Here is a 68,770-nt window from a genome sequence, read left to right as displayed (position 1 = left end):
GTTTCACAGTAGAGATGGTGCTTTAGAATTGCAAAGAATCCTTTTCAGAATCATTTCATCAGGTGATAGGCCAGAGGTTTTCAAACTTTGGTAGCGGTGACCCCTTTCATACAGCAAGCCTGAGTGTGACCCCCACCCCTCCCGCTTATAAATTAAAAATACCTTTTTATCTATTTAACACCGTTATGAATGCTGGAGGCAATGCGGGGTTTGAGGTGGAGGGTGACAGCTCATGAACCCTCATGTAATAACCTCACGACCCCCTGAGGGGTCCCGACCCCCAGTTTGAGAACCCCTGTTATAGTCCAATGTCCAAATGTTCAATATCAGGGTGGTGCAGATTGGATTGGAGATCTCAGTCTAACGACTCCAACGCCCCACGAATAAAACTAACAAAGATCTGAGAGAAAAGGCTCAGGTCCCAAGAGTTTTTCTAGAGATTTTTGCGGCCTCTCGTCAGCACGCAGTCCTTGGGTGAACAATAGGCTGTTGAAGTAACTTTCTATTTCCTAAACAGCATCGGTAATTAATTAAAGGCATTAACATAAGACATTTATCCATAAAGCAGTTCAGAGAGAGAGTTTACCACAAATATAAAACAGACTGACATTAAGTTTCATGTAAATGTTAATATTTCCTTTTGATCTCTGAATTAACAGAATGCAGCCCTAGACAGGAACCGTTTGGTTACACTGTTAAACTCTAACAAGATATAGGTAAAAATAGACTACTGCAGTTACAATCTTCTTCCAATTGTTTAACAATAAAAGTTTACATTTCAAAGTTCTAGTCTATCCAACGTGGAATGGCCTTAAATACCATTTACACACTTTTCGAACATGTCTCTAAAGGATGAAACTGGGTCAATTAGCCTGCAAGTTTCTTAACCCTTTCTGGCCATGGGTCACAGAAGTTTAGATCCTGTGTGGATTCTCTCATGTTTAGTGAGTTGTGATCTCTGTGTGTAACTTTTCCCACAGTCCAAGCATTTATGGGGTCTCTCTCCTGTGTGGATTGCCTGATGATTAACAAAAGCTGATCTCCGTGTAAAACTTTTCCCACAATCCAGGCACTTATGGGGTCTCTCTCCTGTGTGGATTGCCTGATGTTTAATAAGATCTGACCTCTGTATGAAACTTTTCCCACAGTCCAGGCACTTATGGGGTCTCTCTCCTGTGTGGAACGACTGATGTTTAACAAGGTCAGACCTCCGAATGAAACTTTTTCCACAGTCCAAGCACTTATGGGGTCTCTCTCCAGTGTGGATTGCCTGATGATTAACAAGGGCTGATCTCCGTATGAAACTTTTCCCACAGTCCAGGCACTTATGGGGTCTCTCTCCTGTGTGGGTTGCCCGATGATTAACAAGGTCTGACCTCCATATGAAACTTTTTGCACAATCCAAGCACTTATAGGGTCTCTCTCCAGTGTGGATTGCCTCATGTTTAACAAGGTCAGCCCTCCGTATGAAACTTTTCCCACAATCCAGGCACTTATGAGGTCTCTCTCCTGTGTGGATAGTCTGATGTTTAACAAGATCTGATCTCTGAATGAAACTTTTCCCACAGTCCAGGCACTTATGGAGTCTCTCTCCTCTGTGGAATACCTGATGTTTAACAAGATCTGACCTCCATATGAAACTTTTTCCACAGTCTAAGCACTTATGGGGGTTCTCTCCTGTGTGGATTCCCTGATGCTGAAGAAGGGATGAGCTCCGTGTGAAACTTTTCCCACAGTCCAAGCACATATGGGGTCTCCCTCCTGTGTGGATTGCCTGATGTTTAACAAGATCTGACCTCCGTATGAAACTTTTCTCACAGTCTAAGCACTTGTGGGGTCTCTCTCCTGTGTGGATTGCCTGATGTCTAACAAGGTCTGACCTCCGAATGAAACTTTTTCCACAATCCAAGCACATATGGGGTCTCTCTCCCGTGTGGGTTATCTGATGTGTAATCAGTGTTGACTTCTGATTCAAACAGTTTGCGCACTCGAGGTATTGATAGGGTTTCTCTCCTATGTGACTTCTCCCACTGTAATTAAGATCTGAGCAGTTACTGAAGCTTTCCCCATGGTCCAAGAATTGAAGGGGTTTCTCTCCAGTGTGCATTGTCTGAGGTGTAAGAAGTTGTGATCTCAGAATGAATCCTTTCCCACATTTGAGGCACTGGTAAGGTTTCTCTTCCCTGGGGTTTGTCTGCTGGGCTGTGGGATCCTTATCTTCTCCCCTACATTTAACAGATTCATCTATTTGCTCCCTTGGGTAGTTTCCCAGCAGACTCTCTGACCTGTGCCAATTTCCCCAGGCTTCTCTCTGTTCCATGCACTGGGATAAATTTCCATCAGCTCTTCCCATAAAGGTCCCCTGTGTTTCCACTTCCCCGGGATCTTCCTCGTGATGATTCCCCTCCACGTTCTCACTCACTCTCTCATCACCTGTTGGGAGAGAGACAATTCAGACAGGAGTCATTGTGCCGGGTTCAAAGAAGACTAGCACAGTGGGAAAACGCAACATGCTAACACTGTGAAGACTGAGCAATTGGATTCTGCCTCCACATCCCACACAAACACTCACAGGGAAGGAAAGACGGGAAGGAAACTCCTGCAGCTAACAGGATGGGTGGAAAGCCGTGAGTGATATCTGCTGACTACAGCCCTGCTCTGGCTGAAATGAGGAAGAACTGAGGGCGTTACTCACATATTTTTGGGATTCTCAACTTTTTCCTTCATTCGCCAGGTGGTTTCTGTGTCAGTCCTCACCTGTGTGGGTGCCTCTTGGGATCTCTCTTTCCTCACAGACCTGGAGATGTAGGACCCATGGCTCTTCCCCTCGTTCCAGGCGGGAGATCAGCTCAGGTTTGGGAATGGGAAATCCTGTGCAGGGTGTGAAATCAGACCAGATCAGGGCACATGGAGGATTGGGAGAGTGTCTGTCACACAGGACATTCCGTGAGTGGAACCTGTCCCCGTGCTCTGCTGGGGGAACATGGAATCCAGCAGGATGGGAATATGGTCACTGAGCCCCCTTGGGAGAGTCAGACGTCTGGGGAGGAGAGGGGAATTGTTACGCCCTCACAAAGAGTTCCCAGGATCTGTGCACTCTGGGGACCTTGCTTACGTGCACACAGCTCTGGAGTTAGACCCCGGCCTATTTCTAATCCTGCCGAGCCCAGAGTCTTACCCAGGGCTCGAGCTATTCCCAAGAAGGGAAGGGAAGAGGGATTTTGTGTGTGAAGAAGAATCAATACAGACAGGACAATGAACGACTTCTGCCCCGTTGAAAGCTGGAGGGGTGGGGACGGTTTAACATATCTGTTAGATTTTGACACCCTTGTCCCATTGGAGAGGCCATGGAGATGCAAGTCTCTCTCACATGGCAGCTGTGCATTATGGAACCCATTCGCCTCTGATCCAACTGATCAGGGAAGAACTTGACCAGAGTCAGACACGCAGACCCCACGGCTTCTAATAACTGAGGGGACGGGAATCCCTTACCCAGCGAGGTCACCGTCTCGTAGTTCTCCTGCATGACGTCCCTGTAGAGGGCTCTCTGAGCGGGGTCCAGCAGAGCCCCCTGCCCCTGGGTGAAATACACAGCCACCTCCTCGAAGGTCACCGGCATCTGAAACAACAAGAGTCCCTCACTCAGCACCTGCTGCCCCAGCCATAATCCCACTAGTCATATGAGAAAGGAAGAAAGAAAAAGAAAAACATCTCAGAAGCTCTGGGAGGGCCAGAGTAGCAGAATCCCACCCCCACCCTGCTCAGAGCAGCCAGGAGGCTTCAGGGGGTGGGAGAAGGTGAGAGCTCCTTGTCCCCCACAACACACGGAGCAGGGCAGAGTCTTCTCATTTCCCACACACCTGCCAGCCACAGGCTGATACGGGAAGCAGGGCTCTGAGCTGGGGACGGGAATCCTGACAGCTGCCCTTTGTATTTCACAGCAGCCTCTGGCTAGTGGGTCCAGGCTCTGGCACTGGGAGTTTTGAAATGTTCTGAGCCCTGCTGAGGGTGTTATATCCTGTTTGAGAAATGGGGGAATGTTCCCCCTTCCCTGCCAATGGGCTTGTTCAGAAAATCAGCAGGTTTATCGCACTCTGTTTCCTCCCTGCCTCTCCCTCCCCCCGCCCAGCAGCTCCCAGAAAATCCCCTACCTGAGCTGGCTCCATCACAGCCATTTCCCTTCCCTGTCTCCTGGAAAACGGGCCGATCTGGAGCGAAACGTGGACGTGACTCCTCAGCCTGTCAGGGCGAGAGGGGCGAATGAGGAGGTTACAGAAGGGGCTTGCGTCCATTTCATAAACTGATTCCCCCCAGTAAAAGCAGCAAAGAGTCCCGTGGCACCTTATAGACTACCAGACGTATTGGAGCAGGAGCTTTCGTGGCTGAATACCCACTTCGTCAGATGCAAGGATTCACCCAGGAAAGCTCATGCTCTAAAACTTCTGTTAGTCTATAAGGTGTCACAGGATTCTTTGCTGCTTTTACAGATCCAGACTAACACGGCTACCCCTCTGATACTTGATTTCCCCCCAGGCTCCTCCCTGCAGACAGATGCTCTGGACTCTGCCACACTGGGGAGAAACCCAGTTCGTTTATTACCACCCAGGCCAGGCCAGGCCCCTCCCAGCAGAACTAAACCCACTGGGGGCACTTTTAAATTCTCCCCGTAACCGTAACCGTAACAGCACCTCCCAGCCAAAAGCTAGGAAAAGAGCAGAATCAAAGGAGTGTTCAGTGGAGTCAGGAATTGGTTTTTCCTCTCTCAGCTCCGCCCCTTGTTCCCAGGAGAGTCAGTCTGCCCAGTGGGCAGGGAACAGATGGGGCAGGGCTGGGAGCTGGGACCCTCCCTCCCCACTTCCTGCTCCTGCTGCCCTTCCAGTCTCTCCGCTCTCCCTTTTATCTTCTTCCCTCGCCCTGGGAGAAGGGGCGAGTGCCCCATTGCCGTGGGCCTTTGCTCTCATCAGGCAGCTCAGCCACTGCCACTGCTAACAGGGGTTTGAACGTGGCTGTGTCCGTGAGAGCAGCAGCTCTGGGAGTCGCAGACACACAGGGAGCCCCTCCCCATGTAGGCCAAACTCACCAGCTGGTCCCTGCAGAGTCACTGTCCTGCCCGGCCCCAGCCCTTTCCCCCAGGTCTCCCCTCATCTGCAGGCTGCGGCTCAGGGGCTGGTGCCGGCAAAGCCCGGGGCTGCCCCAGGGGCTGGTTCCAGCCACCGGAGAAATTGAATGGCGGAGGCAGCTTCTGACCCAGGGAGCTCAACTCCAGGGCTGTAATAACATGAGCAGGGAGAGACACGTGCCCACCAGAACTGGAGCCTTCTGGGGCAGCAGCTAATGCCTGAGCCTCCCTGTCCTGCCCCGGCAGCTCCCAGGGACAGGCAGGCAGAGGCTGATCCCACTGGCCCATCCGCACTCCCCCCTGCCAGAGCCAGCAGTGACTCCGGTCTGACGCCGGTGTGGCTGAGATCTGGATCCTGCAGGGAAATCAGGGGCAGCCCCCAACACTCAAGAAACAGACCCCAAAATCATGGGTTTGTCTCAGGGGCGGCTCTAGGAATCCCGACACCCCAAGCAGGGTGGCACGCTGCAGGGGGGGGCACTCTGGCGGTCGCCGGTCCCGCGGCTCCGGGGGACCTCTTGCAGACGTGCCTGCGGAGGTTCCGCTGGTCCCGCGGCTCCGGTGGAGCATCCGCAGTCATGCCTACGGAAGGTCCGCCGGAGCCGCCTGCCATCCTCCGGGCAAAATGCCGCCCAAGGCGCGCATTTGGCGCGCTGGGGTCTGGAGCCGGCCCTGGTTTGTCTTTAATAGATTTGGGCAGGAGGGGGGTGGTGCTGGATATTTATGGTGTAGTTTCTGGGCCCTGAGGGGACAGTCCCCTGACCCGATAGCAAAGGTGAAAAATCGGAACGGGGGTGAGGGGTAACTGGCACCTATATAAGACAAAGCCCCAAATATCAGGACTGTCCCTATACAATTGGGACATCTGGTCACCCTACCTGCCTCCCATGTTTGTTTGACCAGTTACAGGAAAACATTTCCAGCTGGCAGCTCCTCCCCCTCTCCTACCCCATGGGGTGGGGGAGCTGCCTTGTGTCTCTCCCCACCTCGCTCCTTGCCCCCTGTCTTCTCCCTGCCCCTCCCCACTCCCTTCCCCAGCCTGTCTCCTCTTGCTCTCACCGTCCCCTCCCCCCTTGCCCTCACAGTGACCCCCCACATCTTTCCTCCATTACAGCCTCTCTCCCCTCAGCCCCATAATTACCCCGAGTCCCCTGCATCGCCCCATCCTCCCTGCCCCCCATCCCATCCCATCCCCTGCATCCCCACCCTGGACCTTCTGTCCCCTAACGGATCCTGTTCCCCACTCAATCCCCTCCTGCCCACAGCTCCCGCCCGGCTCCCCCGCCTCTGCCCCCCAGGTGCCGCTCTCCCAGCCCCCAGCACGGCCCGGCCGGGCTCCCTCCCCCGCACCCACCGGGGCTGGCGGCAGCTTTCCCGGGCCCCGGGCGGGAATCGCAGCCAGCCCCGCTGGGAGCAGCCTGGGGCCAAACCTCCCCCTGCAGCCCGGGGGTGCCGGGGGCAGGTCTCTCACCTTCCCTCCGAGCGGGGCCCCCCGGGGCAGGGGCCGGGCCGGGCTGGGGGCTCTGCCCTGGGAGAGGCTCCTGGGGGGGAGCAGCGGGAAGGGCCCTGCTGGAGATTCCCCTCTCCCGGCTGCAGCCAGGGCTCCGGGCTCCCCGCACCAGCCGCCCCCCGGGGCTCGGGGATCTCGCCAGGAGCCTGGGAGCCAGAGTCACCGCAGCGGCTGCGAGTCACTTCCTGCGGCCGGGCCGGAGCCCAGCGCTCGCTGCCCGGAGCCGCCTCCCGCCTGCTCCTGGGTCCTAGCGCTGAAGGGATCGCGCTGCAGCCCCCTGCCCCAGACCCTGCCTCCTGCGGGCCCCAGCTCGCCTGCGCTCGGGCAGCTTCTATCAGCATAACGGAGGCATCCTGCATAGAAGCTTCTATTGTCAGGGCTCGGTCTCACTTGCAGCCTCCCTGCAGGAGAATCCCGGGCACGGCCGCCAGCTGATCAGCCCCTGTGAGACTGGGAAAACTTCTCGCGTTGGGCTGGTTAAGGTTTTGCTTTGAGCTGCCTCTCCAGGTACAGGCTGCCAGCACTGGTGCAATAGGTGGCATTGACTGGAGTCGCTGAGCCAGACTGGTAGGAGACAGAAGGCAAAAGGAGAGAGAGGAGAAGTACGATGGGGAAGGAGAATGAGGCCTGAGGGGAAGCCTGGCAGCAGAACCCCAGGTCTCACATTCCAGGGTGAGTTCAGCATTTAGCCAAAGCCAGTGGAGTTGAGGATGTCGGCTGGTTCCCCCTCTCTGGTTAGCTCTGCTCAGGTCATCTTTCAGCATCAGGATGAGGGGAGTCCAACGGTGCCATGCTGGATCCGTACAATCTGAACTATTGAACGGCTTAATTCTCCGTCCCAGGGCATCTTTCACACTGCTGCCCTGTGTGAACAACAAACCCCTCCAGGCTCTGCTCACACACAGCCACCAGCATGCAAAGTCCCTCCCAGGGATGCAGCACTGAGTGCCACTAGCCAGCTGCTCATGAAATAACGTAAATCAGTTTGCTATTCCCAGTCTTGCACCACAGAAATGTGAGTCTTGTACTGTCCAGTCCATTCGCTGTGCTGCACAAGCTCATTAATTAGTTTGTCATCCCCACAAAGGATGCTGATCAGCAGGGGTGAAAGTAACTCCAAAGACTTACCAGTATGAGTGCCCACTCTGGCCCCCGGAAGAGGCAGGGCTTGGGGGGGGGTCAGTGTCCCCCTAGCCAGCCCTTCTATGCTGCCTGGCCCATGCTATGCGGGACTCCAGCAGCCATTTATAGGGCCCGGGGGTTCGGCCACTGTTGCAGTAGCAGTAGCCGGAACCCCGGGCCCTTTTAAATCACCGGCCCCAGGCCAGCTGCTCCCTTTGCCTCCCCCTCCCCGCCCAGTCGGCGGCAGCCCTGCCGGTACAGACCCTACCAGCAGTGCCGCCGACAGGGGAGGCAAAAGGGGCAGGGACGTTAAAGCTAATATGGGCTGCATATGGGCCAGTACCAGCTTCTTATCAGTACGCTGAATCGGCCTGTACTGTCCCACGTTCAGCCCTGCTGATCAGGCAACAGCCTTGTTATCTGAAGTGAAATCCCCCAAACACTTGGATGAAAACACAAGTTTATTAACTAGACAAAGGTAGATTTTAAGTGGTTACAAGCGACAAAGGCGTAAAAGGTCCAAATTGGTTACAACAAAAATAAAAGGTAAACACCCATTTTAAATCCCAAACTCTGCTTCACATCTTACAGAGCGTAGTAAACAGCTTTTCTCGCCCCACCCGCTGTTGCAGGCAGTTCACAGTTCTTAGTACCAGGCTGGATTTCCTTCCAGCCTTGCTCCGCCCTCCCCAGTCCACTGCTCCTCTTGTCTTTCGAGCCATCCTGTTGCCTTCTGTAAAGATGGGGAAGGAGATGTAAAAATGGAGGCAATTCTCCCTTGTTTTTCTACCGCTCTCCTCTTTGAGGTTTACCCCCAGTTGAGAAGCAGGCAACAATCCATCTGTGGCGCACATGAGCTTCCAACCACCCTTCAGGTGAATTGTAAATTTCTTGTTCACAACTCCCCCCTGTGCTGGCAAATGGCTGGATAAGCAATTAATGCCCTTAGCACCTGGCTCTGAGGAGCTAATCTGTGGACATTTTCAAGATTTACACCATGTTTCAGTAACAAACATATAGCAAAATCGCATAACTCCATACATAATGTTGATACACACACGTTTTAACAGGACAATAATATTCAGCAGATGATGACTTTTCATATACCCCACAAGGCTTGTACTTTGTTCAAGATTTATCATAATTTTGTAAAAACGGTGACCATAATAGTGTAGACCAGTGGTTCTCCACTTTATTTCATTGGGTCCCCTTCTTTGTGTCTGTTGTCATTTACACCTCCACCCTCAGAAGTACATAAACCGACACCCAGCTCTGAAGGCAGAGTGGAGAGCAGTGGCTGCTGGCTGGACACCCAGCTCTGAAGGCAGAGCTGCTGCCAGTAGCAGCATGGAAGTAAGGTGGCCAGGTGAAAAGTGATATTAATCAATACCACTGTTCACAGCAGACTTATCACCCTATTGCCGTGCTTACATCTGTGCTGCTCCTCCACCTGGGGCTGACAGCTGGAGCCCCGCTGCCTCCATGTGAGATTTTTTGGGGAGGGGCAGGGGGGGGGATGAGAGCCCGAGCATCCCTTTAATCCCCATCTCTCAATGTGCACAGCCCTTCTTCGTGAGCTGCAGCCACCGGGGCTGACAGCCGGTACTCTTAAAAAAACCCACCAGAAACACAGGCCGCGCCTCCCGTGGGAGGCCCACCCCAGAGTTTGAGAACCGCTGGTGTAGATAGTCACAATGGGGAGTCGCAGCCAAGATGGTGACACTTGCTTCTTTATGTCCCCGGGATCTCCAGATAAAATGTCCAAGCAGGAGAGCGAAGCAGATCCCATTATCATTAAGCTTTCAAAACACACATCTGTGATTTCAGCTATAACATTCCCTCCCATTTCCACAATCTTTCAGCCCCTAGCCCCAACGATTGCAATGGGACCGAGCTAGAATTAGGCAGGTGGTGAGGTTGTGAGAACAGGGGCAGTGGGCTGAAGCCCAGCTCAGGGATCAGAATCACTATTGCACAATGTGCCTAGAGGCCAACAGTCTGATTCTCCTCTCACAACAACTTCACACTGGTGTAGACAGGTCACATGGGCCCAGTGGGATTACTCCTGCCTAGCACCTGGGTGAGGGAGAGGGGGATGAGCCCGGGAGCCCAGTCAGACTGGTCCTGATTTGTACTGGGGTCAGGGAGCGGAGCACAAGATTTAAGAGAGTTTGAGGAGCCTGTGACAGGGCAGGGATGAGGTTAGCTGGGAGACCTCACGGTGCATTTCCATCCCAGACCACGTCTGCCTTGCTTTAACCTTTCACCTTACCTCTGCAGTTGGCAGCCTTTTCGTGCAACACAAAGGAGACTGGGAGTGGGAGAAACTAAATTCTACTTTATTATTTCAATGGACAAGCAAAGGGAAGACTCCTTTCTCCATCCCCAGCTGAGTTCTGTCCCAGCCCAGCCCACTGCTGCACCCAACTGCCCCATTCACCAGCAACATTTACACATCGGGAGAAAAGTGCCGAGAAGCCACGAGAGGCACTGGGAGACCATCACAAAAGCAAACACCCCGAGAGCAGGGACTCCAGAGAGCTCAGGTTAGAGGGATGCAGGTTGGGATGAGTGGGGCAGAGACAGTCGCTATCGTCCCCATACAGGACACTGCGGTAGATGGGGAGGTGACCAGCTGGGCTGTCAGGCTTCTCATCTCCCTCTGGCCTCCACAATAGAGATCTGCCTGGCTTCAAAGCTGCCCAGGTCGCCTGACATCCCTGGCCGCCTCCTCATCTCAGCCCAGTCTCGTCCTCTTAGCAATCAGGAGACGCCACCCCCGCCCCACAACATTCCTCTTGGGCAGGATTCACAGCATTTTACAATTCAGGTAGGGCTTGACCCGACACTTGCAGAATAATTCCTGTCTCTCTCTGGCATTGATGCAGCAAGTTCACAGTTCTCAGGCTCAGCTGCCTGGTTCTGAGGAACAAACCCAGCAGTTTCCCAGTTCTGTTCCTCTCCATCTGCCACCCTCTCCCCTTCCTGACTGTGTCTCACATCACTGCAGAGATCTGGCTGTAACTTCCTTCCCCATTACAGTGTCTGCCTCTGGGAGTGTGAATCTAGCTCACACCCTCAGCCTTTGCTCATTGCCATTGTTCAAAGAAAAAAAAATCACATGACAAGGGGTAGAAAAAGCTGAAAATTAAATTGAAAAGGACTGTTCTGGCAAATGAACATTTGCCCCATGAAGCCCTCAATAAATCTGAGCTACACCCTGTCACACTAATCTAATATCCAAGTACAGTAATGCCTCACTTAACGTTGTAGTTCTGTGCCTGAAAAATGCGACTTGAAGCGAAACGATGTTAAGCGAATCCAATTTTCCCATAAGAATTGATGTAAATGGGGGGGTTAGGTTCCAGGGAAATTTTTTTACCAGACGAAAGACTATATACACACACATATACACGGTATAAGTTTTAAACAAATAATTTAATATTGTACACAGCAATGATGATTGTGAAGCTTGGTGGAGGTGGTGAAGTCAGAGGGTGGGTTATTTCCCAGGGATGCCTTACTGCTAAATGATGAACTAGCACTCGGCTGAGCCCTCAATCTTTAAGGTGCCACAAGTACTCCTGTTTTTTTTGCGGATACAGACTAACACGGCTGCTACTCTGAAACACTCTACAAGGTAGCACGACTGGGAGGGAGGGGAGACAGCATGGCAGACAGAGACACACACCGTGTGTGTGTGTGAGAGAGATGTGCATTACCCCTTAAGTATGCTGACCCCACTCTAAGTACATTGCCTTTTTAAGTAAATCAGCAAGTTGAGACAGCAGCCGCTGCCAGGAAGCTCCCTCCGCCCTGAGCCCTGTAGTGTCCCCGCCCCTGCTCTATAGAGATGGGGTAAGCGGGGGGCAGGAGGAGGGGGACACTCTGACATTAGCCCCCCTCTTTCTCTGCCCCCTCCCCATGCACAGCAAGCAGGAATTTCGGGGAGCAGCTCCAAGGCAGAGGGCAGGGGCAGCACACAGTAGTGAGGGAAGGGACAGCTGAACTGCCCGGCAACTGATCGCCTGCTGGGTGGCTGCTGCACAGGGAACTTAGAGGAGCGGGGAGCTGATGGGGGGCTGCCGGTCCACCCTGGTTCCAAACCCCCACCAGCTAGATGCAATGGGCTGCTCTTTCTGCACGCAGTGGACAAAACAGGCGGCTGCCCAACAACGTTAGAAGGGAGCATTGCACAACTTTAAATGAGCATGTTCCTCAATCGATCAGCGACATAACAACAAAACAACATTAACCGGGACGACTAAGTGAGGAGTTACTGTATGTGACCAAAAGGTCTTCGGGAACAGAGAAAAAGCCACAATACAGGGTGAGCTACAAAGCACTTTCACATTCAGAAAGTGAAATTCCAGAGAATCTGGACTCAAAATCCAGAAAATAAGTGTGCTCATTTTCTTCTAAAGGGGCTAAACCTGCTTTGCTTCTCACCTCATAACCACGATCACAGTTGGTCGTGTTAGTTACAAAAGTTTTTGCATCATCGTAATAGACCAAAAACTCACAATCCAGCTTCCAATCTACAAATGATCTGGACTAGCCTAGACAAAAACTGGAAACAATTTTACCAAGAGATGCAAATAGGGATACAAGATTGGAAAGTTCAAAATGTTCTTTGAGGTTCATTTGAATTCCCTTCCAGGTCTGTAACCCTTCCTTCTCCAGCCCTCAGGGGTCTGATTTAGGATCATAGACATCAAAATTGTGATTCCTAGGCATGGAGAGCCAGGGACACGGTGGTGAGTGACACCTTGGGAGGTGGAGGAGTAGAACGGGGACAGGATAAAACTCTGCATTGCTGGGACAGAGGCTGCTGTGTGGAGAATGGAGCATGACGGTGATGGGAGAAGGAGGGAATCCCTCGGACTCACCCCATCACCCTGAAATAGCACAGAAGCTAAACCATCATGTTTTACTGTCCCTCTTCCCGTTCTTTTAGTATCTGCTTGATTCTGGCCCATAAGGGAGAAAATGTACAAACGCTAAATCCTTTTCAGCAGGGCCTGGAGTAATGTGAGACTATCTGGGAATGAGACTAACCCTACGGGGGGACTCAGGGACTAACAATCACTCTGTTAATGGGGGGGATCTGAATAGATAAGATGCTCCAGGTGAGTTTGTCACACTGTCTGGAGTGGTTCACAACTAGGCATGCCGACCTCCGGGCAGATTGGCAGAAAACCAGGCAGACGCCCCACGCTGCTGGTTCGTTCTGTAATTACATTTCACCAAGCCAGTGACAAATGTGAACTCCTGGATCACTATCCCAGTCTCACCCTAGACTCACGGACAACCCGCCTTGACTCTCCAGTCTGTCTTGCCACCCAGACAAACTGGACTTTGTGATAAAATGTCATTCACACCAAAAATCCCATCACATCACGTTGCTCCCAGTCCCAAGAGCTCAGTCACTTCCCCCAGAGCAATTGGTATCCTAGATCTTACACCACAGACAACGCAGGTAGCCGGTTCTATAGTAAATTAACTAAAGCAGTGGTCCCCAACCTTTTCCGGGTGGCGGGCGCCAGACAATGAACCACCAAGGACCATGGCCAGCGGACAAGCATCCACCAAGTAGCAGCAATGTCAAGAGGCGTCGCCAAAATGCCGCCAAAAATCAGTGGCATTTCGGTGGCGACGCCTCTTGATGACGCTGTTTTCGGTGGCATTTCGGCGGCGACGCTTCTTGATGACACTGCTTTTCAGCGGCATTTCGGAGGATGCTTGTCCGCCGGCCAGTACGCGGGCGCACACAGAGGCTCTGGTGGGTGCCATGGCACCCGCGGCCACCACGTTGGGGACCACTGAACTAAAGGATCATTAGCTAAGAAAAGGAAGTGAGAGTTATTGAGAGGTTAAAGCAGGTAAGATGCATGCCCAGGTGAGTCACAATTTGTTATTCCAAAGGGTGGCAGAGATGTAATAAACTGACAGGTTCCCAAAAGTCTTTTCAGGGTACCCAGATTGTCCCTGGGGATCACAGCTTTCTATGCGGTATTCTTCCCTGTAAGAGTCCAAAGAGGCCAGAGATACAGGATCGTTCTTTGAATCCATACTTATAGCTTCTTCTCACAGAAAACAAACTGACAGGGTCACTCCCCACGTTGGCTCTTCTTTTGATGACCGAGAGTGAGGAATGCGTTTTTGAGTCTTTGACCTCCGGCCATAACACACAACGCCCACTTGCTTTGAAATTAGCTCTTTCCTGTTCAAGTTCATTTGCATTCCACAGGGCTTCTTCCCCGTTTGATGGGTTATTTAGTTTTGGGGGTACACACAATGCAAATATTTTTGCTACTACATTATAACAAGATATAGTTAAGTGAAAACAATGCAAGGAACATCCCATTACTTTTCATGAAGTTTAAACACCAAATACACTCGTATACATTTAACAATCTCTTTAATCTATCCTAATACACAAGGGAATTGGCCTTGGGCTCCAGAGTGAGCTGGCACCTGGTCTGCCCGAGTCTCACCGTTTACACCACGAAATCTGGTGCAGGGTCATAGAGATGCTCTGGCTGATCCTGATCACGTTTCCTACCATAGACAGACCCTTGGAGGCTGATGCTGCGGAGGCAGGATCTCGGGGCCTTCCACAAAGGGTCCTTGTGGGCATCAGCCCCTCTCAGTGGTGCTGTCTGAATGCAGAGGGGGCAGGGAGAAGGGGCAGAGGGGGTGAGTCAGGAGAGGCAGCACCTCTCTAACCCTGTGCTTACCCTCGCCTCTTCTCCCATGATCCTCAAACACTCGATAGCTCAGCACCCAGCTCCCCCAGCCTCAACCATTCAATCCCCAGTTTCCTATCCCAGCACCCAGGTCCCTCAATATTTGATCCCCCAGAGCCCAGCGCCCTGGGGGATTCAGGGAGGGGAGGAGTTCCCAGCCCCCAGGGACACTCCCCTACAGGGAACAGACCCAGGTAAAGGGGAGCCCAGCCCAGGGGCTGGTGGAAGATGGGGGAGGGGACAGGTGTGTAGAGTGAAGATGGGGCTTGGCCCAAGTGTCCTTCTCCTCATCTCCATGGCAGGGGGATCCCGGCTGGGAGGGGAAGGGAGAGGGGGGAACTTCAGCCAGGCAGAGGGAGTAGCTGGAGGAGTTTCTCTCTCTCCCTTCCCCCGACCTGTGGCCCATCAGCTCAGCAGCCAGGGCTGCAGCAGGGAGGAGGGGCTGATTGGGGCTTCTCCTCCTCTGCCTGGGGTTTGCTTAGACCAGGCAGAGCCAGAGGGTCACTGATGCTCGGCTGCTGCTGGATCCTCACTCCAGACATGGGCAGCTGGATCCTTGGGAGCCAAATGCCCCTGATGTGTGTGGGAACGAGGAAATGGGGTTGTTACCATGGTCAGCCCAAGTCAGGGCCCTGAGAGAATTTCCCTGCTGTGCGGAGTCGAGTCTGATGTCCAACGTGGTGTTAGTTCCACTTGGAGCATTTTCCATGCTGAGAACATCTCAGCGGTTACTTTCCTGTGCGGATTTGCTGATGCCCGATTCTCTGGGAGCACCAAATGAAGCTTCCCCATTGTTCAAGGTCTCTCTGTCTTGTGGATCACTGATGTGTGAGCTCGGATTGACTCTTTTTCCGCAATCAAGCTGTTCCGTGGGTCTCCCACGCCTTTGTGAGTTCTCAGATGTTTAGTAAGGTATGAGCTTTTCCTGAAACTTTTCCCACAGGCCAGGCATTTATGAGGTTTATAGCCTGTGTGGATTCTCTGATGTATAATAAGGTTCGATCTCTGAATGAAACTGTTCCCACAGTCCAGGCACTTATGGGGTCTCTCGCCTGTGTGGATGGCCTGATGCCTAATAAGGGATGATCTGTTGGTGAAACACTTCCCACAGTCCAAGCACCCATGGGGTCTCTCTCCTGTGTGGACTGCCTGATGTCTAATAAGGGTTGATCTCTGAATGAAACGTTTCCCACATTCCATGCACTCATGGGGTCTCTCTCCTGTGTGGATGGCCTGATGTCTAAGGAGGGCTGATCTGTGCGTGAAACTTTTCCCACAGTCCAAGCAGTTATGGGGTCTCTCTCCTGTGTGGATTCTCTGGTGTATAACAAGGGCTGATCGCTGGGTGAAACTTTTCCCACAGTCCAAGCACTTATTGGGTCTCTCTCCAGTGTGGATTGTCTGATGGGTACTAAGGGATGACTTCTGACTGAAACACTTCCCACAGTCGAGGCATTTATAAGGTCTCTCTCCTGTGTGCATTCGCCGATGTTTAGTAAGGTAGGAGTTGTTCTTGAAGCTTTTCCCACAGTCCAAGCATACGTAGGGTTTCTCTCCTGTGTGAATCCTCTGATGCACAATCAGGTCGGAACTGAGAACAAAACTTTTGCCACAGAGGAGGCATTTAAAGGGACTGTCTCCTGTATGGATTGTCCGATGTTTAGTGAGATAGGAGCTGTTCTTGAAGCTTTTCCCACAGTCCAAGCATTTATAGGGCTTCTCTCCTGTGTGGATTGTTTGATGGGAAATAAGGTTTGTTCTCTGAATGAAACTTTTCCCACAGTGGAGGCATTTATGAGGTTTATTCCCAGTATGAATTCTCAGATGTCGAAGAAGGTGTGAGCGCTGAATGAAACTTTTCCCACAGTCGAGGCATTTATAGGGTCTCTCTCCTGTGTGGATTGTCTGATGTGTACTCAGGGCCGATCGCTGTGTGAAACTTTTCCCACAGTCCAAGCACTTATGGGGTTTCTCTCCTGTGTGGGTTTTCTGATGCATAATGAGGGTGGTCTTCTGACTGAAACAGTTCCCACACTCGAGGCATTTATAGGGTCTGTCTCCCATGTGGATTCTCCGATGTTTAGTAAGATTTGAGCTGTTACTGAAGCTTTTCCCACACTCCAAGCACTTGTGGGGTCTCTCTCCCATGTGGGTTGCCTGATGTGTAATAAGTGCTGACGTCCAATTAAAACATTTCCCACACTCAAGGCATTGATAGCGTCTCTCTCCCGTGTCGACTCTCCCATGGGTATTGAAGTCTGAGCTGTTATGGATTGTTTGATGTATAAGAAGCTGTGATCTCACAATGAATCCTTTCCCACACTGCAGGCAGTGGTAGGGGTTCTCTTCCTTGGGATTTGTCTGCTGGGCTGTGGGATCCTTGTTTCCTCTCCCACAGTTAATAGATTCATCCACTTTCTTCTTTCGGCGGTTTCCCATCAGCCTTTCGGACCTGTGCCAATTTCCCCAGGCTTCTCCCTCTTCCAAGCACTGGGAAAAATTCCCTTCAGCTCTTTCCACAAAGGTCCCCTGTGGTTCCACTTCCCCAGGAACATCATGATGATTCCCGTCCTCATTCTCACTCCCTCGCTCAGCACCTGCTGGGAGAGACACAATCCAGACAGCAGTCATTGTGCTGGGGAGAAAGAGGAATAGCTCAGAGGGGAAACCCAACACGCTAACGCTGTGAAGACTGAGCAATTGGATTCTGCCTCCACATCCCACCCAAACATTCACAGGGAAGAAAAGTTGGGAAGGAAACTCCTGCAGCTAACAGGACGGGTGGAAAACAATGAGCGATATCTGCTGACTCCAGACCTGCCCTGGGTGAGATGAGGAAGAACCGAGGGCCCTTGCTCACACCACATTTTTGGGATTCTCAACTTTTTCCTTCATTCACCACACGGTTTCTGTGTCAGTCCTTACCTGTGTGGTCGTCTCTCAGGATCTCTCTTTCCTTGCAGGCCTGGAGATCCGAGAGCCACGGCTCTTCCCCTCGTTCCAGGCGGGCGATCAGCTCAGGTTTAGGAATGGGAAATCCTGCGCAGGGGGGGAAATCAGACCAGATCAGGGTGCGTGGAAGATTGAGAGAGCATCTGTCATAAAGGGCATTCCGTGAATGGAACCTGTGCCTGTGTTGGGGGATCGTGCAATTCCAGAGGACGGGAACATGGTCACAGAGACCCCTTGGGAGAGGCAGACATCTGGGGAGAATTGTGACGCCCTCACTAGGAGTTTCCAGGATCTGTGCACTCTGGGGTCCTTGCTGACACACACCCAGCTCTGGAGTTAAACCCCTGCCTATTTCTAAACCAGTGGAGCCCAGAGCCCTCTGCATAGCTGGAGCTAGTCCCAAGGAGGGAGGTGACCAGGGATTCTGTGTGCGAATGAGAAACAACACAGACAGGACAATACATGGCTTCTCCCCCTTTGAAAGCTGGAGGGGTGGGGATGGTTTAGCACAGAGGTGGGCAAACTATGGCCTGCGGGCCACACCCAGCCCGTGGGACCCTCCTGCCCGGCCCCTGAGCTCCGGGAGGCTGGCCCAGGGCCCCTCCTCTGCTGTTCCCTCTCCCCTGAAGCCTCAGCAAACTGTGCCGCCGGCACAATGCTCTGGGCGGCGGGGCTGCGAGCTCTTGCCAGCAGCGCAGCTGCAGAGCCAGGCCCTGACCTGGTGCTCCATGCTGCGTGGTGGCGAGGCTGGCTCCAGTCGGGCGGCATGGCTGCCTGTCCTGGTGCTCCAGGTAGCACGGTAAGGGAGCAGGGAGCGGGGTGGTGGGGGGGTTGGATAGAGGGCAGGGAAGTTTGGGGTGGTGATCAGGGGGTGGGGATGTTGATAGGGGTCGGGGCGGTCAGAGGGTGGGGAACAAGGGAGTTGAGTGGGGGCAGAGGTCCCGGGGAGGGCAGTCAGTAATGAGAGGAGGGGTTGGATGGGGCAGCAGGGGACAGACAGGGAGGGGTGGATGGGGCAGGGATCCCAGGGGGGCCGTCAGGGGGGCGAGAAGCAGGAGGTCAGATAGGGGGTAGGGCTGGGCCACACCTGGCTGTTTGGGGAGGCACAGCCTCCCCTAACCAGCCATCCATACAATTTTGGAAACCCAATGCGGCCCTCAGGCCAAAAAGTTTGCCTGCCCCTGGTTTAGCAGGTCCATTAGGCTAGTTCCATTGGAGGGGATATGGAGATGCAAGTCTCTCTCACCCGGTAACTGTGCCTTAGAAGCCCCCTTCCCCTCCATAGCATCATAGAGTTTAAGGTCAGAAGGGACCATTATGATCATCTAGTATGGCCTCCTGCACAACGCAGGCCACAGAATCTCACCCACCCACTCCTGTAACAAACCCCTAATCTATGTCTGAGCTATTGAAGTCCTCAAATTGTGGTTTAAAGACTTCAAGATGCAGAGAATCCTCCAGCAAGTGACCTGTGCCCCACACTGCAGAGGAAGGGGAAAAACCGCCAGGGCCTCTGCCAATCTGCCCTGGAGGAAAATTCCTTCCCGACCTCAAATATGGTGATCAGCTAAACCCTGAGCATGTGGGTAAGACTCACCAGCCAGACACCCAGGAAAGAATTCTCTGCAGTAATTCAGATCCCACCCCATCTAACATCCCATCACAGGCCATTGGGCCTATTTACCACTAGTAGCCAAAGATCAATTAATTGCCAAAATCAGGCTATCCCATCATACCATCCCCTCCATAAACTTATCAAGCTTAGTCTTGAAGCCAGATATGTCTTTTGCCCCCACTACTCCCCTTGGAAGGCTGTTCCAGAACTTCACTCCTCTGATGGTTAGAAACCTTCGTCTAATTTCAAGTCTGAACTTCCTGATGGCCAGTTTATATCCATTTGTTCTTGTGTCCTCTCCCTCCCTGGTAATTCCTCTCCCTCCCTGGTATTTATCCCTCTGATATATTTATAAAGAGCAATCATATCGCCCCTCAGCCTTCTTTTGGTTAGGCTAAACAAGCCATGCTCTTTGAGTCTCCTTTTGTAAGACAGGTTTTCCATTCCTCGGATCACCCTAGTAGCCCGTCTCTGTACCTGTTCCAGTTTGAATTCATCCTTCTTAAACATGGGAGACCAGAACTGCACACAGTATTCCAGATGAGGTCTCACCAGTGCCTTGTATAACGGTACCAACACCTCCTTATCTCTACTGGAAATACCTCGCCTGACGCAGTCCAAAACCGCATTTGCTTTTTTCACGGCCATATCACATTGGCGGCTCATAGTCCTCCTGTGATCAATCAATACTCCGAGGTCCTTCTCCTCCTCTGTTACTTCCAACTGATGTGTCCCCAGTTTATAAAAAAAATTCTTGTTATTAATCCCTAAATGCTTGACCTTGTACTTTTCACTATTAAATTTCATCCTATTACTATTAATCCAGTTTACAAGGTCATCCAGATCTTCCTGTATAATATCCCGTTCCTTCTCTGTGTTAGCAATACCTCCCAGCTTTGTGTCATCTGCAAACATTATTAGCACATTCCCACTTTTTGTGCCCAAGTCAGTAATAAAAAGATTAAATAAGATTGGTCCCAAAACCGATCCCTGAGGCACTCCACTAGTAACCTCCCTCCAGCCTGACAGTTCGCCTTTCAGTGTGACCCGTTGTAGTCTCCCCTTTAACCAGTTCCTTATCCACCTTTCAATTTTCATATTGATCCCCATCTTTTCCAATTTAACTAATAATTCCTCATGTGGAACCGTATCAAATGCCTTACTGAAATCGAGGTAAATTAGATCCACTGAGTTTCCTTTGTCTAAAAAGTCTGTTACCTTCTCAAAGAAGGAGATCAGGTTGGTTTGGCACGATCTACCTTTTGTAAAACCATGTTGTATTTTGTCCCAATTACCATTGATCTCAATATCCCTAACTACTTTCTCCTTCAAAATTTTTTCCAAGACTTTACATACTACAGATGTCAAACTAACAGGCCTGTAGTTACCCAGATCACTTTTTTCCCCCTTTCTTAAAAATAGGAACTATGTTAGCAATTCTCCAGCCATACGGTACAACCCCTGAGATTACAGATTCACTAAACATTCTTGCTAATGGGCTTGCAATTTCATGTTCCAGTTCCTTTAATATTCTTGGATGAAGATTATCTGGGCCCCCTGATTTAGTCCCATTAAACTGTTCGAGTTTGGCTCCCCTCACTAACCAGGGAAGAACCTGTGTAGATTCAGAAATACAGATCCTGCATCTTCTAATAACCGAGGGGATGGGAATCCCTTACCCAGCGAGGTCACCATCTCGTAGTTCTCCTGCATGACGTCCCTGTAGAGGGCTCTTTGACTGGGGTCCAGCAGAGCCCCCTGCCCCTGGGTGAAATACACAGCCACCTCCTCGAAGGTCACCGGCCCCTGAAACACCAAAGACCAGAGATAAAGAATCCCACCTCCATCCTCAGAGCAGCCAGGAGGCTTCAGGGGGTGGGGCGAAGGTGAGAGCTCCTTGTCCCCACCAGCAGACAGTGGTGGGCAGGGTCTTCTCATTTCCCACACTCCTGCCAGCAACAGGCTGATGAGCAGGGAACAGGAATCCCGACAGCTTCCCTTGGTATTTCACAGCTGCTTCTGGCCAGTGGGTTCAGGCTCCAGCACTGGGAGTCTGGTCAGTTTTCCCAGCCCTGCCCAGGGGGGCGTTTCCTGGTTCAGAAAGGAGGGAATGTCCTGTGTTCCCCCCGCCTCCCCGCCAACGGGCCTGTTCAGAAAATCAGGTCCCAGGTTGAACATGTCAGGGCAGGTTTATCACACCCTGTCCCCTCCCTGCCTCCCCCTGTGTGATTCCGGCCCCTCCCCATCTGCAGCAACCTCTCCCCCGCCCCCTGCAGCTCCCTGAAAACCCCCTACCTGAGCTGGCTCCATCATAGCCATTTCTTTTCCCCGTTTCCTGGAAGACCAGCTGATCTGGAGCAAAATCTGGATATGATTCTTCAGCCTGTCAGGGCGAGAGGGGTGATTGGGGAGGTTTCAGAAGGGGCTGGAGTCCATTTCACACCCTGATTCCCCCCAGGCTCTCTCCCTGCAGACAGATGCTCTGGACTCTGCCACGCTGGGAAGAAATCCAGTTAGTTTATTTCCACTCAGGCCAGGCCCCTCCCGGCAGAACTAAACCCTCCAGGGCACTTTGAAACTCTCCCCGTAACAGCATCTCTGAGCAGAATCAAAGGAACCACTTTGGGGATCCCCCTGACATTGGCCCAGAGGCCAGCACGTCCCCCCAGCGGCGCAGGGACTTGGCCGGGACAGGAACTGGCTTTTGCTCTGTCAGCTCCTCATCTTGTTCCTAGGAGAGTCAGTCTGTTGGGGAGCAGGGAATGGATCCAGGCAGGGCTGGGAGCTGGGAACCTCCCTCCTCACTTCCTGCTCCTGCTCCTCCTTTCAGTCTGGTCAATCTCTGTTTCTATCCCCTTCCCTCTGCCAATGAGAGCCGATTACTGTCCTGGTCCCGTGGGCATTTGCTCTCATCAGATCAGCGACTGCCACTGCTCACAGGAGTGTGAGTCGGGGTGTGTCCGTGAGGGCAGCAGCTCTGGGACTCGCAGACACCAGGGAGCAGAGATGGGGCAAGGAGGGAGCAACTGGGCAGAGTCACTTTCCTGCCTGGCCCCAGCCGGGTCTCTCCCCATCCCCTGCAGGCTCCAGCTCAGGGGCTGGCGTCGGCAGAGCCCGGGGCTGCCCTGAGGGGGCTGCTTCCAGCCACTGGAGCCTGCTCCCCCACCCGGGGGCTGGGCACAGAGAGAGCTTCAATGAAGCCCACCACGGTCCCCACTGCAGGAGCAGCAGCTGCTCAGCCTGGGTTCCCAGACCAAACTGGAGGAGGCAGCAGCATCTGACCAGGGAGCTTCACTCCCGGGCTCTAATATCAGGAGCAGAGAGAGACACACACCCACCCACCGCCTCCTCTCCTTTAGCCAGAACTGCAGCCCTCTGGTGGCAGCAGCTAATGCCTGAGCCTCCCTGTCCTGCCCCTGCAGCCCCCAGGGACAGGCAGGCAGAGGCTGATCCCATTGGCCCAGAACCAGCAGTGACTCCAGTCTGACTCTGGTGTGGCTGAGATCGGAATCCTGCCCGGAAATCAGACCAGGGTCCTTGGCAGCCCTGTCGTGTAAAAGCCAGAAGGAAAAGGGGGCTGGGGGTGGGGTGGGGGGTTATTTCTCCATCAGTCTCTTTCCATTGTCAAACAGGTCACAGACGTTCTATAGTGAACAAACATTTAATGCACAAAAAACACTGAATGGCGTAACGCAGGGCTCGGCAACCTTTCAGAAGTGCTGTGCCAAGTCTTCATTTATTCACTCTAAGTTAAGGTTTCGCGTGCCAGTGATACATTTTAACGTTTTTAGAAGATCTCTTTCTATAAGTCTATAATATATAACTAAATTACGGTTGTCTGTAAAGTAAATAAGGTTTTTAAAATGTTTAAGAAACTTCAATTAAATTAAAATGCAGAGCCCCCTGGACCGATGGCCAGGATCCGGGCAGTGTGAGTGCCACTGAAAATCAGCTCGCGTGCCGCCTTCGGCACCTGTGCCATAGGTTGCCTACCCCTGGTGTAATGCCTGGATAGTCTTTGGAATACTTAGGAATTCCTCGCAAACACAAGCCATTAGGCAGAAAATCTGTCTTTGTCCCTTAGACTGAGTCATCCCCTCATTGTCACTGTTACACGTATCTGCAGGTCTGTACTTTGGCCCACATATGTTAACACGTTCCTCTCTGATCTTATTTCCCTGCTATTTTCTCAGGCCTTTTCCTCCCTGCTGAAGTCGAAGTGCCTTGTCCTCACTGTGTTTTTACCGCAGCATCGCACCTGCTCCTTTGTTACCCCAAAGCAAAGAACAAAACCCACCTCTCTCAGCAGTGAGGGACAGGCCTCTGGGCTAGGCTCACGAAGGGACTGAGGCGTTGGGATGCTGAGTGTCGCAGTGTCAACTGTCAGACCCCTAGAAAGTCACAGGAACATCCCTGCGATCCACAAAGTGGAGTTAGGTGCCAAAGCGGAGTTAGGTGCCTATACAGTGACTAAGGAGAGATGGGCGCCTTAGAATGGCATCCGAAAAAGCCAGCCCGCTAGGCAAGGAGTTGCCTAAGTCAGTGGTACACAAACTTTTCAGGGTCCCGCCCCCCTCCTTACTCCTGTCTGGGCCCCAACCCTCCCGGAAGTCGGGCTGTGGCTCCTGGGGGGTAGGAGGGGGGACCAGGACAGGGGTAAGGAAGCTGAGGCTGGTGCTGCAGCCAGGGAAAGGGTCTGGCTCAGGGGGTGGGAACGGAGCTGTGGCCAGGGGCAGGAGCCACGGTTGGGGGTGGGGCCATGGCTAGCCGGTGCTCCCTCCCTGCCTGCCGCGGGGTGGCCTGGGTCCAGACACGCAGGGGGGCGCGCCCCACAGTTTGGGGATCACTGGCCTAAGCTAACCAACGGGAGATGCCGACCACAGGGCTGTGTCCTAAACCCTGCCCATCTCATGGAGTTTGGTGCCTAAGTCCCCGCTGCAGGGAGGTGCCTAGTGATCCAGGAATGGGAACCCTCAAGTGCCTAAGCTGTTCCTGGTGAGAACGAGCCAGGCAGGTGCCTCACGCCGCACAAAACAGCCAGAGGATACGGGTGCCACTTTATCACTTTTAACCCAACGGTTACCACACTTGTCTGAGATGTCAGAGACCCCCACTCAAACCCTTTCTCCGTCTCTCTCTGAGGCAGGAATTGAACCTGGGTCTCTCGCATCCCAGACAAGTGCGCTAACCACTGGGCGAGAAGTTGCATAGTAACACCCTGGCCTCCTTTTCCAGCCAGATTTTGAATGAGACCCGATTCGTCCAGTGGGCCTCTGAGCACACTTATCGGATTGTGCCCTGAAGGCAAGAGAGACATTCACCCGCCTGTCCTCTCCCTTGTTCCTGAATCACTCTGGGGCTTAGGCGGGAGACAGGTATCCAGCTGCCCAGAGGAAGGCAGCAGGACTCATGCTCAGAGGCAGAAACTAAGGCTCCTTTGGGAAATTCTACCTTGAAAATATAGGTGCTGAGTGAGTTTTGGTACCACTAGGACTCGTCGGGAGTTTTGTATCTCTCAGTGGAGTCTAAACTGGGATCTAAATACCTAAACTCAGACCTCTGAGCCTATGTACCATTGTGAATCTGAATAATATTGGTGTCTCCTTCCTCTCAAAACACTGCTCAGAGCTGTCAGCAAACCCATCCTACCCAGCAGACTCATAGACTTTAAGGTCAGAAGGGACCATTATGATCATCTAGTCTGACCTCCTGCACAACGCAGGCCACAGAATCTCACCCACCTACTCCTGTAACAAACCCTTAACCTATTTCTGAGTTACTGAAATTCTCAAATCGTGGCTTGAAGACCTCAAGCTGCAGAGAATCCTCCAGCAAGTGACCCGTGCCCCACACTGCAGAGGAAGGTGAAAAACCTCCAGGGCCTCTGTCAATCTTCCCTGGAGGAAAATTCCTTCCTGACCCCAAATATGGCGATCAGTTAAACCCTGAGCATGTGGGCAAGACTCACCAGCCAGCACCCAGGAAAGAATTCTCTGTAGTAACTCAGATCCCATCCCATCTAACATCTAACATGCTATTGCACTGAGCAGTCGCTGATATCCCAGGGCTGTTCTAAGCAGATATATTTAGAATATTTTCCCGTCCCTTGCCTGAATCCCTGATTGCCTCCCATATCAGGTGAAAAAAAAACAAGGAGTGGCCACGCCAGGTGGTTTGCCTACAATGAAAACATCCGATACAGCTTCAGAAACAAACACAGAGCATGTCCAGTAACTGCCGCTGCACCCTATTTCTGGAAGCTTCTGAGCCAGATTAGCCCCGTGCTCTGCACATGTGCAGAGACGCGTCACAGTGTTTGATGTGAGCTGAAAATACGCCTGGCAGGGTGAGTCCTCACATCTCAGTGAACATCGCAGTCGTGGGCTCACTAATCTGACCATCACAGTGTAAGAAGGGTAACAGACTTGTAAGTGATATGTCAATCAATTGGTTCATTCCCATGGGACAAGAGTGCCCCCACTTTGTCTATGTTGCTTATAAAGGGGATCAATGTACAATCAGGCCAAAACCCTGTGTGCACAGCAGGATCTACCGTGACACTATCCGGCCTCCATTCTCCTGCTCATGAAAGATGTCCTGTCCTTCGCAGGAGCGAGATCACCTTGAATTTCAGCCTTAATCCATTTAATGAAATTTTGTCAAGCCAAAACTGACAGCTGTGAAATATCCTAATGGCTTTTCTACAGAGCACAACACTCAGGGAACATGAGATGAACGCCCCACTGATCATTCCTTCTCTTTGGACTTGAAAAATCGAATGTGGGTTACACCTGGACGATACAAAATTTAAGAATGTTCAAGAGAGGTGAAAGGCCCGACAATTAATAGCATTTGGGGGAAGGACGCCTGCAATCTTCTGTGGTTGCCCTGACTGCCACTGTCAAAATTAAAAGCAGCAAAGAATCCTGTGGCACCTTATAGACTAACAGACGTTTTGCAGCATGAGCTTTCGTGGGTGAATACCCACTTCGTCGGATGCAAGTACCCACTTCGTCGGATGCAAGACTTGCATCCGACGAAGTGGGTATTTACCCACGAAAGCTCATGCTGCAAAACGTCTGTTAGTCTATAAGGTGCCACAGGATTCTTTGCTGCTTTTACAGATCCAGACTAACACGGCTACCCCTCTGATACTTGTCAAAATTAAGGTCACCTTACTTCTCAGTGAGAACATCTGTAAGTTATTTGCATTAACTTCACACTTGTAGTGTCACATCATGTAGACAAGCCATGAATAAGTAAAAGGAAGGGAATAAGGGAAATTGGGAGGGGGGAGCCCCTACTAATTCCTTTAGTTTTAAATGCTTAACTGGTTTTCCAGGACACCCACACAAACGGGTGCAGATATTCAGCTGCAACCCCTGTCAAAGAAGCAAGAGTAGTAGCCACACAATCTGTATCAGTTTTCAGCCCGCAAACCCATTTAACGTCAGAGTCAACATTATAGTCACTCTATCTGCAGTGCTAAGACAATGGGTGTTTTTTTATCTACTATGCATTAGCTATCTCACTGCAAAACCACAATGGAGGCAAGGCACTTTGGTTTCACCAAAAAGGCAAACTAAGTGAGGTCAGCACTATTCCCCCCTACCTGAAGAGAAACAGGAGAATGTTTTTAAAAAGTCAAAACATCTTTGATATAGGCTGTACAAATCAGTAAATCTGTCAGAATGAAGAACATCCCTGAAACGTATCATAACAAACTAGGCAGCACACATACAAGGCTATGAAATTAAAACAGACAATTGGAAGTACACCTCTACCCTGATATAACGCTGTCCTCGGGAGCCAAAAAATCTTACCACGTTGTAAGTGAAACCGCATTATATTGAACTTGATTTGATCTGCCGGAGCGCGCAGCCCCCGGCCCCAGAGCACTGCTTTACCGCGTTATATCCGAATTCATGTTATATCGGGTCACGTTATAGCGAGGTAGAGGTGTATAGAGAAATCAGTTGAAAAATTGACATCTATATCTGCAATAAACGACGTCAAAGAAGAGTAAAGCATGTACTTCAGCGTGTGCAGGATGGGGGATTATTCACAGAAATTATCAATTACAAAAAGGGAGAAATCACGTTACTGGAAGTGCAAAATGGCACTGAATGTTACAGGATTGTACAACCATTTGAGATATACGGATCCTTTGGGAGAGCTAACAGCAAAAGTATGAATGCACCCTAAAGGTGCAGAAACGGACAGGCAAACAAAAGGAACGAAAAATGCATCAATTGATTTATTTTAATAATTAATTTCATGACTTTGGGGGGGCATAACTCATGAGTTTTCAGTTCTTGTGATTCTCAATCCATCTTGCAGTTGTATGTTTAGTAAAAAATATATTGGAAATTTCCTTTGGAGAAGGATTTTATACAAATGCCCTAAGGGACAGATTTTTAAGAGAATTTACGCTCCTTGTGGGATTTTTAAAAGAATCTAGGGGCTGTCAACTTTTAAAATGGTGGCCTCTGGTGAATGCTGGAGAACACAAGCGGTGACATGTGAAAAAGCACAATGGAAAACAACAGGGGATTGAGGCAATCCCCATTGGTGGATCAAAATAACAGTTTTCAGAGTAGCAGCCGTGTTAGTCTGTAACCGCAAAAAGAACAGGATATTTGTGGAACCTTAGAGACTAACAAATTTATCTAAGCATGAGCTTTCGTGGGCTACAGCCCACTTCTTCATCTTCTGTAGCCCACGAAAGCTTATGCTCAAATAAATTTGTAAAGTCTCTAAGGTGCCGCAAGATGTTCTTTTTGCAAAATAACAGTGTGGATTAAGGCAATCCCCATTGGTGGATCAAAGGAAACTGAAGCAGTTTTGACACCAACCTGGGAAATCAGTCAGCCTTGAACTCAAAAGATCCCAAAGAACGAACGTTATCAAAAACAACAACAACAACAACAAAAAGAACAAAAATTTAGAACTGAAAACTGCCAGTTACAAGATTGCACCTCAAACAGGAAATGTTACACTAGAAACACTGTGAAATCTCTTTGCTCAAGCTACTAGCAACTATTAATATTTCCCAAGATTATTTGCTATTAAAAATATAAATTAAATAGCACAATAGCATCCATCCACATGTTAACGACGTTAATGACAAAGTGCTTAGAGGAATAAAAACAACATTTTAAGATAATGTAAAGGAGTGAAACTTTATCTACAGCAGATTGCAAGAAAAGGAGTCAAATTCAAGGAATCAGAACAGTAGAGAAGACAATAAGGTCCCATCACCTGGAGTCACCTGGTTAGAGCGGCACTTTGCTTTTCATAAATAAAATAACTAATTACATAGAGTCACCCTGGAGTAAGCTTCTAGCCCTCATGTTTGCAAAGGAAAACTTGAAACTGAGACCCAACCATAACTGGTGCAGCAAGATCTGCTTGAGACTGCCGAGAGACTAAGACCACAGTGGGCAGAACTTCCCCATGCAACCAAATAGAGCATCAACTCCAAGAACCACGCGCTGGGGTCCTGTTTCCAACCCCAGGCAGAGGAGATGCCCCCATCAGCCCCTCCTCCCTGCTGCGGCCCTGGGGAAGGGAGAGAGAGAAACACCTTGAGCCGTTCCCTCTGCCTAGCTGAAGTTCGCCCCTCTCCCTTCCCCTCCCAGCCGGGATCCCCCTGCCATGGATCTGAGCAGAAGGACACTTGGGCCAGGCTCCACTTTCACTCTACACACCTGTCCCCATCCCCCATCTTCCACCAGCCCCTGGGCTGGGCTCCCCCATTTACCTGGAGCTGTTCCCTCCAGGGGGAGTGTCCCTGGGGACTGGTAACTCCTCTCCTCCCCGAATCTCCCAGGGCGCTGGGCTCTGAGGGATTAAATGCTAAGGGACCGGGAGGGACAGATGTTGGGCAGAGAACTGTGGCACTGAATGGATGGGGCTGGGGGAGCTGGGAATCAGAAGGAGCAGGGTGCAGAGGCTATTGAACGTTTGGGGATCACAGATAAGATCCTTATCACTCACCCCCTCTGTCCTTTCTCCCTGACCCTCTGCATTCCCACAGGGCCGTTTGTGAGAGGCCCAGAGGCCTGGGGATCCTACCTCTGCTGCAGCAGGAAACTGGGTTTGTCCCAACTCGGAAAAGTGGTTGGGTTAACTCGCACCTTTCACCCTGACCCAACCTCCGCCCCTTTTCCTAGTCCAAATCGACCCTGAGCATCTCATTTAGCCTGCTTCCTCCCCCCAGCAGAGTGAATGTTAGAGCTGCTAAGTTTCCCCTTGGAGGTAGATTGTCTCATCCTTGATTATGGTCCCGTTTTGCTGGGGTGGTGCTGAAGACAGGGCCGGTGCAACCATTTAGGCAACCACCTCACTGGGATTTGGGGGGCGCCATTTTCTTCGGCAGTGACCACAGTGGCCGGATCTTCAGCCACCCGGTCGCCGCCGGCATTTAGGCGGAGGGAGCTGGGGCAGGGGAGCGCGGGGAGGGCCGCCTGCAGCAAGTAAGGGGGGGCGGCATGCAGGGGAACTCCTCACCCCAGCTCACCCCTGCCCCGCCTCCTCCCCGAGCACCCCGTGTCTGCTTCACTTCTCCTGCCTCCCAGGCTTGCGGTGCCAATCAGCTTAGGTAAGTGGGAGAAGTGAAGCAGCGAAGGTGTGCTCGGGGTGCTCGTGCTCGTAGCAGGGGTGAGCTGGGGCAGGGGGGTGCCTCAGGGCGGAGGGTGGGGAACTGCCGCAAGGGGGGGGCCCAGGGCGGAGGGGCGGAGCTGCCGCGGGGGGGGGCCTCAGGTCAGGGGCGCAGGGCGCAAGGTGGAAGTTTCGCCTAGGGCGCGAAACATCCTTGCACCGGCCCTGGCTGAAGAACATTTATTTTCTCTGCCCATTCTTGTTTGTAAAAACAGAATAAAACAGAGTCTGAAAGAGCTGGAGCAGGGAGAGGAAAGGACGCTATTTCAACCTCTGGTTTATTTGAGCGTGATGGGGGTGAATCCGGGGGATTCCTTCCTTCCGCCTCAGCATCACAGTCCGCCTTCAACGTCTGTCCCAGCGTTGGAGCGTTCATGCTCTCCCGTTCTATCCCTCCCCCTCCCAGACCGGTCGTATTCCACAGCAGTTCTCCTCTCGCCACGCTTAGGAACCATGCTCTGATTTCTTGGATCCTAAATTGGACTCCCGAGGGCGGGGACCGAAAGGGGACTCGGAGAGGGAATTTAATGAATCCCACACATGGGATGATCATCCTGAGGCTAAATCCCAGTTGCCACCTATTGGCAAAAGCAGCTGTGGGCTTCTTTCTGCCGTGCGCAGATTGTTCGCTGATGGGAAGGATGCTAGTTGTGCTTTCTTTGTCTGTGACGATGCTAAAACTTTCATCAATAACAGGGCCAAATAATAAGAGAGATCAGAAATATGCTGTGAAAGTCGGGAGAAGCGCTCCTTAAATCAGTGGTTCTCAACCAGGGGCCCACATACCCCTGGAGGTACACAGACCTCTTGCAGGGGGCACATCAACTCATCTAGAGATTTGCCTAATTTTACAACAGGCTCCATAAAAAGCACCAGCGAAGTCAGGACAAGCTAAAATTTCAGACAGACACTGACTCGTTTATACTGCCATACAGACTATACACTGACATGTAAGAACAATATTTCTACTCCAGTTGATTTCTTCTATAATGATATGGTAAAAATGAGAAAGGCAGCAATTTTTCAGTAGTAGTGGCTGTGACACTTTTGTATTTTTATGTCTGATTTTCTAAGCAAGTCACTATTAACCTGGGGGTAGGCCAGACAAATCAGACTCCTGCCAGGAGTACAGTGGTTGGGAAAGGTTGAGAGCCACTGCCCTACATTATAAAGGACTATGGACGACACCATCAGTGGACTTGGGAGGGGACTGAGAAGGAAGGTGGGGGTATCTACCGGCCTATCCAGCCCTGACGCCAGACTGACCTGGATCGCTGAATCCAGAGGATGACGAAGAGCCTGACGCAGCCCAGTGGTTCGCCCCGTCCCCGGTGGCCACAGCATTGGCAGTGGACAATGGGGACTATGCCAGGGATGTCCCCTGGAGGGAATCAAAGCTGACTTGGGACAGGAGCTGCTGACCCTAAAGTCACCCTCCTCTCTGGCTCCCGTTCACGCAAGCTCCCTGGGTTTTCTGTGCCTGCTCCTGTGACAGGATCCCAGAGTCGCGCACGGATAAGCGGCGTTTTTCTGCCAGCCCTAAAAGGTCGCTCTGTGGCTGGTGCCTGCAGGAACAGGGCCCAGCAATGGGCTGGGCTAGGGCTGAAATGTGGGGTGCTGGGCTCTGAGCGTTGGGTTGGAGGAAGTGGGGTGGGGGGTTCTCTTTTCGATCTTCCTTCGAAATAATAAAGGAGAACTGAGTTTCTCAATGCTCCCCCCTCCCAGAGCCCTTTGTCTGGAATATCGATTAAACAGGGTCTTTAAAGGAGTCGGAGGCCATCTTGGAAGGCACTTTGCAGTGTTATTTCTGCAACACTGAGCCCAGACTCCAGACTGCAAAACTACCGGGGTAGGGGGGAGGTTCAGGCTCTTTAACTCTCTGGAGATCATCCCTCAGCTGCAGGGCGAATCCCCTCTAACATTTCCCATTCCCCGGCCCCTTGTCCAGGGAGAGTCAAGCTGCCTAGGATACACCATATAGAGGAGGGGAGAGGGGCCCTGCCAGGCACTGGGCCTTTAAGGACACAGGCCTGGGAAACAGGAGCTAAAATCCTGCAAAAGGGGGGGCAGGAAAACCCCTCTCCCCCCCACCTATTTTTGCAATCACTGCAGCTGGCTCACCCCATCTGGGGGGGACTTTTATCCACTCCCCCCTCCCCGGGTTTCCCCTTCTGCCCTGGCTGGCAGCGCCTGTACCCAACTCCTACCCCCAGTCCTTGAGCTGGCCCCTGGGTCCCGCTCCTTCCCCAAGCCGTTGCACCCCCCGGGGCATCCAGTTTAGCCCCATCCCAGATTCTGCCCCTCCGCCCCCCAGGAACAGCCGGGAGCTGCCTGTCAGCCCCAGAGGGGGCAGGGTGCGGGCAGGGCGGTGCCACCTGATCTCCCTGAGCAGCAGCCTCCGTTCACACCAGCGCGGCCAGGGGCTGGGAACACAAAGCACCAGATCTGGGGCCGCAGGCGACTCCGGCTCCCACCCCCGTCTGCCCCCGTGTCGCTGCCCCAGTACGGCCCGGGCTGGCTCCCCCCGCCCCGCACCCACCGGGGCTGGCGGCAGCTTTCCCGGGCCCCGGGCGGGAATCGCAGCCAGCTCCGCTGGGAGCAGCCTGGGGCCAAACCTCCCTCTGCAGCCCGGGGGTGCCGGGGGGGGGGCGGGTCTCTCTCACCTTCCCTCCGAGCGGGGCCCCCCGGGGCAGGGGCCGGGCTGGGGGCTCTGCCCTGGGAGAGGCTCCTGGTGGGGGGAGCAGCGGGAAGGGCCCTGCTGGAGATTCCCCTCTCCCGGCTGCAGCCAGGGCTCCGGGCTCCCAGCACCAGCCGCCCCCCGGGGCTCGGGGATCTCGCCAGGAGCCTGGGAGCCAGAGTCACCGCAGCGGCTGCGAGTCACTTCCTGCTGCCGGGCCTGAGCCCAGCGATCGCTGCCCGGAGCCGCCTCCCGGCTGCTCCTGGGTCCTAGCGATCAACCCACAACGCCGCAGCCCCCTGCCCCAGGTCCTGCCTCTACCAGTCTAGACATGGGCGGCTTCTCTGAGCCCCTTCACACACGCGCGTAAATTGGGCGCCTAGACTCTTGCCGAGGTGCCGTAATCCAGCCCTGGATCCCCCCCAGGGTTGAGTGGGGGGAGCTGATTCAGTAGCTGGTGTGTCTGGTCCCTGCTCAGAGAGAGGAGGCTGCTCTCCATCTGTCTCTGTTTTTTGGCCTGAGTCACAAGCTGCTGCCTCCTCCTCCATTGGGATCTGGGAGGCCGAACTGAGCAGCTGCTGCTTCCCCAGCAGGGTGGGTCTGTGCTGGGAGGAGGGCATCTTCATTAAAGCCCCCTCTGTGCCCAGCCCATGTAGGATTGTTGCCAGCTCTCCCCCATAGCTATAAAGGAAGGTGATTTTGGCTTCTGCAGCAGGAGCTGGAACTGGGAGACCCCCAATGAGCTCTAGTGACAGATTGGTACAAATCACTTCCAGCTCCTGCAGGGCTTCTAGTTTCTCCTCAAACAGTTCCCGCCCAACCCCTATTTAATTAATTCTGTGTCCCTGCCACCCCCACATATGCCCCCTGTCCAGCAATTCATTTCTGCCTCCTCAGTCCCCATACTAGTTCCACCCTTCCCGTCTACATGGCAATACCAGTTTGTGAATATGTCATGTGTTCTTTTACGGCAGTACTACCTGAACTTAGGAATTTACTCAGCTGTCATGACCAGAGCCTGCCCTAGCCATAAACAGACTAAACAATTGCTTAGAGCCCCAAGCCACTCAGGAGGGCTCCTGATTCACCTGTGCCTGTTTTAATATTGTGAGGGGAATATTCCTGTTTAGGGCCCCCAATGGGCTAGCACTGGCGCAGATAACGAGAAAGCATCTTTCTCTCCTGCTGTTGCATATACTGTGCAATCCCTATGTTTGTCTGCCACCCCTCCCCCGACCAACATGTTCTTCTGCCGCTACTTTCAGAAAGCAGGAGTTGATGTCAAGTTCTTTAATAATATCTATGTAACTCATCAACCCTACAAAGTACTATGTGCATATTTACATCTAACTCACCAGTATGTACTCACTTATCAACCCTACCAAGTACTAGGTGCGAGTGTGAATCACGATGCATTGATCAGGTCAGTGGTTCTCACACTATCTACCACCCTTTTCTTTTCTCAAAGATAAACTAGGGACTAGTCTACAATGAAAAGTTACATTGGCATAGGTGGGTCAGTCGGGGTGGGGAAAGAACCCAGGTCCTTGACTGACGTTTCTATGCCGACAAAACCTCCAGTAATCGATCGATGCACCTTTGTTGATGGAAAAGGGCTTTTGGTGGCATAGCCAACTTTGGGCTGGTGGTGTTCGTTTGCAGAGAGAACAAACCCCCTTTTGTCAGCGTAGCTGCATCTACACTAAGGGGCTGTGCTGGCAGTAGAGTTGGCTTAGGCCATGCCTGTACTAAAAAGTTAGGTCAATGCAGTTATGTTGATTAGAGCTGTGAAAAACCCACACCCTGAGTGACGCAGTTAAGAAGATCTAATCCCCAGCGTAGATCCATGGAAGAATTCTTCTGTGGACCTAGCTCTCGGGAAGGTGGATTAGCTACAGTGAGAGGAGAACCCTTCCTATCGCTGGAGTGAGCGTCTACACTGGAAGCACTACAGCAGTGCCACTGCGGAGTTTTGTGAAGACACAGACTTTGCCTAAGAAGGAAGAGAGTCAAGACCGTAAGGGAGGATGGATGGTGGGTCCCCTAACTTAGGAAGCAAGGAAATGGGAATTCCATCCGAACAGCCAGCGGGAGACATGCATGTGCCTGTCCATTAAAAGTTGACTTTGTAACCTGAAATTATCCCACAAAAACTGGCAGGAGAGGAAAAGGCAGGTAAAAAGTCAAAAGACGGACTAAAAAACATATGATGTTTTATTAAAAACTCACGCTTTATAGGACAGTCTCAAAATTGTTGATCTCTTGAGGTTTGCACCAGTGCAATTCTGCCCCACACCCCACTGTGACCCCTGCAACCCCCACATTGGCCCCTGACCCTCACGGCCCCTCTGCACTTCCTGCAGTTTCAGTGGTTCGTCACCCGCCCCCTTCCCACCCCTAGTGCTGGCAAGGAGAGGGATAAGCTTCCAGGGGGTGAGAGAGAGGAGGGGCCAGGAGAACGGGGAGACAGGAGTCCTCCAAGGTCATGGAGACTAGGATGATGGTGGCTAAAGAAACCCATCTTTTAATTCCCGGTGGGCTTTCCCCCCAGTGTCTCAGTGCCTGAGCTGGGATCCCGGAGTCTTCCTGACTATGGAGGACAGTGAGAAATAGGCTGCACAGTCCATAGGGGGGAAAACCTGACCTCTCCATCTCCATCGTTGCTTCCTCTCTATGGTTTGATGATCCATTGTCCCCCATGGAGGCACTGGGGTCATGGAAATGAGGACGTCTGAGGCTAGAGAGGCTGATTTCAGGGTTCTCAGGAGGGATATTTCCCCTGTGTCTTACGGCCACAGTCTGAACCGGGATCTCCCCACCTGGAGCCAGGGTCGGATTTTCTCCCCAGTGAAAAAGGCAGGCGGGAAAGTGAAGATTGGGCCCTGGTTCTCAGCATCGAAAAATGTCACCTGCCCCCGTTCACAGTCCAGACAAACCCGGATCCTGGTGGGGGCCTGGCTCAGGGGCAGGCAGGTCTCAGGGGAGGTGAGAGCCTGGTATTGATCTCCACACCGCTCTACAGCCCAGATCCCCACCTCAGGGTTACGGCTGATCCATCCCTTCCTCCTCACAGACTCTCTGGCCACTCCCACAGCCCAGAATCGCCCACCCCCTATCTCCACCTCCCAGCAATGTCTCCCTGAGGTTAATCCCTCACAGCCAAGCACACAGGGCAAAATGTCAAATCGCTCCGGATTGTCGGGTAGATCCTCCTCTGTGAATCCCCATCTTGCACTTTTCCAATCCTCTGACACGATGAGTTCGGGATGAGCCGTGTCTGGATCCAGAGTCACGTTCACTGGGGAGAGAGAGAATCGGAGCATTAGGGGCAGAGCTTGGCCCTGGGGGAGGCTGGAGCCATTTCTAACACTCCCCAGCAGCCTGGTGCAGGATGCGACAGTCCTGGATCCCCGGGAGGGATCTCAGGAGGAAGACGTGGTGTGGGGCTTTGGGGGGAAGATGCGGAGCAGGGGAGGGGCCTTGGGGGAAAGTGGCAGGGGAGGGGAGGTTCCGGCACTCCTGCTGAAGTGTCCGGTTTTTAAGTATTACCACGTTGGCAACCCTACCCCGGGGTCAGAGGAAAGCGTTCGGATGCAGGTTCGTCAGAGTGCTTCTGTTCCTTGGCGTGGGCATGGACTCAGTATTAAGGTTGGTGTCAGGATTGTTCATGTGACTTGAGCTTAGGGTCGCCTTAGTATTTACAATTCTCTATTTTATTTGTGAATGGGACGTGTGTCACGAGCAGTGTTAGTTTGGTTTGTAACTTCAGCTCCGGTCCATGAAAGTATCTCGATAGAATTTCTGTCTTCACTTGAAGCCCATCTCCACCGGCAATCTCACCCCGTCTGTGCAATCCTAGGGCTTCCCTTCTTCTTTTCTCCAGTTCAGACGGCAGAGTGTCTGGAGGGGGAAGGGACAGAAGAGATGAGACAGCCCGCTTTCATGTTTGAAACAACACCCCTGTAATGACGTTGGAGTTCATTAAACAACACACCAGTACATGACAAAAGACTAGAACTTTTATAAAAACACCCTAGAGAGCTTCTGAGGTGAACTGCTGTCAGGAGCAGAGGACACTCCCTAGAAGTGGGGGGGCCACCAGTGCCCAAACTGTGACCCTGCCCCTCTTCTCCCCCACACTTGTGCCACCTCTTCTCCCCTGCCCAATCTGTAACCCAATCTATAATATATGTTAATTACTTAAGAATCCCCAGTTATCACTTTGAGGGTTAGCAGGTTCTTGTCCCAAGATGAGGCCCAGTGTTACTCAAATTATTATCTAGTTGGAAACCCCAATGTGCACAGTTGCAACACTCACACTATAGAAATTCCTCTATTATTACAAATATAGTTTATTAATACATTTAGCACAGTCACAAACACCCCAACTCAGTAAGGGAGACAGAGGTACTAGAGAATATACATCTACACACCCACATACTCACACCATCCCTTGCAGAATAACCTGACATGTTTGCCATCATCTTCCTCATCACCATCACCTTCTTCATCATCACCCGTGGCCATCATTCTGGCACCTCCCAAGAACTACATCTCCTTCTCCTACTGCCCCTAGGCTGGGATACCACTTTTACAATATGTCACTCCGATGCCGATATATTTAATGCATATTTAGTGGGGAATTTCCCCCTTTTCCTTATTTGTATTTTGTCATCTTACTAATCATAGAATCATAGATTATTAGGGTTGGAAGGGACCTCAAGAGATCATCTAGTCCAACCGCCTGCTCAAAGCAGGACCAATCCCCAAATCCCTACATGGCCCCCTCAAGGATTGAACTCACAACCCTGGGTTTAGCAGGCCAATGCTCAAACTAATGTTGGAGTGTCTTTTTTCTATAGGTTCATATATCATACAATCATAGAAGATTAGGGTTAGAAGAGATCTCAAGAGGTCATCTAGTCCAAACCCCTGCTCAAAGCAGGACCAACACCAACTAAATCATCCCAGGCAGGGCTTTGTCAAGCTGGGCCTTAAAAACTTCTAAGGAAGGAGATTCCACCACCTCCCTAGGTAACTCATTCCAGTGCTTCACCACCCTCCTGGTGAAATAGTGTTTCCTAATATCCAATCTAGACCTCCAGCACTGCAACTTGAGACCATTGCTCCTTGTTCTGTCATTTGCCACCACGGAGAACAGCTGAGCCCCATCCTCTTTGGAACCCCCCATCAGGTAGTTGAAGGCTGCTATCAAATCCCCCTCACTCTTCTCTTCTGCAGCCTAAATAAGCCCAGTTTCCTCAGCCTCTCCTCATAAGTCATGTGCCCCAGCCCTCTAATCATTTTCATTGCCCTCCGCTAGACTCTCTCCAATTTGTCCACATCCTTTCTGTATAGGGGGTCCAAAACTGGATGCCATACTCCAGATGTGGCTTCACCAGTGCCGAATAGAAGTGAATAATCACTTCCCTGGATCTGCTGGCAACACTCCTATTAATGCAGCCCAATCTTCTCCCACAGTCTCTAGACTCATCCCAATTTCTGCTCCTCGATCTCATCTTGGTACCTTTGAACTTCTTCAGAGTCTCCGTTAGGGCACTATTATTCTGAGACAACTCTCCGAGTCTCTTTTCCAGCTCCGAAGACATCTCCACTGGCTGCTGGAACTTCCCCTTCTCACACCTGGAGAGAAAATGTCACATTCTTGTATTTTGTTTGGTGACACATCATCATTTGTTGTTAGTGAACGTTGCTGCTCTAATGGGGCTGGAATTAGAATTCCTCGACTTCTCCCAGCCTCAGAGCAGATGCAACACAAGCTGTGGCCGTACAACCTTCCCCCTGAAGATCCCATTAATATTCTTCAGCTCTGGCCTGGAGAAACTGGCTCTGGGGCAAAACAGGAATTGAGTCTCCCAGCCAATTCACTCCTTGGCCTCCCTGCTGGTCTTCGTGTTGTAGCCATGTGTGCCCTCAGAAGTGGACTGATTCATTACAAATTAAGCCCTGAATAGATGTAAGAGGTGTTGGGGCTCAAGCAATTTTTTTATTTTCATAAGTGATGTGGCAAGCCCAGAGGTGCTGGGGCGATGAACAATGGGTGTCAGGTTTGTATAATTTTTGATGATGCCCAGAACGGGTCCAAGCAGAGCCATCCCGTCCATAGGACGGACCGGGGCAACCATCCCAGGCCCTGTGCTTAGGGACGCGGGGTCCCAGGCGGGCTGGGGGTTAGCGGGGAGTCCAGCGAGCGACCCGGCCCCAGCCCACCCCACTCTGCTCCGCCCCGCTGGGTCCTGGAGTCGCTCGGGGGAGGGGGCGTAAGCCAAAAAGAGGCAGGGCAGGGGCTTGGATAAGGGATGGAATGGGGCGGGGAGGGGGTGGAGCAGGAGTGGGAAGAGGTGGGGCAGGGCGGGCTGGGGCCAGGACTGTGGCTGCTGCCGGCCCCAGGTCCCCTGCTAACCCTCCAGACCACCCTGGACCTCACTTCCCCCTGAAGTGTGGAGCCCCCCAAAGCACGGGGACTGGGTCGGGTGCCCCGGTCCATCCTATGGATGGGATGGCTCCGAAAATATAAGCCCAAACAATGGTGGAGCTGGTCCCACGTTCCTGAATATTGGTGGAGCACAGGCACCCAGGGGCCATATAACTCTCTGCCTGTGGCGATGAATTGCCAAGCCTAGAGGTGCCGGGGCTCGGCCCTGGCAAGCCACAGCACAAATTAAACATTGATCTACTCCCCGCTTCCCCAGCTCATTGCACACAGGTCTCCAAACAGTGCTCAGGCAGTAAGGACTCTTGATGCTCGCTGCCCCGGGCGGGACTGTATCCGGTGCCCTAGTGAGGAAAGGCCCATAGTCCATCCCCAGAACCCTGAGGCAGCCAGTCCCCCAGGGAGGTGACTTCTCTAGAAATACTTGAGGTTCAAAAGCTTTCATTAACTCCAGAGTGTCGGGCCAGGGAGTGAGAAGCTCCGGATGTTAAATTCATCCGAGACGTGTGGCCGAATGTGACCCAGCCCCACGTGCTGTGCTGTGGCGCCCTGGCGAGACGGGGTCTGAACACAGCAGCCAAGTCCTTTCCCGGTGCTGTAAAGCAGGCAGAAGCCACGTACCTGCTCAAGGTGCTTCTGATGTCCTAGAGGGAAGATAAAGAACAGGGAGCTCAGTCCCACACGCCGAGGGCCCCTCCTGCTCTGGAGGGGGCTCGCTCTGAATTCAGCACCGGGCACACGGGGATCTAGGGCCCTTTTATTCATAAACATTTTTTCCCAAGTGCATAGGCGCCGACTCTGTGGGCGCTCTGGGGCTGGAGCACCCACTTTAAAAAAAAAAAAAAAAGGTGCTCAGCACTCACCAGCGGAGCTCCTCCTCTTCCCCCACCCTCCAGTGCCGCCCGCCCCCGAGCGGCCCTGCCAATCAACTCCTCCCCCTCTCCCCCAGCACCTCCCGCCCCTGGGCGGCCCTGCCAATCAACTCCTCCCCTCCCCCCAGCGCCTCCCGTCCCGGGGCAGCCCTGCCAATCAACTCCGCCCTCGCCCCTCCCAGCGCCGCCCGCCCCCGAGCGGCCCTGCCAATCAACTCCTCCCCCTCTCCCCCAGCACCTCCCGCCCCTGGGCGGCCCTGCCAATCAACTCCTCCCCCTCCCCCCCAGCACCTCCCGCCCCTGGGCGGCCCTGCCAATCAACTCTCCTCCCCCCCAGCGCCTCCCGCCCCGAGCGACCCTGCCAATCAACTCCTCCCCCTCCCCCCCAGCACCTCCTGCCCCCGGGGGGGCCTGCCAATCAACTCCTCCCCCCTCCCTCCCAGCGCCTCCCGCCCGGTGATCAACTCCTCCCCTCCCGCCCAGAACCTCCCGCCCCGGGGCCCTGCCTATCAACTCCTCCTCCTCCTCCCAGCGCCTCCCGCCCCCGGGCGGCCCTGCCGATCAACTCCTCCTCACCCCAGTGCCTCCCGTCCCCCGGTGGCCCTGCTGATCAACTCCTCCCCTCCCACCCAGCACCTCCTGCGGCCCTGCCAATCAACTCCTCCCCCTCCCGCCCAGAACCTCCCATCCCCGGGGGGCCCTGCCGATCAACTCCTCCCCCTTCCCCCCAGCACCTCCCGTCCCCGGGGGGCCCTGCCAATCAACTCCTCCCCCTCCCCTCCCAGCGCCTCCCGTCCCTGGGCGGCCCTGCCGATCAACTCCTCCCCCTCCCACCCAGCGCCTCCCTCCTTCTGTGCATCAGCTGTTCAGCGGTGTGCACAAGGCACAGGGAGGAGGGGCAAGAGGACAGAGCGCTTAGGGCAGGGGGTGGAATGGGGCAGAAAGAGATGGGGCGGGGTGGGGGTGGGGCCTAGGGCGGACCAGGGGTCGAGCGCCCCCGGGGAAATGATCAACTCCTATGCCCAAGTCGGTTTTTGCTATTATTTGTGGAAAACGAAAGCCACAGAGATGGTATTGTGAGTGGAAATGTGCAGGAGAGTTGTCATGGGAAGGGCCCTTTCTCTCTCTCATGCCCATATTGAAAAACTCTCTAATTCTTTGTGCTCCTCTCACGGTCGTGAACGAGCGTGGAGAGTTTGTGACCAGACCAGAGAACCCTGCTGTTTATAACGCACAGGTCATTCCCTCAAGGAAGAGAAACAGTATCTCCTCCTCCCACCCTCATCCCACCCATAGCCTCAATAACGTTGTTCCCCCACCTCCCTAGTCCTGCATGTCTTAGGCGCCGACTCTGTGGGTGCTCCGGAGCTCAAGCACCCACAGGAAAAAAAATAGTGGGTGCTCAACACCCACCAGCCACAGCTGTTCAGCAGTGCTGCCAATCAGCTGTTTGGTGGCTGGGGGAAGGTGGAGAGCAGCGAGTGGGGGATCTTGGGGGAGGGGTTGGAGCAGGCAGAGCGAGGGCGCAGCCTCGGGCAGAGCAGGGGTTGAGCACCCCCTGGAAAAAGTAAGAGTCAGGGCCTATGCTGCACATTCCCGCAGACACAGCCCAGAGCGCTCAAATATTCCAGCCTGCTGCCCTGCAGAATCCAGAGCCCAAGGAGGGGCAGGAATTGCCAAGTGTGACCCGTGTGGACAGAATGATGAGCAAGGGGAAGACACTACGAAAGGGAAAGTTGTGGCTGAATATCAGGGCGATCTTCTTGACTCTAGACGTATCTGGCTAGAGAATCATCTCCCAAGGGGAAACGGTGGAAGCCGCAACCCCTGGGAATTTTGCACCTTGGCTGCACAAAACCAAAGAAAGTGAGTTGGTGGGAGCAACCCTGCTCTGGCCCCAGGGCCATGGAGTGTCTGAGCGAAGGGGGCATTTCCATCTCGAACATCTAGGAGCCTGTAACTCTCCAAAGGACAATCATAATTCCCATTCCAGCAATACACCGACTGAGTTACTGACTCCTGGACTTCGTTGCCGTGACACCCGTGCAGGGATCTGGGGGATCTCTAAGTCAGTCTCACCTGCAGGAATTTGCTGGCCGGCTGCCGGCACATCCCCTCCATCTCGCCGATCCGCTCGCTGAGACAGGGTATCTCCTTGGACACTCTGGTGGTGTTTTCATCCTGGCTCTTCCTAATCTCCTTGTCCAACTTTTCCAATTGGGCCAGCAGGAGTCGCTCTTGGTCCTCCAGAAACTGGCGCAGCTGCTTGAATACAGATACAATCTTCTGCCTCTCAGCTTCCATTTTCTCCTGTAAGGGACACGCAGGAAAAAGGGAAGTTGGGAATACGTGGAGAGTCATGGGCCGTTTCACAGTAGATCCCTAGCTGGAGGGTCAGGGATGCTCACCAGAGGTGCACATGCTGCCTGAAAGGAAGTGTCACCTTGACTATTATCCTTGTCTATGTTCAAATTATCCCTAGAAAGGATCGGTCTTCATAAATAAACAGTCTCCCGCCTTCACCATTTAACTGCCTCATCTCCATTAAACCAGAACAGAGTTTACTTGACACAGAGGACTAACTAATCACCGCGGAAAGGGGAAAGTTACCCATTGTCGCTTTCCCATCACTCAGAGCGAGAAGAACACTGACAACGCCCCTGGGAATATCTGCTAGCGATTAACAAAGGCACCTACCAGCAGTTCCCGGAGTCTCTTTTCCTCGCTCAGTTTAACTGCCGGGACCTCATCTCTCTCTTTCATCAAGCTCTGCAAATGGAGCTGAATTTGATCCTAACGAAAAACAAAGAAAAGTGACTTTTGATTTTTCTCTTTTCCCAGGGTTATTTCCCCGCTGGATTTGTGTTTTCCAGGACGTCACATCGATAACAAAGCTCATCTCAGGAATACCTGGCTCAAGCCACTTCAGATGTGGCCCACTAACCCTAACCTGGAGTCCCAGGAGGGAGGGGAATTTTCAAGACAATTGGAGTAAGAGCGAGGATTTCTGAGCAGTTCGAAAACTTGGCTTTCAAACAATAAACCAGTTTCAACCTTAACTGTAGCGGTGCTACCAACCCACCATTATTCACATGTCCCCGGCAGCAGAACTGCCGTCTCTTTCTCTTCAGTCTGAACCTCCTTTTTGGCTGCATCTGGGCTGCAGCAGGCTCATCCGCTCCGTTTCTGGCCTGACGAAAACCGTGCAGCCATCATTGTTAATTCCCTTTAAGGGAGACAGCGCCTCCTCTGGACACCTCAGCACAATGCTAGAGCAGCATCAGTGGCAGCCCAGAGGGAGTAGCTCTGTAAGGCAGGACTATTGATGGAGCCGGCTTCTGGGAGAGGAAATCCAGGAAACTGGGAGAACCTGTTGCTCTGAAAGAGGCTCAGTGAAACTTCAGCTCCCCCGGGGGGAAAACATAGGCGCCGAGTCGCCGACTCCGTGGGTGCTCTGGGGCTGGGGCACCCATGGGGAAAAAAAATTGTGGGTGCTCAGCAGATCAGCGCCTCCCCCTTCCCCATAGAGCCTCTCACCTGCCGGTGGCCCCAACTCCCCCTCCCTCCCAATGCCTCCCACCCGCTGCAATCAGCTGTTCAGTGGTGTGCAGGAGGCACTGGGGGGATGGAGAGCAGTAGAGGAAGGAAGAGGCAGGGGGATGGGGTGGGAAGAGGCAGAGTGGGGATGGGGCCTGGGACGGAGCGGGGGTCGAACCCACCCCCAGCATCTGTGTAAGTTGGCGTCTATGGGGGAAAAGATCAATTTAGTCTGAAAAGGGAAGGATTGAATTAACCGACGTCAGAGTGTTTCCTACCTTGTATTTCTGAGCAGCCTCCTCCACGAGCAGCACTCTGTGAGATCTATGCTGGGGGGATCTCCAACAAGCCACACACACGGCTTCCCCGTCCTCCTCGCAGAACAGGTTGAGTTTCTCCTGGTGTGTCTCACACAGATTCTCTTTGCTAGGATTTAATTCCAGTTGTCTAATTTTCTCTACTATATTCCCCAGCTGCCAGTTGGGCCGGAGGCTCCCTTTCCGGATCGGGTCTCTGCAGACGGGACACTCCAAGGGGCCATATTCTCCCCATTTGTCACAGTAGTTACTGATGCAGCCCTGGCAGAAGTTATGCCCACAGTCCATGGTCTCGGGGTCCGTTAGATACTCCAGGCAGATGGGACACATGGTTTCCTCTTGGATTCCCTGTACAGGAGCCGCTGAGGCCATGGCTGCTGGGATTGTCAATGTTTTTTCTGGCCTCTTCCTTTATGCCACGCGTGGATGGGAGAAAAAGCTCAGTGAGAACCATATGGGGGAAAAGTTGGGGCATGAAGTTGAGGGAAAGTTGGTTGGGATTGGTGAAGAGAATGGGCAATGCCTGTTTCACACTCGCTCTGGAGAGCTGGGTCTCTCTCCATAAAGGGGGCTGTAAGTATCTCTCCGCCACGAGCCCCTCTTCCTTCCTTCTGCACCAATGTGTGTCCACACCAGCCCTCTCCACTGGCTAAACCCAGACCGATCTGAGCCCCTCTCCTTTTAGTGCCCCCTCAATGGAACTGACCCAGCCAATAACCCAGTGCACAGCTTGCTACAGCCTGTCCCAGCTGTAGTAGAAGGAGAGAGCCTGAAACATGAGGCCTGGTACAAGGCCTGAGGCCTGAACGACAGTGAGCAAAAATGTCAGGTCCTGCTGATATAAAGCAAAGTTGGCAAGAGAACATAAGGAGGCTATACTGGGTCAGACAATGGTCCATGAAGCCCAGTACCCTGTCTTCGGAAGACAGGATACTGGCTAGACGTACCTTTGGTCTCACCTAGTATGGCCGTTCTTATGTTCTTCTGACAGTGGCCAGTGCCAGATGCCCTAGAGGGAATGAACAGAACAGGGAATCATCAAGTGATCCATCCCCTGTTGCCCATTCCCAGCTTCTGGCAAACAGAGGCTAGGGACACCATCCTTGCCCATCCTGGCTAATAGCCATTGATGGACCTATCCTCCATGAACTTATCTAGTTCTTTTTTTAACCCTGTTATGGTCTTGGCCTTCACAACATCCTCTGGCAAGGAGTTCCACAGATTGACTGTGCGTTGTGTGAAGAAATACTTCCTTTTGTTTGTTTTAAACCTGATGCCTATTCATTTCATTTGGTGACCCCTGGTTCTTGTGTTATGAGAAGTAGTAAACAACACTTCCTTATCTACTTTTTCTACACCAGTCATGATTTTATAGACCTCAATCATACCTCCCCTTAGCTGTCTCTTTTCCAAGCTGAAAAGTCCCAGTCTTATTAATCTCTCCTCCTACGGAAGTCGTTCCAGACCTCTAATAATTTTTGTTGCCCTTTTCTGAACCTTTTCCAATATACCAGATCCACCCAAAATATCGGTCTGCCAGTCTTTCTGTGGGTATACAATGCTCTTTTAAAAATACGCCCCAACCAAAAAAAAAAAAATAGCCCATCACATCAGAATTTCAATAAGTGCCCAATTTCAAACACTACCCACAAAACTGCACCTCAGATGTAAAGGGCATTAAAATATGCAGGTGAAGTTTCTCACTGAAAGGACCTGTACTTACAAAGAAAAGAGGAACTTTCACCTTCATTTACTACATTTCAGAACTCAACCCTGGCGATGGAGCCAGGACCAACAGTTCCAGAAAAATAAAGGAGATTTTTAAGAGTAAGTTGGACAAACACCCGTCAGGGATGGTCTGATAATGGTTGGTCCTGTCTTGAGCGCAGGGGACTGGATTAGATGACCTCGCGAGGTCCCTTCCAGTCCTATGATTCTAAGGTTAAAAGTCCATAATGAACTCTAATGAATCCTCGCAATCTCCCAGAGAGGGGCACGAATATTAATCATCCACTAGCAAGAGTGATACAAAGATGCCCAGTGAGCGTGAATCTCAAGTAAATGGGAAAACTTTGGGGAGGTGAAATTAACTTCCATTGTGTGGCCAGGGCCTAGGCCCCCAGTGCACCCTCCTGTGGCAACTTCTTCCCCAGACACTGGACTACGGTTCATGGCTGAAGCTCTCACGCAATGGTTGGTGCTACTGGAGACCCCTACCACCGTGCTAGGGAGTTGGGAGCGGAGTTCCCGCAGCAGAGCCTCTTCCCCTCCCTGAAGCCCCAGATCTGGGCCCTCAGTTTTGCGGAGGACTTAGTACGGGTTCTCCACGTGATGCCTGGATTCTCACCCAGAGTACGAACAAGAAATCTGGAGAGCACAGCTACCCTGGCAACAGCGCTCGGGCCTGACACGCACACACAGGAAAGACTCACAAACTGAAAGATGGCTCGAAGGATTGAAAAAAGAAAGAAAAAAATCTTTCTCCTACCTCACGTGTCTCGGAGAAAAGTCTCAGCAGTTCCAGGATCCTTGGGGCATTTCCCAGCTTAGCGAGACAATGAATCAAGGGGATTTGCGTTTAATGCTCCGTTTAAATCCAGTGCTTTTTGATGGGTAGTTGGAAATCCCCTCTATTGCAGTGAGTGGGGCCAAATGGTACAGTGGGAAGGGGAGGAAATATTCAGGGATCACATGCTAGTGTCAGGAAAAATCCTTTTATGGCGCGGGGGTACGGGGACTCACTGTAACACTTCAGAGGACTGATTTCAAATCATCAGCCCTCACCCAGATCAGCTTTGAGCGGAGTCTGAAATGGGTTTTTACTGATTCTTTGACAAACTGTCTCAAGCACGAGAAGGGAAACAATCAAGGGCAGCAGAAAGGCTAGTTGGAACAGGCCTCGTGGCTAAGTTTTGGGGTGACTTTACCCTGGATTACTTTGCAGTCCAATGTTTCCTTGTGGAGCAGGGCTCACCCCCACCAGAGCCCCTTGGGAGTTTCTCGCCCCCTTAACTCCGGATTTCTGCAGTGTAGAGTTACTTACCAGTGCAATATTGATCAGTGGGACAAACTCTTCCTGCTTTCCCCAGCTGGCAACTTTGCTGGCTGTTACTGAGCCTGCTGGCGTGATCTGAACATGCTCAGTGAGATCTCTGCTCCTGGCTATAAAGGGAGAGGCCCAGAGGCAGGCTGGATCATGTCAGAGTGAAGTGGTAGGCCAGGGAAGGAGAGGGACAAAATCAGGGAGAGGGGTTAAGAGCTGCAAAAAAATGATCACCAATGGAACTTTTTTTCTCCCCTCCCCAGCCAGATCATCTCAGCACACCCTGCCCAGGGCCGTGGCTCAGTGCTGCCAACTTTCAAGAGTTCAAAAGTCATGAGATTGGCCCCCAAAATCACGCCATTTAAACAAATACATTATATTGCGTTTTTTAGGCCAGTCTCTTGATGTTTGAACTCCCCCGGCCCATCCCCAGGGTGTGCGCACGCGACAATTAGCGTGGCCCACTCTCCATGGATAAGGTGATTTTTGGCCCCTGCCGCAGAAGTTCTCATCTCCACGTCTGCCCTGCCCAGCAATTAATCCTGTCCCCCAGTTCCCCATCAGTTCTGTCCCCACCCAACCCCCCTCAATTCAGTCTCCTTCATTTCAGTTCCTCAGCCCCATCACCATCATCCCAACAGTTCAGCCCCCCCACTCCATTGCCCTCCGTTCACCCCCCAGCACCACCCCATCTGCTCAGACCCCTCCACCCATCCACCCCCTCTCTCCTCACTTCAGCCCTTCTGCTGCTCCCAGCCTCACCTCTGCTCCTTAAGAGTCCCTCTCCAGGCCTGATGCATGGTCTGCAGTGAGGTCCCTTCTTCCATTTCCCAGGATGGCAGGGGAGCAGCTTCCCCAGGGCTGACAGCAGGAGGCCCCGCCATGCCCCGAGCAGCTGATAGGATTTCTACGTAAAATGAAGCCTCACTTTTAGAACGCCATCATATGATCATGAGTGAGGCTTAATTTTGCTCAGAAATCACATCTCTCGTGATCAGTTTGTGGGAGTCGGCACATCTGGTGCTTTTAAAGCACCGAGATGCCCAATGCCTAGCCCAGTGGCTCCCAACCTTTCCAGACGACTGTACCCCGTTCCGGACACTGATTTGTCTTGCGGACCTCCAAGTCTTTCTACGGCAAGCCTGCCATTACGTGCAGCGTTGTTAGCTGCTTTGTCTGCCATTTTGGGCCCTGTGATTTGAATATGCACTGGGATGTCTTGGCTAGTGGTTCTCAACCAGTGGTATGTGTACCCCTCGGGGTACCCAAACATCTTCCCAGGGGTATGTCATTCATCTAGATATTTGCCTTGTTTTACAACAGGCTACATCAGTGGTCCCCAACCTCCAGACGAAGGACCGTGGCGGAGGTTGAGCATCTACCGAAATGCCGCCGATTTCGGCGGCAACGCCTCAGGATGACGCCGCTTGTCGGCGGCAAGTGGCGTCATCCAGAGGTGTCGCAGTGGCATTTCGGCGGATGCTCAACTGCTGTCCAGGACGCGGGCGCATAAAAAGCACTAATGACATCAGGACAAACTAAAATTTTACACAGACAATGACTGTTTATTGTGCTCTATATATAACGCGCAGGGTGACTGAGGCGGATTGAGTAGACGGGCTTTTTTATTACGGTACTTGTTCCCCTCGACCCAATTGTCGAGTAAGCACTGAATTAGGTACAGCACACTCCTTTTATCTAAGTTAGTATGTAAATACCTACATGCAGGGGCGGCTCCAGGCCCCAGCATGCCAAGTGCGTGCTTGGGGCGGCAAGCCGCGAGGGCGGCAGGCAGGCTTCCCTCGGCGGCGTGCCTGCGGAGGGTCCGCTGGTCCCGCGGCTTCGGGAGGTCAGCTGAAGCCACGGGACCAGCGGACCCTCGGCAGGCAAACCGCCGAAGGCAGCCTGCTTGGGGCGGCAAAAACCCTAGAGCCGCCCTGCCTACATGCACCCCCAAAACCCTTACTGAGTAACATGAATGCCCAGACAATGAATATTAATAGCTATACACTGAATATAATTATCCCCACCCCTAGTTACTGTTTACAGCATTAGTCTATTCTACAGATAATTTTACCTTGAAGATACATTTCTTTGCAGTAATTGCAGCCACAAATTCCCTTGATCAACAGTTTGCAGGGAAGGGAGGAGGAGGCCATGACCCCAAGCTCCTTTATGTAGCTAGGAAGGGAGGGGAGAGATCACACTGCTTTACACAAAGGTACCTTTTAGATCCCCATATACCTTATGCAGATGAAACGCTTATCAATCCTTAACAAGGACAAGGGGAGGGAGAGGGGTAGCAGTTTATTTATCAAGCGGAGAGAGGTGCCTGCACTTTATCAAGTGCAGAGAGGTGCCTGCCGGTGCTTGTACCCCCAATACCATGTCAGCAGACCAGCAGTTTCCCAGGTCTCGACTTAACCCTTACATGGCCCACCATATACAGGACACTGACATGTAAGTACAATATTCCCGTCACTTTATTTTATAATTATATGGTAACCATGAGAAAGTCAGCCACTGTTCAGTCCTAGTGTGGCTGTGACCCTTTTGTATTTTTAGGTCTGATTTTGTAAGCGAGTCGTTTTGAAGTGAGGTGACGCTTCGGGGTGACACCAGACAAATCCGACTCCTGAACGGGGGACAGTCATCTGGAAAGACTGAGAGCCACTGGGCTAGCAAGCTCAGCAAAGTTGCCAGCTGAGGAGAGAGCGGGAACTGTTTGTCACATGGCACCTTGTCACCATGTTAACTGTAGAAATCTCAGCAATCCAGAGTTAGGGCTGCGAGAAACTCCCAAGGGGCAGTTAACCCTGCCACACAAGGTACCGGCCTGCAAACATCGGTGCTGGAACTAGGGGGGCTGCTGCACCCCCTGGCTTGAAGTGGTTTCCAGCATATGCACATTTCAGAGGAGCATATCCAGAGTTTACAGTCTGGTTCAATGACTCTCAGCCCCTCCACTGGACAGACTGTTCCAGCCCCCCCCCGACTGCAAAGTGATCCAGATTAAAATCACCCCCAAATCAAGCCTCCGAGCCTGTTTGTTCCACCCACCCAGCCTTTCCGCTGCCCTTCATTGTCCCCCTTCTCCTGCCAGAGACAGCTGGTCAAAAACAATCAGTAAAAACCCTCCTCGGGCTCAGCTCCAACCTGGTCTGGGTGAGTCAGGGCTGAGGATTTCAGATCAATCACTGGCTCGCAGTGTTACACTGACTCCTCCCTGCTGCCTTTCCACAAAAGGTTTTTTCCGCTTCCGGACACTAGGAGCATGTGATGCCTGAACGTTTCCTTCCCTTGCGCCGGAGCGTTTGGTGTCCCTCGCTGCAGGAGCGGGAGCGCTGGCTTGAAACTCGCAGCTGAAACGGCGCATAGCTTAGAATAAAGTTCAGCCTATGTTATCAAACAGGAATCGCCTTGATTCATCGTCTCTCTAAGGCTGGGAACACCCCCAGGATCCTGGGGCAGCTGAAGTGTTTCTGGCAGACACTTGAGGTAGGAGGAGAAATATTTTGTTTGTTTTCTATTCTTTTGATCTGTGTTTGAGTTTGTGAGTCTTGTGTGGTGTTTGAGAGATAGAGGGAGAACAGCATGACCTAGTGGCCGGAGCACAGAGCCAAGGAGCGGGGATCTCCTCCTGAGTACTTGTCTGGGGGATACCCAGCCATCACTTGGAGAACCAGCACTAACTCCTCCTGGGTGCAGGGATGCAAGGAGAGGGATTCGCTCTGGAGCAGGGAGTTAGCTCCCTAGCCCCCTTGCACTGTGGAAGGGGTCTCCCCTAGCACCAAGTAGTGCAGAAGGGCAGCCATTACTGTAGTCCAGCGCGGCCTGTGTCCTAGATTTTGGAGTCCCAGACCCTGGCCCCACTAGTGAATTTCATCTCCCCCACTCCCTGCATTCTTGCTGTATTGAGCCTATTTACAGTGGAAGCTCAGAGGTCTGAACACCAGTTTTACGAACTGACCAGTCAACCACACACCTCATTTGGAACCGGAAGTACGCAGTCAAAGGCAGCAGCAGAGACAAAAACAAAAAAGGGGCAACTACAGGGCAGTGCTGTGTTAAAACTAAGCTACTAAAAAAATAAAGGGAAAGTTTAAAAAAAAGTTGACAGGGTAAAAAAATGGCCTCTGTTCCTGTTTCATTTAAATTACAATGATTAAAAGCAGCATTTTTCCTCTGTGAAGTAAACTTTCAAAGTTGTATTTATTATACTTGGGGTTCACGATCACTGGCCCATCTTTGTATCACTCTCGCTAGAGAGCGGATTAACGTGCATGCCCCTCTCTGGGAGATTGTGGGGATCCAATATTTACTTTGGGCCATTATTATTCTGGAGGTGTTGGTCCTGGCGCCATCATTAGAACTGAGTTCCGAAATGTATTTGAGGGTATGGCTACACTGGCGATTTGCAGCGCTGGAAAGCCTCCACCAGCGCTGCAATTAGTAAGTGGCCACACCTGCAAGGCACTTCCAGCACTGCAACTCCCTGGCTGCAGCGCCGGCCGAACACCCCTCTCGGCATGGGGAATAAGGATTCCAGCGCTGGTCATCAAGTGTGGCCACACACCAGCGCTGTGATTGGCCTCCAGGGTATAAGGATGTATCCCAGAATGCCTGTTCAGCCACTCTGCTCATCAGGTCAGACTCTACTTCCCTGGCCTCAGGTGACCCACCCTTTAAATGCCCCGGGAATTTTAAAAATCCCCTTCCTGTTTGCTCAGCCAGGTGTGGAATGCAATCAGTGAATCTTTACAGGTGACCATGCCTCCACGTGGCAAACGAGCCCCAGCATGGAGCAATGGCGAGCTGATGGACCTCATCAGTGTTTGGGGGGAGGAATCTGTGCAGGCACAGATGCGCTCTAGCCGTAAGAATTATGATACCTTTGCCCAGGTATCGAGAGCCATGATGGAAAGGGGCCATGAGCGTGACGCGCTGCAGTGCAGGGTAAAAGTAAAGGAGCTCCGGAGTGCCTATTGCAAAGCACGTGAGGGGAACCGCAGATCCGGCAGTGCCCCCACGACCTGCCGGTTTTACAAGGAGCTGGATGCGATTTATGGGGGTGACCCCTCTGTAAATCCAAGGACCACGATGGACAGTTCAGAGCCGGTAGAGGAGGGGGAGGGGGAGGCAGACAGTGAGGCTACTGTGGTGGGGGAAGACACCCCGGAGTCCCAGGAGGCATGCAGTCAGGAGCTCTTCTCAAGCCAGGAGGAAGCTAGCCAGTCGCAGCCCCTGGAACTTGGTGCAGAAGAATCACAGGAGCAGGTCCCAGGTAAGCAGCTTTTATTGCAATGCAAAGGTTTTGGGAGAGGAGGGGGGATGGTATGGCTGCATGCCTGCATGCCTAGACATGGAATATCCCATTGATGTGGTCTATCACGTCGCAGTAATCTGCCTCTGTAATCTCTTCAAAAGTTTCTGCAAGAGCATAGGCACGCGTGACCAAGTTTAAAGGGAGAGCCATTGTGGTCCCTGTCCCATTCAGGCTAACGCGCCGCGCCACTGTTCCAGGAGGGTGGGGAACCATGCTTGCACAGAGGCACGCTGCATAAGGACCCGGGCGGAATCCGCATTGTTGTAGGAGACCCTCCTTGCTTCTTTGGTAACCCGCAGAAGTGAGATATCTTCCAGTATTAACTCCTGTGGGAAATGGAGGAGTGTTTCAGTGCTGGTTTCAACTCGAGCAGACCGCGGAAGGAAACCCCAGGGTTAATTCCTGAGGGAGATGGAGGTGCTGCGTTTAACAAAGCCCCAGCACCCTGCTCGAGCACACCGCGGAAGGAAACCCCAGGGTTAATTCCTGAGGGAGATGGAGGTGCTGCGTTTAACAAAGCCCCAGCACCCTGCTCGAGCACACCGCGGAAGGAAACCCCAGGGTTAATTACCATTACCATTTCTGGGAGGCTGTGAATTCTCTAGCAGTTGCTGAAATGTGTGAGGAATGCTTGTGAGACTTTAAAATAAGTTCAGATTATACACAATGGAAGCTCTCTTAAAAAGTATCATTTTTTACAGTGACCTTGAGTAGTCCTGGGCCGGTCTTATCAGTGACTGAAAGAAAGCTTCAAAACCTGAGGAGGAAACCGAACAAAAGCAAAGAAGAACTCGTGAAGGCAGTTATGAACCAGTGTGCAACAGAGAATAAAAATGCGCAGGAATGGAGAGAAAAGATGCAGCACTGGAGGCAAACAGAAAGCAGGAGAAAGGCGTTGACGCTGAAGAAAACCACGAGGCAGCTTATAAACCTCATTGCGCGCCAAACAGACTGTATGCAGTCAATGGTAGCAATGCAGGCAGAGCACTACCGTGCCAAACCCCCAAACCACTTTCCCCTATGCACCCAAGTCAGCAACAAGTCCCGTTCCCCACCATCCAGGTTCTTACCTACTCCATCACCAGCTGCCCCCGACACCTGTACGGTCACCTATGAGCCCAGAGAACTACGACCCTTACCCTCTGCACTCAACCCCCATCACCATGCAACACTACAATCCTGAGGTTCACAGCACTCCTGGCAGTACATATGAAAAACTATGAATGTACAGTTCAACAACCAACCCCCCTGCCCGTGTACTTCCTTTTTTTTAAATAAATTATTTCTTTGATTATGAATCAGTTTTTATTATTGCATAAAGTGAAAGATAACAAACCCCAATGAAAACACAGGTAACAAACATCAAGGAAAACACAGGCACTTAAAAGCACTGTAACCAGTGCACGTCACTCCTGGGCAAGGCAAAAAACACTACTGTTGGCTTTCAGCCTCAAATTTCTCCCTCAAGGCATCCCTAATCCTTGTTGCCCTGTGGTGGGCGTCTCTAGTAGCCCTGCTGTCTGGCTGTGCAAATTCAGCCTCCAGGACTTGCACCTCGTTGGTCCATGCCTGGCTGAATGCTTCACCCTTCCCTTCACAAATATTATGGAGGGTACAGCACGCGGATATAACCGCAGGGATGCTGCTTTCCCCCAAGTCTAGCTTCCCATATAGACATCTCCAGCGAGCTTTTAAACGGCCAAAAGCACACTCCACAGTCATTCGGCATCGGCTCAGCCTGTAGTTAAAACGGTCCTGGCTCCTGTTCAGCTTCCCTGTATATGGTTTCATGAGCCAAGGCATTAATGGGTAAGCGGGGTCCCCAAGGATCACAATGGGCATTTCAACGTCCCTTACTGTGATCTTTCGGTCTGGGAAAAATGTACCTTCCTGCATCTTCCTGAACAGGCCACTGTTCCGAATGATGCGTGCATCATGCACTTTTCCAGGCCAGCCTGTGTAAATATCAATGAAACGCCCACGGTGATCCACAAGCGCCTGGAGAACCATAGAGAAATACCCCTTGCGATTAATGTACTCGTAGGCTAGGTGGGGTGGTGCCAGAATAGGAATATGCGTCCCATCTATTGCCCCTCCACAGTTAGGGAAACCCATTTCTGAAAAGCCATCCACAATGTCCTGCACGTTCCTCACAGTCACGGTTCTCCTCAGCAGGATGCGATTAATGGCCCTGCAAACTTGCATCAACACGATTCCAACGGTCGACTTTCCCACCCCAAACTGGTTCCCGACCGACTGGTAGCTGTCTGGAGTTGCCAGCTTCCACATTGCAATAGCCACCCGCTTTTCCACCGTCAGGGCAGCTCTCAATCTTGTGTCCTTGCGCCGCAGGGTGGGGGCGAGCTCAGCACACAGTCCCATGAAAGTGGCTTTTCTCATACGAAAGTTCTGCAGCCACTGCTCGTCATCCCAGACTTCCATGACAATGTGATCCCACCACTCACTGCTTGTCTCACAAGCCCAAAAGCGGCGTTCCACAGTGCTGAGCATTTCCGTTACCGCCACAAGCATTTTCATGTCACCCGCTTTAGGAAAATCCATATCATCATCGGACTCCTCACTGTCACTTTGGAGCTGAAGGAGGAATAGCTCAACTGCCAAACGTGATGTGCTGGCGACAGTCAGCAGCAAATTCCTCAGCAGCTCAGGCTCCATTTCACAGCGTGCTGAACTGACAATGGCAAGAAACGTGGACGGCGAAACTGAGACTGCTGGGAAGTGAAGCGATGCACCACGGGGCGTTGGAACAGGAAGTGGAATGACCCACACACTTCCTTCCCCTTCCCACAATACTCGGCGCCAAAACGGGATGAGGTGCTCTGTGGGATAGCTGCCCACAATGCACCTCTCAGTACAGCGCTGGAAATGCTGCCAATGTGGCCACACTGCAGCGCTGGTAGCTGTCAGTGTGGCCACACTGCAGCGCTGGCCCTGCACAGCTGGATGACCAGCGCTGCAAACTACCAGTGCTGCAAACCGTAAGTGTAGCCATAGCCAAAGAAAGTGAAAGTTCAACATACAGGGCCTTTCAGTGAGAAACTTCACATACCTTTTTAATGCCCTTTTATTTCAACTTAGGGTTACCAGATAGCAGCTGCGGAAAAACGGGGCACCGGGTGGGGGGTAATAGGCACCTATATAAGAAAGTCACAAAAAACGGGTCTGTCCCTTTAAAAATGGGACGATGGTCTCCCTATTTCAAGTGTATTTTTAGGTGGTATTTGAAACTGGGCTGTTGTGGAAATTCTGATGTGAATAGTCCTTTTTGTTCCCTGTGGTCGGCCTGTTTTGCGTTTGTGTGTGTGCGTGTGAGAAACACTGTGTATAAATACAAAAGCTGAGAAAAGAGGCATAATTTGAGTAGGTCTGGTGCATCGAGCTGTATGCAAACAAACAAGCATATGAAAAACGTTTCCGTAAAACGAGGCAATCATGGAAACAGAGGAGAAGGCAGTAGTGCCCAGATGGAGACAGCGCTAGTGTTACACAGACTATTAATACAGCTGTGGAAGAGCTTGGATACACTTATTCCAGCAGGTCTGTTGCTCAGATTTATCAAAATCCCCCTTGCAACTTTAATGATCAGTGTACATAATTTAAAAAATATTACTCAAGGGCAATTTAATTGTGATAATTAAACATTTGCATACAGCTCTTTTTAAAATATTAAACGATAACCACATTTATTGAGTATTATCCTGCTTTCATGGATGATGGGCGAACCCCCCTTCAGGGAGGCTAGCCCACCCCACTGCATGCCGGAACCCCAAGCACCCCCCTCTCCTGGCTGGAGGAGCTCCGGCCCACCTGTCTCGGCTGCCCCCCCCTCTGAGTGCTGAGCCGGCCCCTTCCCCTGGCTGGTCCCAGTGCTATCCCAGGCCACCCCTGGCCATGGCTGGGCCTGAGCTCAGGGCCACCAGCTGGAGCTGAGCCCCTGCCAGCTTCAGGTAGAGGGGGAGTGAGGGCAGGGCCTCGGGGCACAACATGGATGGGGCCACAGCCTGGGTCGGGGAGGCTTAGCCTGCTCTGGCCTATGATACCCGCTGCCCACGCCTGCTTTCCTCACCTTCTCCCAGCCATTCTCCTTCGCTTGTGTGGTTCTCACTGAGCTTCTCCTGCCCTCCATAGGCAGAATCCAAAGGAAGAGAGATCAGAGGAAGACTGGAGACCCCCAACAGCCATGGCCTCCTCCCTTTCATGCTTGGACATGCGAGAGGAAGTCACCTGCCCCATCTGCCTGGAGTACCTCACCGACCCGGTGAGCGTGGACTGCGGGCACAACTTCTGCCGAGGCTGCGTCACCCAGTACTGTGCAGAATGGGCGGGACACGGATCCCTGACGTGTCCCATCTGCAGATCCCAAATTCTGAAAGGAAACCTCCGGCCCAACTGGCAGCTAGGAAACCTCGTGGAAAAAATGAAACACGTGGCTGTGTGCGCAAGGCACCAAAAGACCCTGGATCTGTTCTGTGAAGAGGACGGGGAAGCCGTGTGCGTGGTTTGTGAGAGATCCCCCCAGCACAGATCTCACACGGTGCTGCTCATAGAGGATGCTGCCCAGAAGTACAAGGTAAGAAACCACCTGGATCCTGGTAAATTCAGTCCTTTCCTTTCCAGACTAATAGGAATCCCCTCCTGGGAAAGTGAAATGCTCTGAGCCTCTCAGGGCCATGCATTCGCCCAGGTTTCAGATTTCCTGTCCCAGCAGCCAACTCTACCCCTAGCATTGCATTGCCAAGAGCCCTGGTCACAGGTCACCCTCTCTTTTGTCAGCACCACCTGGTTAATTATGCTGAGGTGTCCCTGGGCCTTTTGATGAGGCCTTTTTGTTTTCTTCGGAGGCTTTAGCCATAGGCGCTGACTTTTATTTTTCCCTGGGGGTGCTCTGCCCCGAGGCCTTGCCCTCACTCTGCCCCTTCTTCCAAGGTTCCACCCTCACTCTGCCTCATCCTTGCTCCGCCCCTTCCCCTGAGGCCCCACCCTTGCTCCGCCTCTTCCTGCCCCCGCTCTGCCTCCTCCCCAGACCCCTGCCCACCCACCACTTGCTGCTCTCTGTCCTCCCCCACGCCCCTCCATGAGCTGTCAAACAGCCATATTTGCTGAGTACCCATAATTTTTTTTCCCGTGGGTGCTGTAGCCCCGGAGCACCCCGGGGCGTCGGTGCCTATGGCTTTAGACATTAGTGTACATGCTGCTGCCAGAGCAAGAAGGGGGGTGGAGGGTTGAACCTCCCAGAGCCCACACTTAGGCAAACAGGAAATCATAGTGCAGGCTGCACTCTGCTATCCTCGCTGTTTAATATCGGGCTTTTCCAAGTGTTCTAAAATCCACAGGCTTCCTTGGAAACGGGTCTGTTGCATGGCAACCCGAGGCAGGGTTATTGGCCCAGTCTTGGGGTTGTTTGAGCACGGGTGTCCCGTGGCTGCAGAGAAGCTGAATCCTTTGGAGGATCCGCTCCCGCTGGTGAACTAAGGGAATGAGCAGCGAGTGAAGTTGAAATCAGAGGAGGGGGAGGTCCCTGTATGTGAGAGTGCTGCCGTCCGACTGGAGAAGGGGAAGCTACAAGCTGTTGTTGTTACCGATTTGTATGGTAGCATTTGTTATGACTGCATCGCAGTAGCCCTCACAGACCTCTAACAAAATCTGATCTCGATTGTGTTGGCCCCACACAAAACACAGTGAGGGACAATCCCTGCCCTGAGCGGGTTACAGCCTAAATAGACAAAAGGTAGGTGGGGAAACTGAGGCAGGATGTGACTTGTGCAATGTCACCAGTAGCTCAGTGGCAGAGCTGGGAATAAAAGCCAGGTCTCCCCAGACCCAGTCTATAGCTCTAACCACTAGACCACGCTGCCACCCCAGCAGTGATAAAGTATGGTCATTAGGAGGGAGAGTCGCCTTGATAAAGGCCCCAGACCCAGCAGGGAGATGAAATTTCTCACTGGGATTCTGAACTCCTGTGCTGCTCCATGAAGGGTTAAACTCAGGTGCTGCCGGCCTGCACTAGAGGAGATCGCTGGGCTAAACGCTGTGTGGGACCCTGAGCACCTTCAGTCCACACAAAAAAGGGCTCCAGACAGCTCAGGTCCATGCCAAGTACCACTGGGATTACACTGGATTGTAGCAAAACTAACCCCTGGCCAGAGTGGTTCCATTAGGTCTTGTGCTGCTCTCCCCCAGTGTTGAATTTACAAACCTCCCAGAATCCACTGCTTCTGGGCACTTTGCCGTTGGCTGTGGGTAGCTGCCTGGAGGCCACCACCACTGAAAGGGTTTTGGACGACACTAGGGCAAACTCCAATGGCGCTTAATAAAAGTCAGTACATGTAATGGGGTTTGCCCTGGTGCTCTGACCAGTTCTGTCCAATCCCCAGGCACCCACTTTCCAAAGTGCCGGGGGGAGGGGGTGCTCGACCCCCAGCTCTGCCCCACACCCTGCCCCCACTCCAGCCCTTCAAGGCCTCACCCCACCTCTTCCTACCCCCACACTGCCTCTTCCCGCCCCCAAGCATGCCTTGTCCTTTCTCCTCCCACCTCCGTTCCTAGCCTCCTGAGTGCTTTGAAACAGCTTATTGCAGCGGAGATGCTGATCCATGGGGCCTGCCAGCAGACAGGAAGCACTGGGGCAGAGCGGGGAGCTGATAGCGGGGCTGCTAGTGGGTGCTAAGCACCCACCATTTTCCCCCCCATGGGTGCTCCTATGTCCCCAGGGGTTTAGGGCTGAAATTCAATTGAGAATTGGGTTTCTTGGAGAACCCCAGCCCATATTTCAAGCCCGGGTGGCTTCTGGGATTTGTGTCCCTTTGTTAGTTAAACTTGCTCAAAAATAGGTTCATTGATTCACCATCATGTGTCTCCCAGTTTCCTGCTGGTTTAACTCAGTGCAGGAAGAGGACAGATCATTCCAAAGAGGCTGAATAGGAGACGTCCCAGTCACCGTTAATGAGGTTTCCTTTCCTGGGTGTCCTGATTTCGGACCGACAGTCAACTACAGAATCTTGGGGTCTGGATGGAAACGTGTGTGTTTGCACAGAAACACAGACACAATAAAAACACTCAAATAATCTGTTTCTTCAGAAAAGAATCCAGGCCCATTTGAAGACTCTGAGGGAAGAGAGAGAAAAGCTGCTGGGATTTAAAGTGACTGGAGAGGGGAAAAGCCAGGAGTATCTGGTAGGTGCCTGTTATGAACCAGCAGGGAGTTGGTGCTGGAACACGGGAGACCAGGGGGCCATGGCCCACCACTTTTAAATGGGGTAGTGGCGGGAAGAGGTGGCGTGGGGTCGGGGCCTTGGGGGAAGAGCAGTGCAAGGGCAGGGCCTTGTGGGGGGGAAAAGGGGCAGGACAGGGTCTGGGGGAAAGGGGTGGGGCCTCAGGGGGGCGGTGCCACAGTACAGGCGCCAGTGGGGTCCCCCCCACTTTTAAGAAGCTTCCCTCGCTCCTGGGTGGGAGGCTCGTTTGTAGGCAAGTTCTGCTGTGGCCTCGGGGGACGTGGCTTTGTTGTGTGTGGTTCTCCATGATCACGAATTTCTGTGTTAGATAATCATCTCCCTGGGGCAGGAACACGTCGTTCTCTGCGGAATCCAAGCTTCCATTCCAATTAACGAGTTAATTTCCAGCTCACATGCCTTTCCCTCAGATCCTCCCGAGCTGAACTGACACGGACACCATGCAGTGCCGGCTGCCCGAGCCTGCCGCCATGTCTTGCCTTGTTCAAATGTTTGATTCTTTTTTCTCTCTTGGCCTCTCCAGCAGTGTAGTGCTGACTAGTCCTGCCTCCTGCTGCTCTGGATTCTGAGAGGCCACTGATCACGCAATAGCCTGACCATGTCAGACATAGACATAGAGATATTGGGGCCAGAGGGGCAGGTGTGAGAGACTCCTCTTCCTAGTAAGCACACGGTAGAGTCCAGTGTCAGAAATCTTCGAGCTTACAGATATATTCTCTCTCCTGCACACTCAGCTGTCCATGAAAGGACCCCAGGCTCCCTCCGTGTCCCTGACAAGCCCTTTTCCTTATTTTTATTCAGAAACAAACACAAACCGAGAGGCAGAAGATTGTGTCTGAATTTCAGCAACTGCGACAGTTCCTGGAGGAACAAGAGCGACTCCTGCTGGCCCAGCTGGAGAACCTGGACAAGGAGATTTTGAGGATCCAGAAGGAAAATGTCACCAAACTCTCTGAGGAGATTTCCCATCTCAGTGAGCTGATCCATGAGCTGGAGGGGAAGTGTCAGAAGCCAGCGAGTGAATTCCTGCAGGTGAGTTAAAAACATCCCTGATCCATGTGCAGGGACAGGAGAGCTCCTGAATCATGTCCACTAGAATCCAGCAGTCAGAGATCACAATGTAACTGTCTGTGTGCATTGCTGGAATGGGAATTATTATTCTTTTGAGTTACAGACACACAAATATTAGAGATGGCAAAGCCCCATAAACTCAGTGAATCCAGGGCTCTGCGGCCAGGAGACGGCCGCTTTTCCCAGATTTGCAAAATCCCTGCCCTGGGATCCCCAGCATGCGTCAGGTGGGACTGAGATTCTCTCTCTCTCTCTTTTTCCCTTCTAGGATGTCAGAAGCGCCTTAAGCAGGTACGTGGCTCTCCCTCACTCCCCCTTGTGTTGCACACTGCTGGGAAAGGGTGCGGGGACCATGTTAGCACCACTTCTCCCTGGGGCTCTGCAGCAGAACGCATGGGGAAGGTCACACTTTGAATACAAATTTCTCTGCTGAACTTAATCCTGAGGTTCTCACCCTTTTACACCAGACTCTGCTATTATCTGTTCAGTAGGAAAGATTATCATAAAACATTTCCCAAAGACGTCCCATCCTTGGGGAGACTGGCTGCCTCAGGGTTCCGGAGATGGAATATGGGCCTTTCACCTGTAGGGTACTGAGTTCAATTCAAACCAGGGGTCAGCAGTCATTAAGAGGCTTTAGTGCCAGAGGGGTGTGTGGAAATTTGTGGGGAATGTACTGGCTTGAAGGGAGTAGGGGGCTCAATCTAGTTCCTTTAAAAACAAAAAAAACAAAAAAACACACACACACACACCCCATTAAATATCTGGGAAATAGTATGTGGATGCCAAGGAGTTAATTGGCCATGGAGATTCATCTTCGTGGATGGGCAGGGATGGTGTCTCTAGCCTCTGCCAGAAGCTGGGAATGGGCGATGGGATGGCTCACTTGATGATTCCCTGTTCTGTTCATTCCCTTTGGGCCACCTGGCATTGGCCACTGTTGGAAGACAGGAGACTGGGCTAGATGGATGTTTAGTCTGACCCAGTACGGCCGTTCTTACGTCCCCCCCACCCCTTTTATTTGTTTGTTTATTTGCCAGAGCTAGTCTCTCCAGACCAAAATCAAAGAATATAATAATGTGATATTTAGGGGAGAAGACTGCATTGCCATGACCTGTGTTGCACCTGCTCTGAGGCTGGGAGAAGTAGAGGAATTCGCAATCTTAGAGCAGCAGCTTTCACTAGCAAGAAATTTATGACAAGTCGCTAAATGAAAGATAATCACGCGAAATTGTTCCCCTCCAGGTGCGGGAAGGGGAAGTTCCAGCAACCGGTGGAAATTTCCCCTGAATTGGAAAAGAGACTCAGTGTTCTGTCCCATAAAAATGTTGCTTTACTGGAGACTCTGAGGCAGTTCAAAGGTATCGAGAGGGGATCTAGGAGGGGAATCAGGAGGAGTCTCTGACTGTGGGAGGAGATGGGCTCTGGCCAGTTGGTTCCTAATGAGATCCTGTGTCTATTTAATGAACAGTGGAAAGTAGACAAAGTGAGCAGATGTAGCAGGGGCCCAGGCATCAGGATTCTGACTGATCCACTCTGTGAGCTTCAGTAGATCATTTTAAAGTAAAAATAGAGGCCAAAAAAAAAATGGTGGGCACCTCTGTTTATCTTGCCCCACTTCAGAATTGCGGGGCTCGCTTCTCTGAGCTGCTCGGCATCCACACTTGCTGCTTGAGTCAGTGGGAGCAGCAAGTGCACAAAACCCCTCAGGACTGGGCCCTAGTGGCCACGTTTTCCCACTCAAAATGATTCAAACTCAGACCTGGTTCCACTTTTTGAAGCTGGGGCCTGGCCCAGCCCTGTGCTCTGGCCCCATGTGGGGCAAAGAGGCTGGAGGGAAGGTGTAAAAACCCCCTCACCCTGGGGACCCCACCCAGTAAGGGAACCATTTTGTGCATCCTCTACAGCAGTGGCTCTCAACCAGGCGTACATGTATTCTTGGGGGTACACCCAGGTCTTCCAGAGGGTACGTCAACTCATCTAGATATTTGCCTGGCTTTACAATAGGCTGCATAAAAAGCACTAGCGAAGTCAGTGCAAACTAAAATTTCAGACAGACTTGTTTAGACTGCTCTCTAGCCTATACACTGACATGCAAGCACAATATTTATATTTCCAGTGATTTATTTTATAAATTATACGGTAGAAATGAGACAGTCAGCAATTTTTCAGTAGTAGCGTGACACTTTTTTGTATTTTTATGTCTGATTTTCATAAGCAAGTTGGTTTTTAAGTGAGGTGACAGCTGGGGGTCGGCCAGACAAATCAGCCTCCTGAAAGGGGGCCAGTCGTCTGAAAAGGTTGAGAGCTTTACCGTGACTGCAGGTGCTCAGTCCTGGGGTTCGTAAGAGCAGGCTGGAGGGGGCGGATCAGGGTTAGAGGGTGTGGCCAAAGTGTCTCTTACACTACGCCCCCTGGCCAGACCCATAGGGGGCACTGACCCAGGGGTAGCGTGCTTGCTGGAGCTCAAGACTTCCCTAGCTGGCGCCTACAGCTGCACCAGCCCCTCAATAGAGGCGTCACGCGCTGCCTCGTCTCTATCCCTTTGCCGGAGCCGGGGTGAATCTGGCTCAGTGAGCCAACTCTGTCCCTGCCTCAGGTGCCCCATCCCCCAAACAATTTCCTTTTTATTCATCTTTAGAGCCTGAGGGTCCCCGTTGTGCTGAGAGCTTTGTAGAGATGCTGAGTAAATAAACCCAGCTTACAGTTGAAAGGCCTTCGTCTGCTAAAGCTCGCTGGTCCAGTGACGTCAAAGAGAACAAAGCACCTACAGTTGAATTCATGCTGAAGTCTTGCCATGCTCCGGGGCTAGGTTCTGACAAAATGCAAAAAGGAGAATGAGAAATCAACTGGGGTTTGGAGGATGGGGTGGGGGGATGGGGGACAGTAAATCTCTCTTCCTCTGTCCTAGGCCCAATAAATCAGTGGCTCTCAACCTTTCCTGACAACTGTACCCTCTTCAGGAGGCTGATTTGTCTGGCCTACCCTCAAGTTTCACCTCACTTCAAAACGACTTGCTTACAAAACCAGATATAAAAAAAAGTCTCAGTCACTAGTGCTGAAAACGTGCTTCCTTTCTCATTTTGTCTGTATGAAATTTTAGTTTGTACTGACTTTGCTAGGCAGGGCATTTTACGTAGCCTGTTGTAAAACGAGGCAAATACCTAGCTGAGTTGACATACCTGCTGGTATGCATACCCCTGGTTGAGAACCACTGCCGTATGGCATAGGTAATTTGTCCTAGAATGGTTATTAGGCTGAATGGAGGTTGGGTCCATTGTTCTGAGATGCCAGAATGAAAAAAGAAATAGGTTTCAGATTAGCTTTTGTTAAAGATCTGTGTATGTCTCTGTCCCACTCTCTCTCTCATATAATCAAAACCACAGTTATGTCAGTTAAGTGCGGAGGTGTCATTAGAAACAACAGTATGAAGTCTCTTTTGTCCTTCACCCTCCAGACACTCTGCCATCGGAGCTGGAGAGAAAAGGATGGAAATGCCTAGGATCACAGAGAGAGGGTGAGTTTTCAGAAAGATTATTTTCGTGAATATGATTGTGAGATATTCATGAATGTGTCACCACTGTTACAGACCTAACCAGCATTAAGAATGGAACACATACCCCTAAAAATATATAGTTAAAAAACAAAAAAACCCAGGAGAGCCCAAGCTGAAGTCACACAATCTGGACATAAATCTTAATGCTGAGTCCATGCACATGCCTGTGAACAGAAGCACTGAACAGGAACCAAATACCCTTAACTCTGTCCCATGGGGTTTCCATAGACATTCAAATGATTTTTTTAAATATGAAAGTCAGAGGAATGTGTCTCGGCTGCCCAAGCCAGAGAGGCAGTTGCCTGAGGCCGAATTATAAATCAGGCAGCATAGACTAACTTCTTTCCCTCTTTTCCCCTCCAGACACTCTGCCATCTGAACTGGAGCAGGGAGGGGGAAAATATTTTGGTTCACACGCCAACGGTAAGTGCTGGTGGAGATTTTCCTTCCATTTTTCAGAGAAATCCCATGGAAGCAACTCTCCCACATACCAGTAACCAGACACATGCTCCCAGCCCAGCACCCAACATCCTTAACTCTGACCCTTGTCATTTGGATGGTCATTGACATGCGCTTCTCATATTTAAATGCAGAGGAATGAGTAGCGAGATCTGTCCTCTCCTGGCTGCCACATCCTTCCCCGGTCTCCTCCATGGTTCTTCTCCAACATCCTCTTTCCAGTGGCCAGGGCTGGGCTCTCCCATTGGAGCAGTTGGCTGCTTAATGGATGGGAGAGGATGCTCTCCTTCTGACGATGCCCCCTTCTCTCTGGACAGAGAATAGAGTTACCTCAGCCTATGCCACCTCCTGCATCCTACTCACTGGTTCTGTATGGCCTCTTCATCTCTGTTCCCTGCCCAGGGAGTGTAGGACACATTTAGGGGAGGGCACTTCCCTTTGGGGTTCAAAGCTGTCGCCTGATGGCTCTCCCTACGTCCTTGCTACCGGCTTCTCCTGCCTTCCTTGCTGCGTCTCTGCAGTGGGAATGGAGTGGCCCCGGCAGGGGGAAAAAACCAAATGAGAAGCTATAGAAGTTGTTCCCATTACATTGACTGAGGAGCTGCAGTGACATCCCTGCTCAGTCTCAGGTGCCCAGAGCGGAGGCAGCTCCCCGGGATCCAGGAGTGTCCCAGCCAGAACAAGGTTACTCCGAGGAGTGTAAGAAATGGTCCCAGCCACCTCCAGGGCTGAGATCTTCCCCTTACGCTCTGATTCTCTCCCCCCCAGTGCACATGACTGTGGATCCAGACACAGCTCATCCCCAACTCATCCTGTCTGAGGATGGGAAAACCGTGAGATATGGACGCCTATGGAACAAACTGCCCAACACAACCAAGAGATTTGATTACGAGCGCTGCGTGCTGGGCAGTGAGGGATTCAACGCGGGGAGACATTGCTGGGAGGTGGAGGCAGGGGAGCGAGGGGGCTGGGCTGTGGGGGTGGCCAGAGAGTCTCTGGGGAGGAAGGGAGAGATCAGCTTTAACCCTGAGGGGGGGATCTGGGCAGTGGAATACTGGGAGGGTCAGTACTGGGCTCTCACTGGCCCTCTGACTCCTCTGCCCCTGAGCTGGGTCCCCAGGAAAATCTGGATTTGTTTGGACTATGAACAGGGGCAGGTGGCATTTTTTAATGCCGATAACGAATCCTTGATCTTCACTTTCCCACCAGCCTCTTTTGCTGGGGAGAGAATCCGCCCCTTGTTTGTGGTTTGGGAAACCGAGTCCCAGCTCAGACTGTGTCCCTGAGACCTGGAGAAGGGGAATTAAAAAAAAAAAAAAATCAAACAAGAAATTCAGAGAGGACAGGTCCCTCAATGGCAAATTAGCCAAGATGGGCAGGGACACAACCCCATGCTCCAGGTGTCCCTAAACCACTGCCTACTAGCAGCTGGGACTGAACAACGGGATGGATCACTCAAAATGGTCCTGTTCATTCCCTCTTAAGCATCTGCAGCATCAGCCACTGCCAGAAGACAGGATATGGGCTAGATGGACCATTGGTCTGACCCAGTCTGGCATTTGTTATGCTCCAGTCCTACTGGGAGCAATCAAATGAGCTTCTCTAGCCTTAAACATCCCACTCTCTGTGACCCTGGAGGACTCCCATATCTCCTCGCCCCCAGGCTCCTTTTCTCTGTGACCCTGGCAGCAACAGTGTCTCTGTGTGTCTAGTCGGTGCTGTCAAAAGTATAGAGGGGTGTGAGCTGCATAGACAAGCCCATCCCATTGCAGCCAGAGTCAGCCACCCTGTCTGTCCCTTGCTCTGTGGCTCCGGACCAGCGGTTCTCAACCTATTTACTGTTATGAGCCACATATGCAGCTCTCTAGATCTTAGGTGGGCTGCATCCACGCAATATATATATACACACTACATCTCTACCCCAATATAATGTGACCCGATGTAACACGAATTTGGATATAATGCAGTAAAGCAGTGCTGGGGGGGTGGAGCTGCGCACTCTGGCAGATCAAATCAAGTTCAGTATAACATGATTTCACCTATAACGCGGTAAGATTTTTTCGCTCCCGAGGACAGCGTCATATCGGGGTAGAGGTTGTATGTGCCTGGCCCTGAGGATGTCACATGGGCCTCAGCTGTGTGCTGATGGGGCTGCAGGTTGAGAACCTCCGCTTTGAGCTGAGGTAGGGAGACCAAGAGATGGGGAGGGTGATATAGGGACTGGAGACGGTGACTTTGAGGCCCTGGGGAGGAGAAGCAGCTATGGGGAGGAGTTGCAGTGGGGGCACCTGGAGAAGGTGAGCTGGCTGCGGGGATGGGAGAGGCGGGGAGAGAAGAAATGAGGAGAAAAGGAATTAAAGTAAAACAAGACAATATGGAGAATTGAAAGGAAAAGGGGAGGTTGTTACAGGGTCCACTCACCACTAGGGGTGCCTCTGCCTGATAGCTCCACTTTGGTGCTGGGATGGCCTCTGGCAGTCTCCTCGTCTCTGCAACTCCAGCTGCCCCTTCTCCCTGACTTGGTCCTCCAGCCAGGTCACTATGCGGGTCTCCCCCTTCCTGGGTACCAAAGTCTTCCAGCAAAAATTGTCCCAGGCGGTCTGCCCTCCATTGCCTGGTTTGTGCCAGTGGCTGGTAGGGGAACCCGGGCCCACCCTGTCACATGCCTTGCTACTTTTCCTCTTAGCCTTTCCTGCCTATCTGGTTCTCCTCCCTCTCTCGGGGTTTGCCAGCCCAAACACCCTCCTCCCAGAGAGTAACTGTAGGGTCCTTGCTTCTATAGCCCCAACACCTCTCTTCTCCCACCCAGGGAGCGACTGCAGCCTGCTTCCCTGCAGCCACTTTCTGCTCTCAACTCCTTGTCTTTATGCAGACCCCTCCTCTTCCCGTGCAGCTGAGCATCATCGACTTAATTGCTGCCCCCGGGCTCCTCCTTCAGGGGTAGCCTGGGCTGTTCATTGGCCCACCTGGCCACTTTAACCCCTTCAAGTCATGGATGGGGGTAGACAGCCCATCCCAAGGGGAAATCAAAATGAAAAGAGCTAAAGCAAAATGATCCAGACAGGGGAAAAGTCCTGAGGGGAAGAGAGAAACTCAGGAAAAGATTGAGGACTCCGAGGGGGAATGATCCATAATAGGGGAGAGAGAAGTAAACAGGGATGGGAAACCAGCACAGGAGAGAATGGGGGGTCAAAATGGGTCAAGCAAAGGAAAGAAAGAGGGACTTAGAGTGGCTGAAAGTGGGACTGTAGCTTTCTGATTCCATAGACGGCTCTTAGCAAACTCTCGGTTCCCAGCAAAACGTGCTTCTCTCTGGCAGGTACTAATAAGCGAAAGGCTGGATGCAGCCAGGGAAGGAAGCACTGGCATGTGCCATCCCTGGCAGCCCTGTGAACCTGCCTGTGCCCGGGGACCTGCCACCTGCACAGGAGGTAATGGGCTGGGGGATCCCCACTCAATTGGGGAGCCCCTACTGGAGTCCCCACAGTGTGGGGTACATTCAGGGTGCAACCCCCTTGCCACATTTCTGCCCTGCCCACAGACCTCCCCTCCCAGCAGAGATGTCCTGTGCCTGCTGATAGTGGGAGTCACCCCCCACTCCAGGTAGCCCCCACCCTCACAAAGCAGCAATCCCTCTCTGCAGCTTCCAGCTGTTTCTCCTGCCTCTGCCCCTCCCTGTTCCATGCTCAGCTGCCTGCAAGGAGGAGGCCCAGCCACACCATGTAACCGAACAATCAGGGGGACGTGACCCCCCCCACATATCACCTCTGCCTCCAAGCCTCAGTGCAGAAGTCCTCAGCTGTGCAGCCTCAGATCCATCCCATTGGTTCCTGCCAAGACCTATCTTCTAATAAAGCTGTTAATACACAGCATACCTGTTGCCAGTTTCCAAATGCCATTTACCATTAAAGTTAATGGGTTGGGACTGGTTCCCTGCCAAATGTTGCTATTAACCAGAAACTGTTAATATCAGTGATTGCTCTCAAGTGGCACCCACTGTATTGGTTAATAGACATTGTTATTTTAGTGCCTTTTAAATAAAACAAGTCTTAAAATTCATGGACATTTCCCCATCCGTTCTGGTATTAAAAGGTGCCTCTCAGCTCTTTTTAATCCCAACATTTATTTGTTGTAAATAACACTATTTTTTTTAATTAAAAACTTAATTTGTTTTCACTTTAATTCTCTGTATTAGAGTTTATTGACAACTGGGCCATGATCGTCCGTTTCCTGATTAGCGTGTCAGATGATAAAGTCTCATCATGCAGTGATGGTAACACGCTACTGTCATAAACAGATAGTTAAGGGTTAAGGTCTCTTTTACCTGTAAAGGGTTAACAAGCTCAGTAACCTGATGAACACCTGACCAGAGGACCAATCAAGGGACAAGATAATTTCAAATCTCTGTGGAGGGAAGTCTTTGTCTGTGTGCTTTGTTGGGTCTTTGTTCTCTTTTTGGATCTAAGAGAGGCCAGACAT

At 52.1% G+C, this 68,770-nt stretch overlaps 3 protein-coding genes and 1 long non-coding RNA gene across 9 annotated transcripts; 1 reads left to right on the top strand and 3 right to left on the bottom strand.

Annotated features, from left to right (window-relative positions):
- Positions 1–13,517: 13,517 nt before the first annotated feature.
- On the bottom strand, positions 13,518–20,774 carry LOC120382863 (zinc finger protein 883-like). Of its 4 annotated transcripts, none has more exons than XM_039500294.1 (3): positions 20,747–20,774; positions 17,426–17,539; positions 13,518–17,100 (listed from the first exon to the last, which is right to left on the bottom strand). In XM_039500294.1, the coding sequence occupies exons 1-3, from the start codon at positions 20,760–20,762 to the stop codon at positions 15,296–15,298; spliced, it is 1,935 nt and encodes a 644-aa protein (XP_039356228.1). In that variant the 5' UTR covers positions 20,763–20,774; the 3' UTR covers positions 13,518–15,295. The 4 variants fall into 4 exon arrangements, with proteins under 4 accessions (XP_039356228.1, XP_039356227.1, XP_039356225.1 ...); XM_039500293.1 differs by lacking the exon at positions 20,747–20,774 and adding an exon at positions 19,670–19,766; XM_039500291.1 differs by lacking the exon at positions 20,747–20,774 and having other exon boundaries at positions 17,426–17,949.
- Positions 20,775–34,768: 13,994 nt separating this feature from the next.
- LOC120382889 (tripartite motif-containing protein 10-like) lies at positions 34,769–47,613 on the bottom strand. Of its 2 annotated transcripts, XM_039500346.1 has the most exons (10): positions 47,392–47,613; positions 46,630–46,775; positions 46,075–46,131; positions 43,548–43,995; positions 42,430–42,525; positions 41,812–42,042; positions 39,482–39,504; positions 37,934–38,049; positions 36,247–36,306; positions 34,769–35,704 (listed from the first exon to the last, which is right to left on the bottom strand). In XM_039500346.1, exons 4-10 carry the CDS (start codon positions 43,956–43,958, stop codon positions 35,193–35,195), a joined length of 1,449 nt encoding a protein of 482 aa, XP_039356280.1. In that variant the 5' UTR covers positions 43,959–43,995; positions 46,075–46,131; positions 46,630–46,775; positions 47,392–47,613; the 3' UTR covers positions 34,769–35,192. The 2 variants fall into 2 exon arrangements, with proteins under 2 accessions (XP_039356280.1, XP_039356281.1); XM_039500347.1 differs by lacking the exon at positions 46,075–46,131.
- A 2,307-nt stretch (positions 47,614–49,920) lies between these two features.
- On the top strand, positions 49,921–65,611 carry LOC120382884 (tripartite motif-containing protein 10-like). Its single transcript, XM_039500339.1, has 9 exons — positions 49,921–50,127; positions 56,105–56,546; positions 59,054–59,149; positions 60,007–60,237; positions 60,545–60,567; positions 61,522–61,637; positions 63,734–63,793; positions 64,196–64,255; positions 65,060–65,611. Exons 2-9 carry the CDS (start codon positions 56,157–56,159, stop codon positions 65,575–65,577), a joined length of 1,494 nt encoding a protein of 497 aa, XP_039356273.1. The 5' UTR covers positions 49,921–50,127; positions 56,105–56,156; the 3' UTR covers positions 65,578–65,611.
- LOC120382941 lies at positions 62,617–68,107 on the bottom strand. Of its 2 annotated transcripts, none has more exons than XR_005588281.1 (3): positions 68,057–68,107; positions 64,655–64,806; positions 62,617–63,091 (listed from the first exon to the last, which is right to left on the bottom strand). It is a non-coding gene; the product is annotated as an uncharacterized LOC120382941 (long non-coding RNA). The 2 variants fall into 2 exon arrangements; XR_005588282.1 differs by lacking the exon at positions 68,057–68,107 and adding an exon at positions 66,713–67,311.
- Positions 68,108–68,770: the final 663 nt, after the last annotated feature.

The sequence above is a fragment of the Mauremys reevesii genome, linkage group 15 (genome assembly GCF_016161935.1).
Source record: "Mauremys reevesii isolate NIE-2019 linkage group 15, ASM1616193v1, whole genome shotgun sequence".
In the NCBI taxonomy this organism is placed as follows: domain Eukaryota; kingdom Metazoa; phylum Chordata; order Testudines; family Geoemydidae; genus Mauremys; species Mauremys reevesii.
Note: the sequence above shows the minus strand (reverse complement) of the source record. Positions and strands in the feature narration are given on the sequence as shown.

What these genes read in the sequence shown, in the direction of transcription:
- LOC120382889 (XM_039500346.1), bottom strand. Translation starts at nt 43,958, where the DNA reads ATGGCCTCAGCGGCTCCTGTACAGGGAATCCAAGAGGAAACCATGTGT. An exon ending in AGAGACTCCGGGAACTGCTG is followed by an intron (nt 42,043 to 42,429) that starts GTAGGTGCCTTT and finishes TGTCCCTTACAG; the next exon opens with GAGAAAATGGAAGCTGAGAG. An exon ending in ATCAGAAGCACCTTGAGCAG is followed by an intron (nt 38,050 to 39,481) that starts GTACGTGGCTTC and finishes TTTTCTCTCCAG; the next exon opens with GTGTGAGAAGGGGAAGTTCC.
- LOC120382863 (XM_039500291.1), bottom strand. Translation starts at nt 17,837, where the DNA reads ATGCAGAGGGCTCTGGGCTCCACTGGTTTAGAAATAGGCAGGGGTTTA. An exon ending in CCTGAGAGACGACCACACAG is followed by an intron (nt 17,101 to 17,425) that starts GTAAGGACTGAC and finishes TGTCTCTCCCAG; the next exon opens with CAGGTGCTGAGCGAGGGAGT.
- LOC120382884 (XM_039500339.1), top strand. Translation starts at nt 56,157, where the DNA reads ATGGCCTCCTCCCTTTCATGCTTGGACATGCGAGAGGAAGTCACCTGC. An exon ending in ATGCTGCCCAGAAGTACAAG is followed by an intron (nt 56,547 to 59,053) that starts GTAAGAAACCAC and finishes CTGTTTCTTCAG; the next exon opens with AAAAGAATCCAGGCCCATTT. An exon ending in CAGCGAGTGAATTCCTGCAG is followed by an intron (nt 60,238 to 60,544) that starts GTGAGTTAAAAA and finishes TTTCCCTTCTAG; the next exon opens with GATGTCAGAAGCGCCTTAAG.